The 72089-nt window shown below is 37.7% G+C and overlaps 2 protein-coding genes across 3 annotated transcripts; both read left to right on the top strand.

Annotated features, from left to right (window-relative positions):
* The first annotated feature begins 38543 nt into the window (after positions 1–38543).
* LOC136226208 (probable fructokinase-7) lies at positions 38544–41622 on the top strand. Of its 2 annotated transcripts, none has more exons than XM_066014558.1 (7): positions 38544–38743; positions 39337–39551; positions 39743–39955; positions 40097–40294; positions 40465–40605; positions 40950–41066; positions 41149–41622. In XM_066014558.1, the coding sequence occupies exons 1-7, from the start codon at positions 38722–38724 to the stop codon at positions 41281–41283; spliced, it is 1041 nt and encodes a 346-aa protein (XP_065870630.1). In that variant the 5' UTR covers positions 38544–38721; the 3' UTR covers positions 41284–41622. The 2 variants fall into 2 exon arrangements, with proteins under 2 accessions (XP_065870630.1, XP_065870638.1); XM_066014566.1 differs by lacking the exon at positions 38544–38743 and adding an exon at positions 38763–38890.
* Positions 41623–50804: 9182 nt separating this feature from the next.
* Positions 50805–60926, top strand: LOC136226197 (uncharacterized). The gene is made up of 7 exons (XM_066014549.1): positions 50805–51053; positions 51146–51177; positions 51966–52063; positions 52163–52245; positions 52744–52821; positions 52912–53010; positions 60410–60926. The coding sequence occupies exons 1-7, from the start codon at positions 50970–50972 to the stop codon at positions 60686–60688; spliced, it is 753 nt and encodes a 250-aa protein (XP_065870621.1). The 5' UTR covers positions 50805–50969; the 3' UTR covers positions 60689–60926.
* Positions 60927–72089: the final 11163 nt, after the last annotated feature.

Raw genomic sequence — 72089 nt, 5'->3', positions numbered from 1 at the left:
GCTTTCGCCTTTAATAATAATTTAGCTCTTGTTTTGTTCTATGTTTATTGTTTAATCTCTGTCTTACGCTTTATTCAATTGGTTTAACTCATTCAAAAGCCCCAAAATCTAGTAGGCACATATTGCGAGCTGAATCTGACCTAGTCAGAGCCTAGGAGATTGACGACCTCTTAGTTGATTAAGCGCCAATTTACTGAGCCTTAGACCTAGTTTCGGCCTTAGGGAATCACGCGCTAGGAACCTCAGGAGGGTAAGTAGGGTTAATCGCCTTGAATACAAGTGACTCAGATTAGGTTTTCATTCAATAGACTTGACAATCTATCTTTATTATTATCGTTCATACCATGTTCCTTCGAATAATTTCATTAATGAAAGATCAATTAGGGGTAGAGTAACTTAATTAGGCTTAGATAACTTAGTTAGAATTAGATAATTTAGCTAGGATTAGCACAATTCAACCTAGGAGTAGATTAATTAAACAAACCAAACTCAAAACCCCCTAAGCCTAGATAACATCCGAGATCGAGTAGCTTGATACTTGCAGAAATAAATCCTGTGGACGATAACCTGGACTTAAACTAGAAATTTATTACTTGATAACGACGTGGTACACTTATCCCTTAGTGAGTTCCCATCTCTAACCTAGGTGGGGACGCATCAAGTTTTTGGCGCCGTTGCCGGGGATTTATTTCTTCTGCAATATCGAACCAAAGGTTGATTTGTTAGTTTAGGCATTCATTGTGAATATCTTTGTTTATATCGTTTATACTTGTTGATATATGATTTCTTTATACTTTTCTATACTTGTTCAAATCTGTATACTGTTACTTACCAACTTTTGTGCTAGAACTTCACTTTTTCTCAGCATTCTCTGATCAATGAATTGGCAAGAAAAAGTCGAGTGGCAAGCTCAAAAGTTTACTATCCCATCAAGACAATACATTCATACCCTCGAGAATGAGGCTCCCAATCCCTCCATGGCCGACTTAAATGAGAAAATGGATATCTTGATAGCAAATCTGAGCCTCAACACCAATGAAAGTGTAAGTTCTGTGGGTAATCACCAAAGGTATAATTCTAACCCCAATTCTTACAGCTTTTATGGTAGTGATTGGAGGAGACCTCAACACTCAAATCTATCCTACGGGAACCCTAACATGTTGAGGCCTCCAAATAGGTTTGTTAATGAGCACAGGGAAAATGAATTGGGAATGTTCCCTTACGAACAAGCAAGCCAAGTTCCTCCACAACCCTCTAGCTCACGAGATGAGGTGCTGTCCCTTTTGAAAGGAATATCAGCCCGACTTACAATCAACGAGGAGGTTTGCAAGGACTTGAACAACCAATTGGCTCAAATAAACCAAGAGATGCAAAAGCAATCCCGAGATGCTCTCCCAGGCTCAAAGGAAAACATAGAAACCCCACAAAGGGAATCAGCTCAAGCCATCTCTTTGAGGAATGACAAAAAGGTAGAACCAAGTACACTATCACATGCAACGCTCAAGGTAAGTGAGGAACCGGAAGCGGTAAGCAACCCCGGTTCAAAATCTAAAATTCTAAATCATGTGATAGAGATAAAAGAACAAATCAAAACTTGTGTATATCAACTACCTTTTCCTCAAAAGTTAGAAAAGTTTAGGTTTGCTTCATGCTCAGAAGTTTTCATTCTCTTCGACCTACCAAGAGAATCCAAAAGGGAGCAAACCAAACGTTTTCATAATCTATATAAATTCGGCCTCCTACTTTCATTGAACTTATTTGAGGCTCTTAATCCGTTTTGTAGGTACGGATTGTTTGTTAAGGAATTCGAGTTCCTAACGCGGATGGAAGCTTATACTTAGGAATGAACTCTATATCGAGCTAACCGACTATAAAAGTAGCGCTTCTTGGGAGGCAACCCAAGTTTGGATTAAACTTTTTCTAGGTTTGTTTTCTTTTTAATTCAATTATAGATTTCTGTTTTTAACTTTGGCTAGTAAGCTGTCTTCTCCACCCTAACTTTTTGCACATGCGCTTGATGGTTTTAGATGCAATGTTGGAACTTATTTGCATATTTTTTAAGTGTGAGGAGGAAAAATTTGTATAGAATTTTTAATTTTTGTTGCGTCGTGTCTAGTTTAGTTCAGCGTTTTTGGGTTTTGTTTATGTTTTTGCATGTTTAGGACCTAAAACTGTGAACCTCCTTCGAATCTAAACTTCGTTATTTGTCTTTGAAGGCTGAGAACCGAATCTAAAATTGCATGACAACTAGTTTGGGTGTGGGACACAACTGTTGTATCTGTAAAAGCATGAGCTACAGTTTGCATTTAGACCCTACTTTTGAAGAAATGCTAAAATCATTACTTAGGTAGATAACTTAAGAATTGAAGGCATGTGATATTAAACTTGAGTTTAGGGAAAACTAGTAAACACAAAATTGAAACCCAAAGAATTGTGAGCTGAATTTGAGCCTAAGAGCGAACATCAAAAAGCTCTTTTTCTTGACATTTTTGTGTGAATGCTTTGACTTGTGGAAGATTACAGATTTTGCACCTAATACTGTGTTGAACCTACATGCAATGATTTGAGATGATAAACGATGAATCAGCCTCATTAGAATTAACCCTTTTCTTTACCTTATTTTCTCTTTTTCATCCACTCTAGGAAGCCCCTTTGAGCCTATATTTTTGTAGTTTGTAGATTTTTCTTCTGTTCTAACCTATTTTTGCAAACCACAACTTGGTTCGCTATTTAACCTTTGTTTTTGCAAAGCTCGAATTGAGCCTTTGCTTTCTTCTGGCGCTTTATCTTTGTTTATGGCATTACAGTAGCAAGCCAAAAGGCTAAGAAGTGAATGAGCATCACTATCCCAAAAAGAAAAAAAAAGAAAAAAACAGAAAAAAAAGAAAGAAAAAGAAAAGAAAAGAGACGAACAAAAGGGAAGAACTTCATTCCTCAGTTCTTAAAAATCAAAAAACGTCTCAAGAAAACATTCCAAAAAGAAAATAATAAGGGATGAATAAAAAGCTCAGTCACTTCATATTTGCTAAAGCCATTTAAACTTAGTTTTTGTAGCGCTAGAACTATTAACCCTTGTTGTACCTTTAACCCTCTAACCACATTACAACCCTGATTAGAGGCTGTTTTTGATATTATCGGAATCATATAGCATAGTAGAGGAACGCGGATGAACGTGCAAAATTAACGTAACCCTAAGCAAGAACATAAGCCGAGAGTAAACACTTTAGCCACCAAAATTGTGTGAAATGAGTGAACTACCTATGGTAAGGTGTTTTACTTAGCGATCCCCTTAAACTCGTTTAATTGAACATGTGTCCATTTGCTTAAAACTATGACCCATGATAATTGAAATGCGGCTTTTGGATATCGTGTCTCTACTTTGTATTTCCGAATGCATGTAATTACAGATGCTCGAAATTGTGTCAAGCACCTAGTCAAACCGGGAGGTTTTCTAGCTTGCTTGTGATGGCGGGTTTAGTTTTTAGTTTACTTGGGGACAAGTAAAGTTTTAACTGCGAGGAGGTTTGATAGGGGTCAAAAACCCCTATCTTTGAGTACGGTTTTAGGACGGTTTTTAGGGTTATTTGGCTAATAAGCGAGCAATTCTCGCATTTAAATGCTTTTGTGTGAGTTAGTTAGGAATTGAGAACATTCTATTTACTTTTCGTCGTTTAGGCTCGTTTTGTAATCAATTTAGGCAAATACGGCCGAAATAGCATGCGTATTAGAATTCCGTTATCTTTTGAAGCTAATTGGTCCGTCAAAAGTCGCACCAAACGAAGTGTTTGCTCAAAATAAGCGATTGACGGATCAATTTGGCTTTTGGACTAATGTTTTCCGGAGTTTTTATGCGTGTGCAGGTGTGAAGTCGGACGAAAAAGGTCGCGGAACTCATCGAGCTTGGATCGAGCGTGCTTCGGGCGAAAACGCTCGGCGAGCAGGGCCCCACGGGCCATTTCTGCTCGCCGAGCAGGAGCCTGCTCGGCGCGAGCAGCCCTGCTCGCCGAGTAGCCTTTCCTGCTCGGCGAGCAGCCCTGCGGGAATTGGTCAAAAAGACCAATTCCGCCCCCACGAAGCCACATTCGACCCCACGTCTTCCTACACCAACTAGGATACGAAAATAGGTCAAAACGAGGCCCGAGACGCATCTATAAATAGGGTTTTTCAATTGTAATTCAATATCTTTCGTTTTTGTAAATTATTTTAGCTTTCCCCCTGTAATTCCTCTTCATCTTCTCCATCTTCCTCAACCTCCATTGAAGCTCCTTCAAAGCTTTCTACCGAGGAATTATCAAGGTCCGTCCTTAAGATCAAGTCGCCGGCTGCAGAGTAAACAGGTTCCCTAAAAGGGATTTTTGTATCTCCTTTTATCTTTCCATGTTTGTATTCTTCGATACAGTTGCCGAACTTGACTTATTGTATCTTGTGACAATTGCTTTCGCCTTTAATAATAATTTAGCTCTTGTTTTGTTCTATGTTTATTGTTTAATCTCTGTCTTACGCTTTATTCAATTGGTTTAACTCATTCAAAAGCCCCAAAATCTAGTAGGCACATATTGCGAGCTGAATCTGACCTAGTCAGAGCCTAGGAGATTGACGACCTCTTAGTTGATTAAGCGCCAATTTACTGAGCCTTAGACCTAGTTTCGGCCTTAGGGAATCACGCGCTAGGAACCTCAGGAGGGTAAGTAGGGTTAATCGCCTTGAATATAAGTGACTCAGATTAGGTTTTCATTCAATAGACTTGACAATCTATCTTTATTATTATCGTTCATACCATGTTCCTTCGAATAATTTCATTAATGAAAGATCAATTAGGGGTAGAGTAACTTAATTAGGCTTAGATAACTTAGTTAGAATTAGATAATTTAGCTAGGATTAGCACAATTCAACCTAGGAGTAGATTAATTAAACAAACCAAACTCAAAACCCCCTAAGCCTAGATAACATCCGAGATCGAGTAGCTTGATACTTGCAGAAATAAATCCTGTGGACGATAACCTAGACTTAAACCAGAAATTTATTACTTGATAACGACGGGGTACACTTATCCCTTAGTGAGTTCCCATCTCTAACCTAGGTGGGGACGCATCAAGTTTTTGGCGCCGTTGCCGGGGATTTATTTCTTCTGCAATATCGAACCAAAGGTTGATTTGTTAGTTTAGGCATTCATTGTGAATATCTTTGTTTATATCGTTTATACTTGTTGATATATGATTTCTTTATACTTTTCTATACTTGTTCAAATCTGTATACTGTTACTTACCAACTTTTGTGCTAGAACTTCACTTTTTCTCAGCATTCTCTGATCAATGAATTGGCAAGAAAAAGTCGAGTGGCAAGCTCAAAAGTTTACTATCCCATCAAGACAATACATTCATACCCTCGAGAATGAGGCTCCCAATCCCTCCATGGCCGACTTAAATGAGAAAATGGATATCTTGATAGCAAATCTGAGCCTCAACACCAATGAAAGTGTAAGTTCTGTGGGTAATCACCAAAGGTATAATTCTAACCCCAATTCTTACAGCTTTTATGGTAGTGATTGGAGGAGACCTCAACACTCAAATCTATCCTACGGGAACCCTAACATGTTGAGGCCTCCAAATAGGTTTGTTAATGAGCACAGGGAAAACGAATTGGGAATGTTCCCTTACGAACAAGCAAGCCAAGTTCCTCCACAACCCTCTAGCTCACGAGATGAGGTGCTGTCCCTTTTGAAAGGAATATCAGCCCGACTTACAATCAACGAGGAGGTTTGCAAGGACTTGAACAACCAATTGGCTCAAATAAACCAAGAGATGCAAAAGCAATCCCGAGATGCTCTCCCAGGCACAAAGGAAAACATAGAAACCCCACAAAGGGAATCAGCTCAAGCCATCTCTTTGAGGAATGACAAAAAGGTAGAACCAAGTACACTATCACATGCAACGCTCAAGGTAAGTGAGGAACCGGAAGCGGTAAGCAACCCCGGTTCAAAATCTGAAATTCTAAATCATGTGATAGAGATAAAAGAACAAATCAAAACTTGTGTATATCAACTACCTTTTCCTCAAAAGTTAGAAAAGTTTAGGTTTGCTTCATGCTCAGAAGTTTTCATTCTCTTCGACCTACCAAGAGAATCCAAAAGGGAGCAAACCAAACGTTTTCATAATCTATATAAATTCGGCCTCCTACTTTCATTGAACTTATTTGAGGCTCTTAATCCGTTTTGTAGGTACGGATTGTTTGTTAAGGAATTCGAGTTCCTAACGCGGATGGAAGCTTATACTTAGGAAGGAACTCTATATCGAGCTAACCGACTATAAAAGTAGCGCTTCTTGGGAGGCAACCCAAGTTTGGATTAAACTTTTTCTAGGTTTGTTTTCTTTTTAATTCAATTATAGATTTCTGTTTTTAACTTTGGATAGTAAGCTGTCTTCTCCACCCTAACTTTTTGCACATGCGCTTGATGGTTTTAGATGCAATGTTGGAACTTATTGCATATTTTTTAAGTGTGAGGAGGAAAAATTTGTATAGAATTTTTAATTTTTGTTGCGTCGTGTCTAGTTTAGTTCAGCGTTTTTGGGTTTTGTTTATGTTTTTGCATGTTTAGGACCTAAAACTGTGAACCTCCTTCGAATCTAAACTTCGTTATTTGTCTTTGAAGGCTGAGAACCGAATCTAAAATTGCATGACAACTAGTTTGGGTGTGGGACACAACTCTTGTATCTGTAAAAGCATGAGCTACAGTTTGCATTTAGACCCTACTTTTGAAGAAATGCTAAAATCATTACTTAGGTAGATAACTTAAGAATTGAAGGCATGTGATATTAAACTTGAGTTTAGGGAAAACTAGTAAACACAAAATTGAAACCCAAAGAATTGTGAGCTGAATTTGAGCCTAAGAGCGAACATCAAAAAGCTCTTTTTCTTGACATTTTTGTGTGAATGCTTTGACTTGTGGAAGATTACAGATTTTGCACCTAATACTGTGTTGAACCTACATGCAATGATTTGAGATGATAAACGATGAATCAGCCTCATTAGAATTAACCCTTTTCTTTACCTTATTTTCTCTTTTTCATCCACTCTAGGAAGCCCCTTTGAGCCTATATTTTTGTAGTTTGTAGATTTTTCTTCTGTTCTAACCTATTTTTGCAAACCACAACTTGGTTCGCTATTTAACCTTTGTTTTTGCAAAGCTCGAATTGAGCCTTTGCTTTCTTCTGGCGCTTTATCTTTGTTTATGGCATTACAGTAGCAAGCCAAAAGGCTAAGAAGTGAATGAGCATCACTATCCCAAAAAGAAAAAAAAAAGAAAAAAACAGAAAAAAAAGAAAGAAAAAGAAAAGAAAAGAGACGAACAAAAGGGAAGAACTTCATTCCTCAGTTCTTAAAAATCAAAAAACGTCTCAAGAAAACATTCCAAAAAGAAAATAATAAGGGATGAATAAAAAGCTCAGTCACTTCATATTTGCTAAAGCCATTTAAACTTAGTTTTTGTAGCGCTAGAACTATTAACCCTTGTTGTACCTTTAACCCTCTAACCACATTACAACCCTGATTAGAGGCTGTTTTTGATATTATCGGAATCATATAGCATAGTAGAGGAACGCGGATGAACGTGCAAAATTAACGTAACCCTAAGCAAGAACATAAGCCGAGAGTAAACACTTTAGCCACCAAAATTGTGTGAAATGAGTGAACTACCTATGGTGAGGTGTTTTACTTAGCGATCCCCTTAAACTCGTTTAATTGAACATGTGTCCATTTGCTTAAAACTATGACCCATGATAATTGAAATGCGGCTTTTGGATATCGTGTCTCTACTTTGTATTTCCGAATGCATGTAATTACAGATGCTCGAAATTGTGTCAAGCACCTAGTCAAACCGGGAGGTTTTCTAGCTTGCTTGTGATGGCGGGTTTAGTTTTTAGTTTACTTGGGGACAAGTAAAGTTTTAACTGCGAGGAGGTTTGATAGGGGTCAAAAACCCCTATCTTTGAGTACGGTTTTAGGACGGTTTTTAGGGTTATTTGGCTAATAAGCGAGCAATTCTCGCATTTAAATGCTTTTGTGTGAGTTAGTTAGGAATTGAGAACATTCTATTTACTTTTCGTCGTTTAGGCTCGTTTTGTAATCAATTTAGGCAAATACGGCCGAAATAGCATGCGTATTAGAATTCCGTTATCTTTTGAAGCTAATTGGTCCGTCAAAAGTCGCACCAAACGAAGTGTTTGCTCAAAATAAGCGATTGACGGATCAATTTGGCTTTTGGACTAATGTTTTCCGGAGTTTTTATGCGTGTGCAGGTGTGAAGTCGCACGAAAAAGGTCGCGGAACTCATCGAGCTTGGATCGAGCGCGCTTCGGGCGAAAACGCTCGGCGAGCAGGGCCCCACGGGCCATTTCTGCTCGCCGAGCAGGCTATGCCTGCTCGCCGAGCAGGAGCCTGCTCGGCGCGAGCAGCCCTGCTCGCCGAGTAGCCTTTCCTGCTCGGCGAGCAGCCCTGCGGGAATTGGTCAAAAAGACCAATTCCGCCCCCACGAAGCCACATTCGACCCCACGTCTTCCTACACCAACTAGGATACGAAAATAGGTCAAAACGAGGCCCGAGACGCATCTATAAATAGGGTTTTTCAATTGTAATTCAATATCTTTCGTTTTTGTAAATTATTTTAGCTTTCCCCTTGTAATTCCTCTTCATCTTCTCCATCTTCCTCAACCTCCATTGAAGCTCCTTCAAAGCTTTCTACCGAGGAATTATCAAGGTCCGTCCTTAAGATCAAGTCGCCGGCTGCAGAGTAAACAGGTTCCCTAAAAGGGATTTTTGTATCTCCTTTTATCTTTCCATGTTTGTATTCTTCGATACAGTTGCCGAACTTGACTTATTGTATCTTGTGACAATTGCTTTCGCCTTTAATAATAATTTAGCTCTTGTTTTGTTCTATGTTTATTGTTTAATCTCTGTCTTACGCTTTATTCAATTGGTTTAACTCATTCAAAAGCCCCAAAATCTAGTAGGCACATATTGCGAGCTGAATCTGACCTAGTCAGAGCCTAGGAGATTGACGACCTCTTAGTTGATTAAGCGCCAATTTACTGAGCCTTAGACCTAGTTTCGGCCTTAGGGAATCACGCACTAGGAACCTCAGGAGGGTAAGTAGGGTTAATCGCCTTGAATACAAGTGACTCAGATTAGGTTTTCATTCAATAGACTTGACAATCTATCTTTATTATTATCGTTCATACCATGTTCCTTCGAATAATTTCATTAGTGAAAGATCAATTAGGGGTAGAGTAACTTAATTAGGCTTAGATAACTTAGTTAGAATTAGATAATTTAGCTAGGATTAGCACAATTCAACCTAGGAGTAGATTAATTAAACAAACCAAACTCAAAACCCCCTAAGCCTAGATAACATCCGAGATCGAGTAGCTTGATACTTGCAGAAATAAATCCTGTGGACGATAACCTGGACTTAAACCAGAAATTTATTACTTGATAACGACGGGGTACACTTATCCCTTAGTGAGTTCCCATCTCTAACCTAGGTGGGGATGCATCAACAAGCAGGTCGCAGTAAAGGCAGAGATTGACAAACTCCTAGCTGGAAAGTTTATTCGCGAGGTTCACTATCCGGACTGGCTTTCTAACGTTGTACTTGTAAAGAAAGCCAGCGGGAAGTACCGCATGTGTGTAGATTTTACGAATGTTAATAAAGCTTTCCCCAATGATTCTTACCCGCTGCCTAATATAGATTAGCTCCTTGATCAAACTGCTGGTCGCAAGATTTTGTCTCAGTTCGATGCTATCGCTGGTTTCCAGCAGATCCCTCTAGACCCAGCCGACGCCGAGAAAACCTCCTTCATTACGCATGAAGGCACGTATTGCTACAATGTCATGCCTTTTGGGTTAAAGAATGCGGGGGCTACGTACCAGCGGTTGGTAGATAAGATGTTCGCCCATCTCATTGGTAAGACAATACAAGTGTACATCGATGACATGGTGGTCCTCAACACCGAAGAAGGCGACCATCCGTGAGATTTGGCGGAGGTGTTTAAGATTTTCAGAGCCTATAACCTTAAGCTAAACCCAGAGAAATGTTTCTTCGAAATTCGCAGCGGCAAGTTCCTGGGTTGCGTGGTGTCAGAGAAGGGCATCGAGCCTAACCCCGCGAAGATCGAGGCAGTCTTGGCAATGGAGCCACTGCGTGACCTGCAGGGGGTTCAAAGACTCAATGGAAGGATCATCGCTTTAGGGCGTTTCATATCTTGCTCGGCACAGCGGTGTTTGCCCTTTTATAAAGCAATAAAAAAGGAGCATCCCTTTAGGTGGTCTACGGACTGCCAGGCTGCGTTCAACGCCATCAAAAGTTTCCTTGCCACACCCCCACTGCTGTCGGTGCCAGTACCAGAGCGGGATATTCACCTATACTTCACCATCGCTGATGAAACAGTAGGAGTCGTTTTAACTCAGGAAGAGGGGACGAAGCTTTACCCAATCTACTTTCTGAGCAAAGTGTTGAAGGGAGCCGAGATCCGATACTCCGAAGTCGAAAAGGCTCTGTTCGCTATAACTCAAGCGTCAGAGCGTCTGAGACCGTACTTCCAAGCACATACGGTTGTGGTCAGAACCAATTACCTGCTGAAAAAGGCCGTCCAAAAACCAGAGGTCTCCGGACGAATCACCAACTGGTCTGTTCGGCTATCCCAGTTTGACGTGCGGTTTGAGCCCCGCACGACGATCAAGGCTCAGGTACTATCCGACTTCATCGTCGAATTCACCGGCTCATCTACCACCAAGCCCAAGACAACAACGGCTCGCACCAGCGACGTCTGGACTATGAGCATAGATGGGTCCTGCGCTCCAGGACAGGCAGGCACTGGCATAGCCATTCAAGGACCCAACAATCTCCACATGCGGTACGCCGTCCGGCTCAATTTCCCAACCACAAATAATCAGGCAGAGTATGATGTTGGAGTTTTGTGTCCTATAGTCAATTGTTGCAGGATACAAACTCATTGTAAATGAATTGTTCTTTATATCATTTGTTTTAATGAGATATATGTTTTATAACTATATAAAGGCAATCCCTTTTAAGCACTAAATAACGTCTAATAAAAGGAAATCCGTAAGTTTGTTTATGTGTTGATTTCTGTTTTCGCAATTGATACCAAAAGACATAAGCTAGATAATTCAACTTACTTGTGGCATTGTCGTTTAGGCCATATAAACAAGAGACGCATGCTAAAGCTACATTCAGATGGGCTTATAGATCCAATCGATTCTGAATCATTGGAAACATGCGAATCATGTTTAAAAGGTAAAATGACAAAAACACCCTTTAGCAATAAAGGTGAGCGTGTATCAGACACTCTAGGACTCATTCATTCAGATGTATGTGGTCCTATGTCAGTCCAAGCAAGAGGAGGATTCAGATACTTCATTAGCTTCATAGATGACCATACTCGCTATGGTTATATCTACTTGATGAGGCACAAATCAGAAGCTTTTGACAAGTTCAAATGCTTCAAGAATGAAGTGGAAAATCAATTAGGAAAGAAAATAAAAACACTTCGATCTGATCGAGGTGGCGAATATCTTTCTGATGATTTTCTGAATTATCTAACTGAATGTGGGATATGCTCACAATGGACACCTCCCTATATGCCACAACACAATGGTGTATCCGAGAGGAGAAACCGTACCCTATTAGATATGGTACGATCCATGATGAGCATGGCCTTACTTCCAAAGACGTTCTAGGGCTATGCCTTAGAAACTGCCCTCTTCACCCTAAATCGAGTACCAACTAAATCCGCTAGTTCCACGCCATATGAATTGTTCGTTGGTAGGAAACTCGTGTTCTCTTTCATGAGAGTATGGGGTTGTTCAGCATATGTCAAACGCGTTGCGTCCGACAAATTAGATTCTAAATCTGATAAATGTTTCTTCATTGGATACCCTAAGGAAACTATGGGATATTACTTCTATCATCCAGATGATCAGAAAGTGATCGTATCCAAACACGCAACCTTCTTAGAGAAAGAGTTTCTCGAAGAAACACAAAAGGGAAGCGTGATTGAACTCGATGAAGTTCAAGAGGAAGAAACACCGACTGAAACAACGGAGGCGGTCGAGATACCCGAAGAAGTCCCATTAGATGAGACTCCAGTGGCACCTATTCGTAGATCACGAAGAGTTCGTGAACTCCCAGTTAGATATGGTTTTCTAGTGGGAGATGATGACGAGGTTCCCGTATTAGACGACGAACCTGAAAACTACGAAGAGGCTCTTACTAGTCCAGATTCTAAAGCATGGCTTGAGGCCATGGATTCTGAAATGGATTCCATGTATACTAACCAAGTTTGGACTTTGGTTGATCCACCCGAAGGGATAAAACCCATTGGGTGCAGATGGATCTTCAAAAAGAAGACTGACATGGATGGAAAGGTTAGCACCTACAAGGCTAGGTTGGTAGCGAAAGGATATCGTCAAAAACAAGGTGTTGATTATGACGAAACCTTCTCTCCCGTTGCTATGTACAAATCAATCAGAATCATGCTTGCAATTGCCGCTCATTTTGATTATGAGATTTGGCAAATGGATGTGAAAACAGCTTTCCTAAACGGAAACCTGCTTGAGGATGTATACATGATGCAACCTGAAGGTTTCATATTAAAGGATGCAAATAAAGTTTGCAAACTTCAGAGATCCATTTATGGACTCAAGCAAGCATCTAGAAGCTGGAACAAGCGTTTTGACGAAACCATAAAACAATTTGGTTTCGAACAAAATTGCGAAGAAGCTTGCATTTACAAGAAAGCAAGTGGGAGCTCTATAGCATTTCTCATACTATATGTGGACGATATACTGTTAATGGGAAATGACATTGCTCTATTACAGTCAGTGAAAATATGGTTATCCGGTAACTTCTCAATGAAAGACCTCGGTGAAGTAGCCTATATACTTGGTATAAAGATCTACAGGGATAGATCACGTAGACTGCTTGGTCTTTCACAGGCTACATACATTGAAAAGGTGCTAAATCAGTTTAGCATGCTTGAATCGAAACGAGGTAACTTACCCATGGTACATGGAGTAAAGTTAAACAATCATCAATGTCCTAAAACTGATGATGACAAACGACGCATGGCTGTAGTCTTGTACGCCAGCGCAATCAGTTCGATTATGTATGCTATGCTATGCACTAGACCCGACGTAGCGTTCGCGTTATCTGTAACGAGTCGTTACCAAGGGAATCCGGGAGACGAGCATTGGATTGCCGTCAAAAACATTCTTAAGTACCTGAGAAGAACTAAAGATATGTTTCTAGTGTACGGAGAAGGAGATCTGAAAATACAAGGATTTTCAGACGCTAGTCATCTCACAGATGAGAATGATTTTAAATCCCAATCAGGATACCTGTTTATCCTAAATGGGGGCGCGGTTAGTTGGAAAAGTTCCAAGCAGGGAAGCGTAGCTTTTTCTACGACCGAGTTAGAGTACATCGCTGCTGCGGAAGCAGCAAAGGAAGCAGTTTGGATTAGAAAGTTCATTACAGAACTAGGTGTGGTGCCTGACATTGTCAATCCCATTACTCTGTACTATGATAACAATGGAGCCATTGCGCAAGAAAAAGAACCACGGTCTCATAATGCATCCAAGCACTTCCTAAAGCGATACCACATCATAAGAGAGATTGTGGCTAGAGGAGATGTGAGAATAGAAAGAGTACCTACAGAGGACAACGTTGCAGATCCGTTGACAAAGCCTTTAACCCAGAAAGTACATGATCGTCATTTAACTTCTACTAGGATAAGTTTTAGAAACAATTGGCTTTAGTCCAAGTGGGAGTATGTTGGGGTTTTGTGTCCTATAGTCAATTGTTGCAGGATACAAACTCATTGTAAATGAATTGTTCTTTATATCATTTGTTTTAATGAGATATATGTTTTATAACTATATAAAGGCAATCCCTTTTAAGTACTAAATAAAGTCTAATAAAAGGAAATCCGTAAGTTTGTTTAAAGTGATTATAAAGTGTTCATACAAGAATGAAGTGAGACAAAACTTTATAATAAACTAATAAACTTAAAACCACCCCAAGTCGAGTGATATGTTTAGGATTGATATATCACTGTTGAGACTTGTACGTAACAATGTCTTCTGTCCGACAGAAAGCTGATCTCACAAGCTTCATATATACAGATATCTGGACAGTTACATAGATCCGATGAAACGTTGTTCATTAGGATTGGGGATCCGATTTGAGATAACAGGATGGGTAGATTCATCCTTGTCAACTGTTCATCTCATTGGTATTAATAGGTATAACTAATCCTCAGACTCAAATGAATGTTAATTGGTCATCCTGAATTACTGAATGTGAGACTTTGATCCTGTGGTCCCACGATCCTTAACAGAGATGACTCTGGGGTGTGAACTGCAAAGGTTGGGTGTCACAGGAAGTAATTTCAGGGTAGCTATACATTGGATTGAGCATTTATCACTCCCGATTAATGGGAGATACATCCAAGGATCGCTTGTGGAAGACTTGACTCTAAACCCTTGCAAGGTGATAGCTTAAGAGTAGAAATACAGATTTCACTTAACCTATCTTTTTGAGTTGACTTGGCCAATAACAAGTAAAACGAACGTCTCGCTATATGTGACTTGACATTACCCATAGTCATAAGATTCAGTTCAAGGATGTAGTTGATAAAGGATCGTATTATACCGTAACTAATACAGAAGGGTTAACGACAGAATCAACCTGTCTTCTTAACGGACTCTGGGGGAATGATTACAGACTTGCCAATAACATACTCTGTACATCATTCCGTTATGCAATGGATTAAATATAATTCTTGAAGAAATTAATTTAATAGGTTGCATACGGCCAGAAGTAGTAAGGACCTAATGGATCACACATAAGACTTGGAACCAAAAGAGAGATGGATATGATTAATAGATGGAAGCCCAATTGAGCCTAGTAAGGCCCAAATACAAGGAGGGGGCCGAAATTTGTATGTATTAGTAAGGGATTGATTTTATTCCATTAATCCTAATTTGATTAGGATTATGAATTAAATTAATTAAGAGATAATTTAATTAGGAGTTTTAATTAGATTAATATTCTCCTATTATTATCCAATTAGGTTATTTATTATTATCCTAAATATATTAGATATATAGTGAGATAATAATTAGGAATCCTTTTCCGAATTGGATTCCTATTAAGTAACCTATTCCTATCTAACTAGGGTTTAGATACAAGCTAATATATATACCCCTCCCTATAGTGAATTTCGACCAAGCCATAAGCCTCCCCACTTGTGATTTTCGAAATTGCTTAGAGAGAGAGAGAAAAGAATTCTATTCCCCAAGTTCGTGGGACAAGAATTCATACGACATTCCATCGATTGATTAATCTTATTCATCCCTCTTTCTCCTTGATCTTGTGTTGGTTAATTAGAGGCAATCTATTTTGGTTGCATCTCATAAGGGTTGATTTTATCTTAACCTCACCGTATTCTACTTTGCGGTTGGAACCTCGGAGAAGAATTGTGGGCGCTTCTTTAACAACGGTAGATTGTTCATCGAAAGGTATTCCTTCTTATCCCTCTTTATATGAAATAACGATTAACGGATCCTATGGTTAAAAGGAAATAGGCTAAAAATTTTATATTTCCGCTGCTATACCTTAGCCCTAATTTCCTTCAGTGGTATCAGAGACATCGTTAAATCCGTTATTTCATATATGAAAATATAGAAGTTTTCAATAGGATTGAATAAATATTTATGGTTAGGATTAATTGACAAATAGTATTGATTAATTAATTCTAAAGATAAATAAAGTTTTGATTAATTGTTAATTAAAACTGATTATGCTTATTTTCCTAATTATTTCGGTTGATAATCATTATAACAAAATCTATTAGTTTTATAGTTAGGTTGATAAAATTAGTTTTATTAATTCTAAATGATAAAACGGAAATCTATTGTAGATTATCCTATTTCTGAAAACCGTTTTAAAATTGTTTTAGAACTGATATATATATATATTTAATATAAAAAAATATGACAGCAGCCCGAGTCGCGCCTCACGGCGCGACTGGCCGCTGTCACGCGGCTGCTGCCTCGCGGCAGCAGCCGCGTAAGGCGCAGGGCCGCCGCTGCCGCAAGGCGGCAGCGCCCAGCGTGCCCTAAGGGCTGCTGCCAATCGGTAGCAGCCCGCCCTCGGGCCCGGCCCGATACCCATTTGATTTTAAAATAGGTTTAAAATCGTTTTATGTTAAATGTATATATATGTTTCAGAAATTAATAGTTTTCTGTTTTGATTATCGAATGAATAATTCGTTTAAATGTTTGTTTTTACCAATATGTAAATCAAAGTGTTAAATGAATTAAAATCAAAATAAATGGGACGAGCATAATCAACATTTTATATGGTTATATTAATCTAAGGATTAATATAAAGATACAAAACGATTAGAAGTAAAATTGGATGAAAGTTAATTTGACGAGTTAATGTGATTAACCTAAATATTACATAAGCCGGTTATGTAATCAACCAATTAAATTTATTTAATTGAGTCTATACATGTTTGGAGTTATGGACATATTTGGACCCTCTTTTAGTCTTTTGGTATTTTTGAAATAGGGCATGCGCGTCCTGCCTTTCTACTATCTATTGTAATTTCTCCTCTCATCTAATTCCCTTCAATTCAATTGAAGTTTTCTTATAGTAGTATAGAAATTAATATGTAATTTCAAGGCGCCAAGGAGAAGACGGATGACCTAAAGAGAAATATGTAATAGTTAGTATTTCCTTAGGTTTGCCCTTTTATTCCGTCTCTGACTCGACGGAATAATTTAGATGATATGTCCATAACGCCAATGTATGTGAATGTATGTGTCTGATGTATGCTAAAGCAAATCAAGACTAAGTTAGATTATGAGACCTAAAATAAAATCCCTCATTAAAAAGTTAAGTAAATAAGCAAGTTATTAAAATCGGTTGCCCCTCCCTAATATTATAATTCAGCCGGCAGTACTGGGGGCCTTTGGGTTGTTGAGTAAACTCAAGCTCGAGGTCTTATGGTAACACCTGAATTATCGAAAATCGTTCTTTCATGAATATGGGGCAATACTTAAATTAGATTATGATAATTGGATGAGTAAACTCATGTTATCATAAACTAATGGGCAAGATGGTTGGGATTAATATGAATAGCATATTAGTTACTAATGTGGTTAGTAACCCAATAACCTAGGAATCACATTAGTGATGTGATTGATCATATGAATCTACCTAATGAATGAGACTACCTTGTTGAGTAAACTCAAGGCGAAATCTCAGGAGTTAGGATCCTAGCTCACTAAAGGATTTGTGAAATTCTTCGAATTAATATGGAGGGTTATTAATTTGGCAAAATAGTGGGAGCAATCTGAAATAAATTAAAAGGCCTATAATTTTAGATTGTTATACTTTAAAGCAAATGAATAACATACGTTTACTCTTTCTCACTCTCAGTTTAATTAAACACTCTTAAAATCATGACTAACACCAATCTGCAAAATACATTTACTGATAACAAGTTGAATAGTTCAAACTTCACTGACTGGTATCGCAACCTCAAAATTGTTTTGAAGTTCGATAAAATAGGGTATGTATTTGATACATCGATACCCCCTATCCCTGAGGATGATGCTTCCATCGAGGAAATCGATGCTTACCAGAAGCATGAGGCTGATGACGATCATGCCGGATGCATCATACTTGCATCGATGACATCGGAATTAAAAAGGCAACTATGCATGTTCCATCATCGTGCACCTAAAGGAACTGTTTGGGAAACAGACCAGGTGCGAACGCTACGAGATATCCAAGTTGCTATATCGTTGCAAGATGCAAGAGGGCACATCTGTAATGACACATTGTGTCAAGATGATTGGCTACATTACCAAAATTTCTAGTATTGGATTCGCGATGGATAACGAACTAAGTGTAGACTTAATTCTTCAATCCCTCCCAAAGAGTTATTCATAGTTCATCATGAACTATCAGATGAATGACTTGCAAACCTCTCTTGAAGAGCTTGCAAATATGCTCAAGTCAGTTGAGCCCAATATTCAGAAAGACAAGGCTATACCGGCTCTTGTCATAGAGGGATCAAAGAAGAGGAAAGGGAATTCTCCCAATCCTAAACATCCCAAGAAAGGTAAGAAAGCCATGCCCACTAAAGTTAAGGGAAAGGAAGTGAAGAAGCCCAAAAGAAAGTGCCACTATTGTGGTGACGTGGGGCATTGGAAGAGAAATTGTTCTTTGTACCGAGCTACCCTCCAGAAGGGAAAAGCCGGTACTCCAACATATGGTATGTTCTATAAAGAACAAACATTGCAATTTTTATAGAGATTCGATTTTCTATTTCTCAGGAATATCACAAAATGGGATTTATGTGTTGATTTCTGTTTTCGCAATTGATACCAAAAGACATAAGCTAGATAATTCAACTTACTTGTGGCATTGTCGTTTAGGCCATATAAACAAGAGACGCATGCTAAAGCTACATTCAGATGGGCTTATAGATCCAATCGATTCTGAATCATTGGAAACATGCGAATCATGTTTAAAAGGTAAAATGACAAAAACACCCTTTAGCAATAAAGGTGAGCGTGTATCAGACACTCTAGGACTCATTCATTCAGATGTATGTGGTCCTATGTCAGTCCAAGCAAGAGGAGGATTCAGATACTTCATTAGCTTCATAGATGACCATACTCGCTATGGTTATATCTACTTGATGAGGCACAAATCAGAAGCTTTTGACAAGTTCAAATGCTTCAAGAATGAAGTGGAAAATCAATTAGGAAAGAAAATAAAAACACTTCGATCTGATCGAGGTGGCGAATATCTTTCTGATGATTTTCTGAATTATCTAACTGAATGTGGGATATGCTCACAATGGACACCTCCCTATATGCCACAACACAATGGTGTATCCGAGAGGAGAAACCGTACCCTATTAGATATGGTACGATCCATGATGAGCATGGCCTTACTTCCAAAGACGTTCTAGGGCTATGCCTTAGAAACTGCCCTCTTCACCCTAAATCGAGTACCAACTAAATCCGCTAGTTCCACGCCATATGAATTGTTCGTTGGTAGGAAACCCGTGTTCTCTTTCATGAGAGTATGGGGTTGTTCAGCATATGTCAAACGCGTTGCGTCCGACAAATTAGATTCTAAATCTGATAAATGTTTCTTCATTGGATACCCTAAGGAAACTATGGGATATTACTTCTATCATCCAGATGATCAGAAAGTGATCGTATCCAAACACGCAACCTTCTTAGAGAAAGAGTTTCTCGAAGAAACACAAAAGGGAAGCGTGATTGAACTCGATGAAGTTCAAGAGGAAGAAACACCGACTGAAACAACGGAGGCGGTCGAGATACCCGAAGAAGTCCCATTAGATGAGACTCCAGTGGCACCTATTCGTAGATCACGAAGAGTTCGTGAACTCCCAGTTAGATATGGTTTTCTAGTGGGAGATGATGACGAGGTTCCCGTATTAGACGACGAACCCGAAAACTACGAAGAGGCTCTTACTAGTCCAGATTCTAAAGCATGGCTTGAGGCCATGGATTCTGAAATGGATTCCATGTATACTAACCAAGTTTGGACTTTGGTTGATCCACCCGAAGGGATAAAACCCATTGGGTGCAGATGGATCTTCAAAAAGAAGACTGACATGGATGGAAAGGTTAGCACCTACAAGGCTAGGTTGGTAGCGAAAGGATATCGTCAAAAACAAGGTGTTGATTATGACGAAACCTTCTCTCCCGTTGCTATGTACAAATCAATCAGAATCATGCTTGCAATTGCCGCTCATTTTGATTATGAGATTTGGCAAATGGATGTGAAAACAGCTTTCCTAAACGGAAACCTGCTTGAGGATGTATACATGATGCAACCTGAAGGTTTCATATCAAAGGATGCAAATAAAGTTTGCAAACTTCAGAGATCCATTTATGGACTCAAGCAAGCATCTAGAAGCTGGAACAAGCGTTTTGACGAAACCATAAAACAATTTGGTTTCGAACAAAATTGCGAAGAAGCTTGCATTTACAAGAAAGCAAGTGGGAGCTCTATAGCATTTCTCATACTATATGTGGACGATATACTGTTAATGGGAAATGACATTGCTCTATTACAGTCAGTGAAAATATGGTTATCCGGTAACTTCTCAATGAAAGACCTCGGTGAAGCAGCCTATATACTTGGTATAAAGATCTACAGGGATAGATCACGTAGACTTCTTGGTCTTTCACAGGCTACATACATTGAAAAGGTGCTAAATCAGTTTAGCATGCTTGAATCGAAACGAGGTAACTTACCCATGGTACATGGAGTAAAGTTAAACAATCATCAATGTCCTAAAACTGATGATGACAAACGACGCATGGCTGTAGTCCTGTACGCCAGCGCAATCAGTTCGATTATGTATGCTATGCTATGCACTAGACCCGACGTAGCGTTCGCGTTATCTGTAACGAGTCGTTACCAAGGGAATCCGGGAGACGAGCATTGGATTGCCGTCAAAAACATTCTTAAGTACCTGAGAAGAACTAAAGATATGTTTCTAGTGTACGGAGAAGGAGATCTGAAAATACAAGGATTTTCAGACGCTAGTCATCTCACAGATGAGAATGATTTTAAATCCCAATCAGGATACCTGTTTATCCTAAATGGGGGCGCGGTTAGTTGGAAAAGTTCCAAGCAGGGAAGCGTAGCTTTTTCTACGACAGAGTTAGAGTACATCGCTGCTGCGGAAGCAGCAAAGGAAGCAGTTTGGATTAGAAAGTTCATTACAGAACTAGGTGTGGTGCTTGACATTGTCAATCCCATTACTCTGTACTGTGATAACAATGGAGCCATTGCACAAGAAAAGGAACCACGGTCTCATAATGCATCCAAGCACTACCTAAAGCGATACCACATCATAAGAGAGATTGTGGCTAGAGGAGATGTGAGAATAGAAAGAGTACCTACAGAGGACAATGTTGCAGATCCGTTGACAAAGCCTTTAACCCAGAAAGTACATGATCGTCATTTAACTTCTACTAGGATAAGTTTTAGAAACAATTGGCTTTAGTCCAAGTGGGAGTATGTTGGGGTTTTGTGTCCTATAGTCAATTGTTGCAGGATACAAACTCATTGTAAATGAATTGTTCTTTATATCATTTGTTTTAATGAGATATATGTTTTATAACTATATAAAGGCAATCCCTTTTAAGTACTAAATAAAGTCTAATAAAAGGAAATCCGTAAGTTTGTTTAAAGTGATTATAAAGTGTTCATACAAGAATGAAGTGAGACAAAACTTTATAATAAACTAATAAACTTAAAACCACCCCAAGTCGAGTGATATGTTTAGGATTGATATATCACTGTTGAGACTTGTATGTAACAATGTCTTCTGTCCGACAGAAAGCTGATCTCACAAGCTTCATATATACAGATATCTGGACAGTTACATAGATCCGATGAAACGTTGTTCATTAGGATTGGGGATCCGATTTGAGATAACAGGATGGGTAGATTCATCCTTGTCAACTGTTCATCTCATTGGTATTAATAGGTATAACTAATCCTCAGACTCAAATGAATGTTAATTGGTCATCCTGAATTACTGAATGTGAGACTTTGATCCTGTGGTCCCACGATCCTTAACAGAGATGACTCTAGGGTGTGAACTGCAAAGGTTGGGTGTCACAGGAAGTAATTTCAGGGTAGCTATACATTGGATTGAGCATTTATCACTCCCGATTAATGGGAGATACATCCAAGGATCGCTTGTGGAAGACTTGACTCTAAACCCTTGCAAGGTGATAGCTTAAGAGTAGAAATATAGATTTCAATTAACCTATCTTTTTGAGTTGACTCGGCCAATAACAAGTAAAACGAACGTCTCGCTATATGTGACTTGACATTACCCATAGTCATAAGATTCAGTTCAAGGATGTAGTTGATAAAGGATCGTATTATACCGTAACTAATACAGAAGGGTTAACGACAGAATCAACCTGTCTTCTTAACGGACTCTGGGAGAATGATTACAGACTTGCCAATAACATACTCTGTACATCATTCCGTTATGCAATGGATTAAATATAATTCTTGAAGAAATTAATTTAATAGGTTGCATACGGCCAGAAGTAGTAAGGACCTAATGGATCACACATAAGACTTGGAACCAAAAGAGAGATGGATATGATTAATAGATGGAAGCCCAATTGAGCCTAGTAAGGCCCAAATACAAGGAGAGGGCCGAAATTTGTATGTATTAGTAAGGGATTGATTTTATTCCATTAATCCTAATTTGATTAGGATTATGAATTAAATTAATTAAGAGATAATTTAATTAGGAGTTTTAATTAGATTAATATTCTCCTATTATTATCCAATTAGGTTATTTATTATTATCCTAAATATATTAGATATATAGTGAGATAATAATTAGGAATCCTTTTCCGAATTGGATTCCTATTAAGTAACCTATTCCTATCTAACTAGGGTTTAGATACAAGCTAATATATATACCCCTCCCTATAGTGAATTTCGACCAAGCCCTAAGCCTCCCCACTTGTGATTTTCGAAATTGCTTAGAGAGAGAGAGAAAAGAATTCTATTCCCCAAGTTCGTGGACAAGAATTCATACGACATTCCATCGATTGATTAATCTTATTCATCCCTCTTTTTCCTTGATCTTGTGTTGGTTAATTAGAGGCAATCTATTTTGGTTGCATCTCATAAGGGTTGATTTTATCTTAACCTCACCGTATTCTACTTTGCGGTTGGAACCTCGGAGAAGAATTGTGGGCGCTTCTTTAACAACGGTAGATTGTTCATCGAAAGGTATTCCTTCTTATCCCTCTTTATATGAAATAACGATTAACGGATCATATGGTTAAAAGGAAATAGGCTAAAAATTTTATATTTCCGCTGCTATACCTTAGCCCTAATTTCCTTCAGTGGTATCAGAGACATCGTTAAATCCGTTATTTCATATATGAAAATATAGAAGTTTTCAATAGGATTGAATAAATATTTATGGTTAGGATTAATTGACAAATAGTATTGATTAATTAATTCTAAAGATAAATAAAGTTTTGATTAATTGTTAATTAAAACTGATTATGCTTATTTTCCTAATTATTTCGGTTGATAATCATTATAACAAAATCTATTAGTTTTATAGTTAGGTTGATAAAATTAGTTTTATTAATTCTAAATGATAAAACGGAAATCTATTGTAGATTATCCTATTTCTGAAAACCGTTTTAAAATTGTTTTAGAACTGATATATATATATATTTAATATAAAAAAAATATGACAGCAGCCCGAGTCGCGCCTCACGGCGCGACTGGCCGCTGTCACGCGGCTGCTGCCTCGCGGCAGCAGCCGCGTAAGGCGCAGGGCCGCCGCTGCCGCAAGGCGACAGCGCCCAGCATGCCCTAAGGGCTGCTGCCAATCGGTAGCAGCCCGCCCTCGGGCCCGGCCCGATACCCACTTGATTTTAAAATAGGTTTAAAATCGTTTTATGTTAAATGTATATATATGTTTCAGAAATTAATAGTTTTCTGTTTTGATTATCGAATGAATAATTCGTTTAAATGTTTGTTTTTACCAATATGTAAATCAAAGTGTTAAATGAATTAAAATCAAAATAAATGGGACGAGCATAATCAACATTTTATATGGTTATATTAATCTAAGGATTAATATAAAGATACAAAACGATTAGAAGTAAAATTGGATGAAAGTTAATTTGACGAGTTAATGTGATTAACCTAAATATTACATAAGCCGGTTATGTAATCAACCAATTAAATTTATTTAATTGAGTCTATACATGTTTGGAGTTATGGACATATTTGGACCCTCTTTTAGTCTTTTGGTATTTTTGAAATAGGGCATGCGCGTCCTGCCTTTCTACTATCTATTGTAATTTCTCCTCTCATCTGATTCCCTTCAATTCAATTGAAGTTTTCTTATAGTAGTATAGAAATTAATATGTAATTTCAAGGCGCCAAGGAGAAGACGGATGACCTAAAGAGAAATATGTAATAGTTAGTATTTCCTTAGGTTTGCCCTTTTATTCCGTCTCTGACTCGACGGAATAATTTAGATGATATGTCCATAACGCCAATGTATGTGAATGTATGTGTCTGATGTATGCTAAAGCAAATCAAGACTAAGTTAGATTATGAGACCTAAAATAAAATCCCTCATTAAAAAGTTAAGTAAATAAGCAAGTTATTAAAATCGGTTGCCCCTCCCTAATATTATAATTCAGCCGGCAGTACTGGGGGCCTTTGGGTTGTTGAGTAAACTCAAGCTCGAGGTCTTATGGTAACACCTGAATTATCGAAAATCGTTCTTTCATGAATATGGGGCAATACTTAAATTAGATTATGATAATTGGATGAGTAAACTCATGTTATCATAAACTAATGGGCAAGATGGTTGGGATTAATATGAATAGCATATTAGTTACTAATGTGGTTAGTAACCCAATAACCTAGGAATCACATTAGTGATGTGATTGATCATATGAATCTACCTAATGAATGAGACTACCTTGTTGAGTAAACTCAAGGCGAAATCTCAGGAGTTAGGATCCTAGCTCACTAAAGGATTTGTGAAATTCTTCGAATTAATATGGAGGGTTATTAATTTGGCAAAATAGTGGGAGCAATCTGAAATAAATTAAAAGGCCTATAATTTTAGATTGTTATACTTTAAAGCAAATGAATAACATACGTTTACTCTTTCTCACTCTCAGTTTAATTAAACACTCTTAAAATCATGACTAACACCAATCTGCAAAATACATTTACTGATAACAAGTTGAATAGTTCAAACTTCACTGACTGGTATCGCAACCTCAAAATTGTTTTGAAGTTCGATAAAATAGGGTATGTATTTGATACATCGATACCCCCTATCCCTGAGGATGATGCTTCCATCGAGGAAATCGATGCTTACCAGAAGCATGAGGCTGATGACGATCATGCCGGATGCATCATACTTGCATCGATGACATCGGAATTAAAAAGGCAACTATGCATGTTCCATCATCGTGCACCTAAAGGAACTGTTTGGGAAACAGACCAGGTGCGAACGCTACGAGATATCCAAGTTGCTATATCGTTGCAAGATGCAAGAGGGCACATCTGTAATGACACATTGTGTCAAGATGATTGGCTACATTACCAAAATTTCTAGTATTGGATTCGCGATGGATAACGAACTAAGTGTAGACTTAATTCTTCAATCCCTCCCAAAGAGTTATTCATAGTTCATCATGAACTATCAGATGAATGACTTGCAAACCTCTCTTGAAGAGCTTGCAAATATGCTCAAGTCAGTTGAGCCCAATATTCAGAAAGACAAGGCTATACCGGCTCTTGTCATAGAGGGATCAAAGAAGAGGAAAGGGAATTCTCCCAATCCTAAACATCCCAAGAAAGGTAAGAAAGCCATGCCCACTAAAGTTAAGGGAAAGGAAGTGAAGAAGCCCAAAAGAAAGTGCCACTATTGTGGTGACGTGGGGCATTGGAAGAGAAATTGTTCTTTGTACCGAGCTACCCTCCAGAAGGGAAAAGCCGGTACTCCAACATATGGTATGTTCTATAAAGAACAAACATTGCAATTTTTATAGAGATTCGATTTTCTATTTCTCAGGAATATCACAAAATGGGATTTATGTGTTGATTTCTGTTTTCGCAATTGATACCAAAAGACATAAGCTAGATAATTCAACTTACTTGTGGCATTGTCGTTTAGGCCATATAAACAAGAGACGCATGCTAAAGCTACATTCAGATGGGCTTATAGATCCAATCGATTCTGAATCATTGGAAACATGCGAATCATGTTTAAAAGGTAAAATGACAAAAACACCCTTTAGCAATAAAGGTGAGCGTGTATCAGACACTCTAGGACTCATTCATTCAGATGTATGTGGTCCTATGTCAGTCCAAGCAAGAGGAGGATTCAGATACTTCATTAGCTTCATAGATGACCATACTCGCTATGGTTATATCTACTTGATGAGGCACAAATCAGAAGCTTTTGACAAGTTCAAATGCTTCAAGAATGAAGTGGAAAATCAATTAGGAAAGAAAATAAAAACACTTCGATCTGATCGAGGTGGCGAATATCTTTCTGATGATTTTCTGAATTATCTAACTGAATGTGGGATATGCTCACAATGGACACCTCCCTATATGCCACAACACAATGGTGTATCCGAGAGGAGAAACCGTACCCTATTAGATATGGTACGATCCATGATGAGCATGGCCTTACTTCCAAAGACGTTCTAGGGCTATGCCTTAGAAACTGCCCTCTTCACCCTAAATCGAGTACCAACTAAATCCGCTAGTTCCACGCCATATGAATTGTTCGTTGGTAGGAAACCCGTGTTCTCTTTCATGAGAGTATGGGGTTGTTCAGCATATGTCAAACGCGTTGCGTCCGACAAATTAGATTCTAAATCTGATAAATGTTTCTTCATTGGATACCCTAAGGAAACTATGGGATATTACTTCTATCATCCAGATGATCAGAAAGTGATCGTATCCAAACACGCAACCTTCTTAGAGAAAGAGTTTCTCGAAGAAACACAAAAGGGAAGCGTGATTGAACTCGATGAAGTTCAAGAGGAAGAAACACCGACTGAAACAACGGAGGCGGTCGAGATACCCGAAGAAGTCCCATTAGATGAGACTCCAGTGGCACCTATTCGTAGATCACGAAGAGTTCGTGAACTCCCAGTTAGATATGGTTTTCTAGTGGGAGATGATGACGAGGTTCCCGTATTAGACGACGAACCCGAAAACTACGAAGAGGCTCTTACTAGTCCAGATTCTAAAGCATGGCTTGAGGCCATGGATTCTGAAATGGATTCCATGTATACTAACCAAGTTTGGACTTTGGTTGATCCACCCGAAGGGATAAAACCCATTGGGTGCAGATGGATCTTCAAAAAGAAGACTGACATGGATGGAAAGGTTAGCACCTACAAGGCTAGGTTGGTAGCGAAAGGATATCGTCAAAAACAAGGTGTTGATTATGACGAAACCTTCTCTCCCGTTGCTATGTCCAAATCAATCAGAATCATGCTTGCAATTGCCGCTCATTTTGATTATGAGATTTGGCAAATGGATGTGAAAACAGCTTTCCTAAACGGAAACCTGCTTGAGGATGTATACATGATGCAACCTGAAGGTTTCATATCAAAGGATGCAAATAAAGTTTGCAAACTTCAGAGATCCATTTATGGACTCAAGCAAGCATCTAGAAGCTGGAACAAGCGTTTTGACGAAACCATAAAACAATTTGGTTTCGAACAAAATTGCGAAGAAGCTTGCATTTACAAGAAAGCAAGTGGGAGCTCTATAGCATTTCTCATACTATATGTGGATGATATACTGTTAATGGGAAATGACATTGCTCTATTACAGTCAGTGAAAATATGGTTATCCGGTAACTTCTCAATGAAAGACCTCGGTGAAGCAGCCTATATACTTGGTATAAAGATCTACAGGGATAGATCACGTAGACTGCTTGGTCTTTCACAGGCTACATACATTGAAAAGGTGCTAAATCAGTTTAGCATGCTTGAATCGAAACGAGGTAACTTACCCATGGTACATGGAGTAAAGTTAAACAATCATCAATGTCCTAAAACTGATGATGACAAACGACGCATGGCTGTAGTCCCGTACGCCAGCGCAATCAGTTCGATTATGTATGTTATGCTATGCACTAGACCCGACGTAGCGTTCGCGTTATCTGTAACGAGTCGTTACCAAGGGAATCCGGGAGACGAGCATTGGATTGCCGTCAAAAACATTCTTAAGTACTTGAGAAGAACTAAAGATATGTTTCTAGTGTACGGAGAAGGAGATCTGAAAATACAAGGATTTTCAGACGCTAGTCATCTCACAGATGAGAATGATTTTAAATCCCAATCAGGATACCTGTTTATCCTAAATGGGGGCTAGGTTAGTTGGAAAAGTTCCAAGCAGGGAAGCGTAGCTTTCTCTACGACCGAGTCAGAGTACATCGCTGCTGCGGAAGCAGCAAAGGAAGCAGTTTGGATTAGAAAGTTCATTACAGAACTAGGTGTGGTGCCTGACATTGTCAATCCCATTACTCTGTACTGTGATAACAATGGAGTCATTGCGCAAGCAAAGGAACCACGGTCTCATAATGCATCCAAGCACTACCTAAAGCGATACCACATCATAAGAGAGATTGTGGCTAGAGGAGATGTGAGAATAGAAAGAGTACCTACAGAGGACAACGTTGCAGATCCGTTGACAAAGCCTTTAACCCAGAAAGTACATGATCGTCATTTAACTTCTACTAGGATAAGTTTTAGAAACAATTGGCTTTAGTCCAAGTGGGAGTATGTTGGGGTTTTGTGTCCTATAGTCAATTGTTGCAGGATACAAACTCATTGTAAATGAATTGTTCTTTATATCATTTGTTTTAATGAGATATATGTTTTATAACTATATAAAGGCAATCCCTTTTAAGCACTAAATAAAGTCTAATAAAAGGAAATCCGTAAGTTTGTTTAAAGTGATTATAAAGTGTTCATACAAGAATGAAGTGAGACAAAACTTTATAATAAACTAATAAACTTAAAATCACCCCAAGTCGAGTGATATGTTTAGGATTGATATATCACTGTTGAGACTTGTATGTAACAATATCTTCTGTCCGACAGAAAGCTGATCTCACAAGCTTCATATATACAGATATCTGGACAGTTACATAGATCCGATGAAACGTTGTTCATTAGGATTGGGGATCCGATTTGAGATAACAGGATGGGTAGATTCATCCTTGTCAACTGTTCATCTCATTGGTATTAATAGGTATAACTAATCCTCAGACTCAAATGAATGTTAATTGGTCATCCTTAATTACTGAATGTGAGACTTTGATCCTGTGGTCCCACGATCCTTAATAGAGATGACTCTGGGGTGTGAACTGCAAAGGTTGGGTGTCATAGGAAGTAATTTCAGGGTAGCTATACATTGGATTGAGCATTTATCACTCCCGATTAATGGGAGATATATCCAAGGATCGCTTGTGGAAGACTTGACTCTAAACCCTTGCAAGGTGATAGCTTAAGAGTAGAAATACAGATTTCACTTAACCTATCTTTTTGAGTTGACTCAGCCAATAACAAGTAAAACGAACATCTCGCTATATGTGACTTGATATTACCCATAGTCATAAGATTCAGTTCAAGGATGTAGTTGATAAAGGATCGTATTATACCGTAACTAATACGGAAGAGTTAACGACAGAATCAACCTGTCTTCTTAACGGACTCTGGGGGAATGATTACAGACTTGCCAATAACATACTCTGTACATCATTCCGTTATGCAAGGGATTAAATATAATTCTTGAAGAAATTAATTTAATAGGTTGCATACGGCCAGAAGTAGTAAGGACCTAATGGATCACACATAAGACTTGGAACCAAAAGAGAGATGGATATGATTAATAGATGGAAGCCCAATTGAGCCCAGTAAGGCCCAAATACAAGGAGGGGGGCGAAATTTGTATGTATTAGTAAGGGATTGATTTTATTCCATTAATCCTAATTTGATTAGGATTATGAATTAAATTAATTAAAAGATAATTTAATTAGGAGTTTTAATTAGATTAATATTCTCCTATTATTATCCAATTAGGTTATTTATTATTATCCTAAATATATTAGATATATAGTGAGATAATAATTAGGAATCCTTTTCCGAATTGGATTCCTATTAAGTAACCTATTCCTATCTAACTAGGGTTTAGATACAAGCTAATATATATACCCCTCCCTATAGTGAATTTCGACCAAGCCCTAAGCCTCCCCACTTGTGATTTTCGAAATTGTTTAGAGAGAGAGAGAAAAGAATTCTATTCCCCAAGTTCGTGGACAAGAATTCATACGGCATTCCATCGATTGATTAATCTTATTCATCCCTCTTTCTCCTTGATCTTGTGTTGGTTAATTAGAGGCAATCTATTTTGGTTGCATCTCATAAGGGTTGATTTTATCTTAACCTCACCGTATTCTACTTTGCGGTTGGAACCTCGGAGAAGAATTGTGGGCGCTTCTTTAACAACGGTAGATTGTTCATCGAAAGGTATTCCTTCTTATCCCTCTTTATATGAAATAACGATTAACGGATCCTATGGTTAAAAGGAAATATGCTAAAATTTTTATATTTCCGCTGCTATACCTTAGCCCTAATTTCCTTCATATGAGGCCTTGATCGCAGCTCTTAGATTGTCGAAAACCATAGTGAACGGACAGCTGACGATATACTCGGACTCAAAGCTCGTTGTTAGCCACGTGAGCGGCACCTACAAGGCGAAAGATCTGACGATGTGCCAATACTTAGCCCTCACCACATCCTTGATCAACGACCTCAAAACGAAAGGAATAACCCTCGACCTCATACTGGTACCGCGAGAGGAGAATGAGGAAGCGGACGCTATCGTCGCTCTTGCAGTGGGCGAACAGACTAATGACCCGAACACCCTCATCGAGGTCGCCGGGGCCCCGGCCATTCGCGTAGAAAGCTCGCTACAGATCGATCCAGCTGACGTCGCGGCAGGGGGATGGAGAAGTCCAATTATCAGATATCTTCAGGATGGAACACTCCCCGCAGATCGGACACAGGTGTCCCTCGTTGTCCGACGTTCTTGGCGTTATGCATTGCATGATGACTTACTTTATCGGAAATCCGCCACGCATCCTTGGTTGAGCTGTATATCCGAGGAGGAGGGCGATCACTATCTAAAAGAAATTCACCAGGGCGTCTGTAGCTCACATCAGGGCGCCCGAACAATTACGAAGAAGGCCCGGCTCCAGGGGCTCTACTGGCAGACCATGGATTCCGATGCGACACGTCTAGTTCGCAGTTGTCAGGCGTGTCAGCTACACGCCAACACTCATCACGCCCCGGTGGCTCTATTCAAGGGCATTATCACACCTTGGCCATTCGCGGTGTGGGGGATTGACCTACTCGGCCCTTTCCCGATGGCTTTGGCTCAAAAGCGCTTCGTTGTAGTGGCAGTCGATCATTTTACCAAGTGGATTGAGGCTAAAGTAATTGCCAAGATAACAGCAGATAACGTGATCGGTTAACTCAAACGAGCAATCATATACCGATTCGGGGTCCCTCACTCCTTCATCACGGATAATGGGAGGCAGTTCGACTGCGGTCAGTTCCGCAATTTCTGCGCGGAATGGGGCATCAAAGGGTGATACACCTCGGTCGCGCACCCTCAAAGCAACGGCCTCACTGAGGTAAGCAACCGGACGCTCCTGCGAGGAATCAAAACGCGCCTCTCCGACCAAGGCAGGGCATGGCCCGGCCACATTGCGGCAATATTATGGTCATACCACACTACCCCTCACTCGGGAACAGGACGCACTCCTTTTTTCCTCGCTTACGGAGCAGAAGCAATGACACCGTCTGAAATCATCCTTCGCTCCCCCCGACAGACCAGTTTCGAAGAGGCCGACAATAGTGTGGAACTCGCGGAAGCTAGTGACCGACTAGAGGAGGAGCGCCTTAATGCTCTATTGCACATCACGGCCCATAAACAGAACATAGCGCGTTATCACGATAGGAGAGTTCATCCCTGCACTTTTCAAGTCGGGGACCTTGTGCTCAGAGACGCCGCAGCTGCACAGTCCCCATTGGCTCAGGGCAAGCTCGGCCAATCATGGGAAGGACCATACAAGGTCGACACCATTTTCCACAATGGAGCTTACAAGATCGCCTCTTTAGACGGTTTGGTCTACGACAATAGCTGGAATATCCAGACATTGAATAAGTATTATCAATAGCTTGTAAGGAAAATCATCAATAAAAGTTTCTCGTTCTTTTCTTTGTATTTTGTTGAAAAACCTCACCTGGACGAGAATCGAAAGCGAACTCCCTGTTTTGGCCCTCGCTGCACTAAAGCATCAATTTGCTAACCGAAGGCTTATCGAACATCTCGATCGCCTTCGCAATCGCCCAACAATACCATATTGTTTTCGATTGCTCAAAAGCGGGCACAACAATGCGTTTTCCGCTACAAAGAGCATCTATATGCTATCCGAAGGACTTATCGAGCATCTCTATCGCCTTCGTAATCGACCAACAATCCCATATTGTTTTTGATTGCTCAAAAGCGGGCACAACGTTGCGCTTTCCGCTACAGGAGCATTTATACGTTATCCAACGGGCTTATCGAGCATCTCGATCGCCTTCGTAATCGACCAACAATCCCATATTGTTATCGATGGCTCAAAAGTCGACACCACATTGCGTTCCCCGCTACAAAGAGCATTAAAATGCTATCCGAAGGACTTATCGAGCATCTCAATCACCTTCGTAATCGACCAACAATCCCATATTATTTTCGATTGCTCAAAAGCGGGCACAACATTGCGCTTTCCGCTATATGAGCATCTATATGCTATCCAACGGGCTTATCGAGCATCTCGATCGCCTTCGTAATCGACCAACAATCCCATATTGTTATCGATGGCTCAAAAGCCAACACCGCATTACGTTCCCCACTATAAGAACATCAAAATGCTATCCGCAAGGATAGTCGAGCAACTCTGGTGGTCTCTCGGCCACCAAAACAATTTCGTATTATAACCACATTATCATGAATAAGGACTTCGATTCGTGCTCCGTTAAGCGGCACCAGACAAACTTTTTAAACGTTCACTAAAGAAGAACTTTCAGGGTATACACCAACAAGCAAAACTGCATAGACTTATATTTTATAACAAGCGAAGCATTCCACAAGTTCATAATAGAAGAAAGGCCCCAACCACGGCCAAAACACAGAAAACTACAGATCAAATACATCACAGTCACTCGAGAATAACATGGACACTGTCAGGGTTTGGGATAACCTCCGCATCCATAAGGGCTTGGTGCACTGCTCGCCAATCAATGCATTCGTCGGTGTTGTGCCCGTTCTACCTATGGTACAACACGCTTTCCCCACATGAGTCACTCGGTGTGCCGGATCGGCCGATATAGGCCCCAGAAATCCCTGTCTCGAGAATTTAAGAAAAACTACGCTGTGAGGTTTCAACGGATCGACGAACGTCGCCCCATGGGGACGGCTCGGCGAAGCATGACGCCTAGGACGACGGTTCTCCAGCACAAGAGGAAGGTTCATAACCCTGTCTAGTTCATCGGCCCATAGCCGCCTAACCCAGGCAGGATGTGGATTTGTCACAGGCACCACTGATTCATCAGGGTTCAAGAACCCGATCCCATCCTGCGACCAAACTTTCTTCTTAGTTGAAGAAAAGGCGCTGATAACAACTTCGCATGAGTCTGTCGCGGATCCGGTATAGGGTGCGGAACTCTCACTCTCCCCGTTTCGACTTCTCCGTGAAAGACTCCGGTTCATCCATACAGGATAGGCATATTGCACTTTCTTGTCCAGCTCGTGATCATCCCTCGGGGGACAATACACATAGGGATGAGGCATCGTCGATATAGCCTTCTGAACTTCGAGCACCTTAGCAGAATCTACGACATCCCGAAGTGACATCACAACGAAGCTAGAAGTAAAAAAAAAGGGGCAACTAGAAATTTGAGTGCTTGAAGTAGGAGCACCACATGCACAAAAGCCACAAGCAAAAAATCGACTCCTATTTATAGCAAAACAGGACAAGACTTGAAAAACACATCATGCAAGCTCAAATCAAATCAGAATGCAGAATGATGATCACGTTAAACTGCAAAAAGATCCACAAAGATACCAACCGTACATAAATTATTACACTTTTGAAAAACAAAAACATTGGATAATAGTCTCAATCACTTCTTCTTGAATCGATCGCAGAACTCTACGGCTTTCGCCTGGGCCGCCTTATCGTACACATTTGGAGAAAATATAACCTCTGGAGGCACATCATACCCGGCGGAGTGAGCAGCCGCGATCAGCATCATCCTATCCATTTTGATCAGCTTCTCCTCACGCTGACCCGCAAGAGCACGCAGCTCGCTAGCCTCCTTCCGAGCAGCTTCAAGCTCTCACCTCAGATTCTCGTTCTCCTCGGCCATCGCGGTGGCTTGCTTAGCTCTCTCGTCACTTTTCTCCTTCATTCGGCGAGTCCATAGGGTGGCGAACTTGAGCATAACTTTATAAGAACGAATTTTCTCCACATCAAGTTTCAATTTTTTTGCCAGCTCCATCCTACCTCCTGTCTCAACCTTTAGCTCCTCGGCCAGCACGGCAATCTCGCCCTCTCGACGCTCCAACAGCTCCCTAGCGACGGCCACTTTCCCATTCGCCGTTTCCAGATCCTTCACCGCGTTCCGCAGGCTTTGCTCCATATCCCGAAACAGGTTCTCGTCATTAACACACATGTCAAAGACAGTGTTAGCATTTTGAATAGCCTGCATTAAAATAGCATAACTCAGTGCACAGTGTTTAGAAACAAATTTAGGCGAGCAAATCAAGAGAGCTTACCACTCCAAGCGCTGATAGGGTCTCCACGCCAAGGTTCATTTTGGACACACCGTCCATTCGGACAACTTCCCCGGGGACCTTAGCTACGCGAGCCATCGCCCGAGCTAGTTCAGATGTCGCCATATTCGAATGGACCGACAAGCCCATAACATACTCGCGGAACTTGGCAATCTTGACGTCCATTCTCTTCATCATTTCCGGATGATCGCCTACACGATCCATCATCCCTGCTCCGAGATCGGAACCACCCTCGGTGCACGCTCGCTTAGAGCTGTCGGTTTCTCCACCAATATCATCTCCAGCACGAACTTGGTCGCTCTCCATCCCAGCAACGGCCTTACCCTTGTCTTTCTTACATTTCTGGGTAAGGGCCTTTGAAGTTGTTTCTCAACCTGCTCCTCTTCCACAGCCATCACCTCAGCAGTTTGCTCGGCCTCCTGCTCCTCCACGGGCATCCCTTGCGGAATGTCTCCAGCAACCTCGAGGTCCTCATGCACCGAGAGCACACCCCCATGCTCTGAACCACCTGGTTCGTATCTTCGAGCGAAGAAAACGAAGTCAGGGATCCGGAAGCAACAGCAAAAGCTTCCTCCGCAGTGTCGAGGCCAACACCAAATTCGTTTGGATCAAAGTCCATGCTGACACGGGGATCTCCTGGACCTGCACGATAAGAAAGAACGGAACATTTAGACCACATAGATCACATAGTAACAACACATTGAAAGAAATGAACAAAACCTACAACCCCGATCCCTCACCTACAACAACGACGTTCACGGAAATCGCTTCTAGTTCCGCCAACTCTCCGGCTTTGAAATTGTACCCACGTTTCCACTTCTCAAAATCCGCTGCTGTCCATCCGGATATCTGAGCCATTCGCCATTGGTTCCAAATATAGTACCCGACGGTTAGAAAGTGACGCACAAGCTCGTCGACGTCTTGCTTACGATCTTTATCTATCGGAAGCCCCTTTAAGTATGACACAAGCTGCTCCTCAAAAGGCAACTTTTCTCGAGTCTTTAGCCAACGGCTGGGATCCATGGGCTCCTCGTTCCACACTACTCGAAAAGGAAAATCGCCATCCAGCTTTCGCACTAAAAAGTAACGGTGCCTATACTCATGAACTTTATCCTTCAACCCGCCAATCACCTTGAACTTTTGGTGCGAGAAGGTAACGTGTTGAGATCGGGGCCCCTTATTCGGCCGAAAGAACTCGCGGAATACCAACCCAGTTTCCCGATATCCAGCCGACCGACATAGCGAGTAGAAGGCCACCATCATCCTTCACCCGTTCGGATGGATCTGACCAGGGCACAAGTCATATTCCTTTAGAACCTCCACGAAAAAGGGAAGTAGGGGCAAACGCATCCCCGATTCAAGCTGCTCCTCATAAACGATAAGCTCGTTCGCGCCACCCGCATGATGAGCACGGATATCTTCCCCAAGCGCGACTAACTCGTAGGGCTTCCCCAATCGATACATCGCAGAAATAGCGGCCAAATCCCCGGCAATAATAATACTATGCGCATCCTCGACCGAAAAAGATTCCGGCCTTTTTGGCCGCTCCACTCCCTCAAATCGCCGACCATCAATATTAGTGACCCCCGCGACACGAGTCCATACCCTCTGGTGCATTTCCTCGTAAATCAAAGCCAGGGGACGCTCTTCGGTAATCAAGCCCTCTGGTACCACCACCACTACCTCAAGAACTCCGGCGGCAACTCCCCCCTAGCGGCCGCTCGACACTAGGCGGCGCACGCTCTAGGATTTTCTTCCTCTTTGTCTCCGTAGAAGCACTCTCCTCTCCCGCGTTCGCTCGCCTTTTTTGTTTTACGGCCCGAGTTCGTGAAGCGTCGCGCATCGTAAAATCACCCGATGTGACTGGCGGCAATCTTCTTAGGGCTCCCCGTGAAGAACCCTCTGACATACTCCCCCTCCCCAGAATAAAACAACTAAAGAAAAGAGCGAAAGAAAGGAGAAATTAGAGGTACGACTGACCTCGCAACGGTTACGACTAGTGTCGTAAGGAAGGTTCAGCAAAGCTCCGTCAGCTAATATGTCCGGTACCCAGCAAGCGCGACTAAAACGGCAACACCGACGGAGCGATCGGCAGGAAACAACGACTTCAAAAGTAGCACGAGACGGTACAAAAGCAAAGAGGGAAAAGATTCTGGCAAAGTAAACCGAAAAAGAGGGTTTACCCCTGCATTTTATAGCCAGCCAAAAACGGAGGCGCCGGTAGAGCACGGTGTCCAAGGTGTCTTTTACGGCGCATGTAGAGGCATTTAATGAAGGGGCAATAAATTATGCACTGATATCCACAACGCATGCAAAGTTTCTGAACGGTCTCAAACGGGGAAATCGGGCACCTTTACGTCCAGCTGTCTACCACTTGTTAAAAGAGGAATAAAATCCTTTCAAACTAATATCTCCTCGCATGAAATGCTCGGCTGACATCGCCGGAGAGGACCACTTGATTCGGATTATCACCTTAAGGCCCAAGAGGCCCATCAACGTCCGAGAAGCAGATGGCCCAGGGCGGCAGAGGGCCCCCAGGCCCAAGTCTGTCCGATATAAATAGGCCATTAAAGGAAGAAGCACGGATCGGGTAACTCAGAACCTCTCTACTTCATTCACACTAGATTAAAAAGCTCTCTAAGAATAACTAACTGTCTTAATCTTCGGAGTGTCCGCAGGGACCGATCCCCGTGCAGGACCGATCCACGAGAAAGCAAGACCTCCCCGACGGAGCCCCGGATCACTATTCTGCATTCCCAGATTACTATGTTTATCTATTTACTCCAAACAACGTCAAATTTAGTGATTGGTTAGGTTTATAAATTTAACTTTTTTTTATACAGAAACAATAGTTTTTTTTAGAGGAAGTACGTATCAGTCACATATATCGTGAAGGAAACCAGACTGCTGACTGGATGACAAAATTCGCAAGAAAGTGTTCGATGGGTTATCATAAGTGTGATGTGCCTCTTGTAGGCCTCCAGACTACTTTTGATGATCGACTAGGGCGATCGACTAAAAGAGCAGGGTATAGTTATTTTTTTTTTTGTTTGTTTTAAGGCTTTGCCTTCCTTATTATATAAAAAAAAGAGTAAGTAGGTTGTACATTTAATATACAGTAAAACCTCTATATAGGAATACTTTATATAAAAATAACATTTATTTTATTATAAAAAACTCGGCCACTACTTGGTAATAACCTCTATTACCAAACTCTATTTAGTAATAAGTTAATAACCTCTCAATTGTTATACAAATAGTCTGATCCCAAATATATTGGTCCTGTTTGGGAATTAGCTGATTACATTAGCTGTTAGCTGTTTACATTAGCTGATTTGACTAGCTGTTTGTATAGACCTGTTTGGTAAAAATTAGCTGATTGATAATAGTGGTTTGTGCAAAAAAGACGAATAAGGGCATTAATTTTGGCGCATGAGAAGAAGGAGTCTATCTATTAGGGTTAAAGAAGTCCATTAATTTTAATATTCCAAAACGCTAATTGAAAAAGCTCATTTTAAGAGCTTTTTCTAAATTAGCGTTTTCATCCCAAAACTCTCTCCCAAACCTCTCTCCACCAAACACTCCAATCAGCGGTTTCAGTTGTCAAACCTCTAAAATTGGTCAAAACCGCTATTTTTATCCAAAAACGCTCTTTACCAAACATGGTCATTCTTATATAGAGGTTTTACGTAAAATTTTATATTTTAAAATATAAAAGTATTAATCAAATTGATTTGAGGTTCACTCAAAAGAAAAATTGATTTGAGGTTTATCTGCGGAATTAACGTAGATTTTACTGCGAACAAAAGGGCTTTTGTTTGACATGTTTTTTTGGTAGTGTCTGCACTGTGGATGGCGGGTGAAATAAAAGGAAAGGGTCAAAAAGATTAAAAATAAAAAAGGTATGAACATTGAAGATTCCGCAAAAGGTATTCTAATATAATACTCTATACTTACAATACAACCACCTCCTGCTTCCTCTGCATCTTCTCTTCACCGTCACATCTCACCGACCGACTCCAAATATCTTTCGTTTTCCCTCTTTCTCTCCCGCTTTGCTTCTTGCTCCAATACACTTCCTTTCTGTTAATTTCCACGGCTTTGGCGCTTCAATGGCTCACAATCATAATCCATGTATGACTTTTTCTCAATTCTCATTTCCATTTTTTAATTAGTTTTGTGATTCTCAATTATTTCTGCTCCAATGGTCAACTGATATCAGGGTTTGAGTTGTTTAATGCTCCAAGATTGCGGTGTCTTTCATATTTGCTGATTTTTGAAGTAATTTCTTGGGTTCATTCTACTAGATCTTTACTCAAATCTTTCTGCTTTGTTCTTCGTTTCGATCCATATTTGATGTTACTCTATACTTTTTCATCAAAATTAGATTTGTGATTATATTTTTTTTCTCTGGTGTTTGAAGGACATATTCAAATGGTTGTTGGAGTTTCTATATTGTTGGACATTTCATAATGATTGGGTCTCTAGTTTTTATCTGCATTACACTAGATATGAAGTGATTTGGAAACAAGTTACATTGTAAATTTTGTTTCTTGTTTTCTAAACATCACTGCTTTTACTGATCTTGAAGATATATATAGATTAAAGTATCGTTCTACTTGTGTTGATCGAATCATTGATCTTAAATTTAAGAAACCTTATAATCTAATTTGAAATTGGTAATCCTTATGTTTGTGCGAATGTAAAGCAATTGCTGATGTGCGTAGGTAATCCTAGCGACCATGCCTCAATTACAAATGGATCTCGTGAAAGGAACTCGCTAGTTGTTTGCTTTGGGGAAATGTTGATTGATTTCGTGCCAACAGTTGCTGGAATTTCACTTGCTGAAGCACCTGCTTTCAAGAAGGCTCCTGGGGGAGCTCCCGCTAATGTAGCTGTTTGCATTTCGAGATTAGGTGGTTCATCAGCTTTTATAGGCAAGGTAATTGATTTTGTGTCAAAAAAGGTGGAAATTACCTTTTGTTTTCTGTTGTTTTGATTGCTGAGGTTGTAACTTGTATCATAAATGGTATACTTTAATAATCCATAGTGTTTGAGTTCTCGTTTTTTAAATGGTGATCTCTTGCTTCTCGTTTAGGTTCTATTTCCAATTCTTTGCCATTTGTATCTCAGGTAGGTGAAGATGATTTTGGGTATATGTTGGCTGACGTTTTGAAGCAAAACAACGTTGATAATTCTGGTGTCCGATATGATCACAATGCAAGGACTGCACTAGCATTTGTTACTCTCAGAACTGATGGTGAACGTGAATTCTTATTTTTCAGACATCCTAGTGCTGACATGCTTCTTCATGAGTCAGAACTGGATATGAATCTACTCAAGAAGGTCTGTTTTTCTCTTCCTTATCGTGAAGAGAAAGTGTAGTGTATCAGTTCTGCTTCACCCCTAGGAAACAAAGTGTATACTATTTATAGTTGTATATGTATTTGAATATTTTTTTGACATCCAAATCATATTCGGTTGCAGGCAACTATCTTCCACTACGGTTCTATTAGTTTGATTGCAGAACCATGCAGGTCAGCTCATCTTGCTGCAATGAGGATCGCCAAAAAATATGGTAGTATTCTTTCTTATGATCCAAATTTGAGATTGGCATTATGGCCAACACCAGAGTCTGCTCGGGAAGGCATAATGAGCATATGGGATGAAGCTGATATTATCAAGGTGCATTTATAGAGTATATGTTTTGTATACTGTTGCATAATTGCAATTATACTAGTGCTTTTTCTTTCTCTTTCTTTATTATGTTGGCTTTATGTGCACAAAGAAAAACTATTATCGATCACTCATCAACATGCATAAGAATTCATTATGATACTCTTATGAAATGGCAGATAAGTGAGGATGAAATCGTATTCTTAACTGGAGGTGATGATCCAAATGATGATGACGTGGTCTTAAAGAAGCTTTTTCATCCTAATCTTATGCTTTTGATTGTAACCGAAGGCTCAGAGGGCTGTCGATATTACACCAAGGTAAACTTATCTATTATTGCTTGTACAATTTTGTTTTCATGTTGAGCATCTCAGTAGAAGACAGATTCTTAAATGCGGTTTCCACATGGCTGAACTTTTGTCAAAACAAAAAATTCCTCTGCTGAAAATTTATGTAGATGTGAACTTGAAGATTGAGGAATTCGGATTGTATGCTTATAAAAGTTTATCTTCTTATGTGAAATTAAGTCCATAATGGTTCATAACTGTTTTGGATTGCTGTTTGAAACTTTGAGTGAGGAGATATTGGTTCATTAATTAGATGTTTGCTTTGGATTATGATATTATCAATTTCACATTACATTGGCATCAATATATTACTGCAGGAATTCAAGGGTCGGGTGTCCGGTGTTAAAGTGAAACCTGTTGACACAACTGGTGCAGGTGATGCCTTTGTTGGTGGGTTTCTCAGTAGCCTAATATCTGATCCAATTATACTAAAGGTACTTATATGTTGTTATTGCATCACTTAGAGGCATTAAGAGAAGCTCCAAATTGGAACTTAAACTTATTGTTGTAATGCAGGACGAGAAGCGGTTAAGAAAAGCTCTTCTCTTCGCAAACGCCTGTGGTGCTGCCACAGTAACAGAGAGGGGTGCAATCCCCGCACTGCCGTCCAGAGAAGCCGTCCTCAAACTCTTAGAGACTGTCCCAGCATGATGGAAAAACATGATATACGAATTACAGATGCATTTTATTTGCTTTATACATTGTAGTTGTAGGTTACTGGTTAGCAACCAACATTATGCTCCAGCATATGTGTATTTTTGTTTGTTTCATTTCTCGTCTACGCCTAGGGATAAAAGAAAAGGAGGGATTCAATTCTTCCAAAATAAAAAGTGATAAGTAGCTTGAAATAGGAATGTAGCTTCTTCTTCTTTTAGAAAAAAAGGTGCACAAGTAATTAACAGGTTATTAAAAAAATAATGGTATTGTAATGATTTTGTAAGATTAGATCTATAATTGTCACTATAATATTAAAAAGGTTGTGGTTATTTAGTTACAAGTTACAACATGAGTTTTACAGTTTGTTGAGGTCGAAACGGGGTTTTATAGCAAGAACCGCGTCCTTGGAGGACCTCCACACATCAAACGACACTTGTCGTTTTTTTTTATCATAAAAACGCGACGTTTGATGTGTGGGATCCTTGTTGTTAGATTTCTTTCTTTATTTTGTCGTGTTTTTCAAATTCATTTCACTCCGATTTGGAAGGAATTTTGTCGTGTTTTTCAAATTCATTTCACTCCGATTTGGAAGGAATTTTGTCGTGTTTTTTAAATTCATTTCATTCCGATGTGGAAGGAGAAGAATCAAATTCTTTTTTTCCCTTTAAAATGACCTAATTGCCCCTAAGTTTTTTTTTTATTTGCCTCAACTTTTTAGTACTTTATAACAGGATTAAGGGTAAATAATTTATTGGATCGAAATCATGTCCTTTTTCTCCCCTTAAAATGACCTAATTGCTCTCAAATTTTTTTTTTGCCTCAACTTTTTAGTACTTTATAGTAGTATTAAGGGTAAATAATTTATTGGATCTCTTCTTTTTCCCTAAAACTACAAATTTTAGGTTCTTCTAAAAGCGTTTCACTATTCAACTCTAAAACAATTTACAATTATTTATATAATACAGAGATAAATACTAAATAATAACTTTATTTACTAAACAGTAAAATAATTTTTCTTCCTTTTCATTCCCCGACCGGCCTTTAACAGACTACCAATGAAAATTATTTCATCTTCCTTTCATCTTTCATCCTTACCACTTGCCTTCTTTTACTGTTTATTATTTTTCATAAGAATGACGAGTTATCCCCCAAACAAATCAATAACAGTATAAATGAAGAACTACCCTAGGTTCGAATTGTATTTGCTCTCTATTATTTTTTCGTTTATATTTTTTTTAATTTAGCAAAAGCAGAAATGGTTTATCTTGTTTGTGGATCAATGGATCTATATGGTTGCAATAAAAGAAATGACATAGATCCGAATGTTCGGAATGACTGGATTGCAGATACTTTTCTACGGATTTGGATTTACGAGAAGTATATATGTTTTCTTGTTCTTTTATGTTTTTTTGCTCTTTGTAATCGTTTTAGTCCATTTGCGTATCTTGTAAGGTTTTATTCCTTATCATTTTCTTATTGTATTTGTTTGTTCATCTAATGAAAATATAAGTGTTTCCATAGAAAAATTTATATTGATACACATATTTATGTTGTTGATAACATCCAGATATTATTTACGGGACCGGAAGGGTAATTAACCAAACGACCGCGTGTAAGGAGGATCGTGAAAGCTATGGCGTATCAAGTAAGCCACCAAAATGGCGGATCAGACAGATTCCTTAGTACGCCATCAATAGTCAAATACTTAGGAGACCCGCCATATCGCCTCGATACGCCCCCTGAGCAGCAGAGTCGATTCCCAATAAAGGCAACTAATGACCCATTAATGAGCTAACGGTCATACTTAAATAAGATCAGTAACTGCCATTAATGAAGTATTAATGGAGACTTTCTAGTTATCCGGAGTTACAACTATATGAGTATAACCAAGCTATTGAGGTACACACGCTCTCCTAAACCCTACTTTGTGCTTATAGTTTATTCTCCAATACTTTACTGACTTTAGCATCGGAGCTTCCCCCGCCGATCCCAACGGCGCCCCACAGGGAAGAGCGTAGATCAAGAATTCACCACCAGTCATCATCAGTTGTATATTTTGTATAAAAAGAATTAATAATTTAATCCCGTTTAGTTGTATGGTGTTATATAATTATTAAACAATTTGTATCTATATCATGAATAAATGTATCAAATGAATTAATAGTTAATCCTGTATGATTGAACCTAATATGCGAATACAAATTGCGGCCAACATCCTTAAAGTGCTGCGCAACTTTCTTGGCAATTGGGGTTGCTACAATATAAGTACAACCAGAAATGTTGCACACTATCTTCTTGTGATGTGGAAAATAGAATATGAGTTTCTAAAACTGGTGTCCCACTTTCTCTGTGCATAGGGAAGATTGAATTTTTTTTTTCTATTTTTATATAAAGAATAAATTCATTAAACATCTAGAGGAAGAAGATCAACAATACAAGGGGAGGGTCAACCTTCCAAGTCTAAGGACCAGACAGAAAGTTTTGACGGTGGTGCTAAAATATGAGTATTTCATTCGCTGATCTCTTAATATGATTTACAAGAAAAAAATGCAACGAATTTAGCACAAGTCTACAATCAACTAAAACTGCTCCTACATAAGAATTGGCATAATGATTTATGTAAAGGGTATGGATTAGAAATTGAGAATCAGATTCGAAGACAATATGATCGAGATTAAAGTTATTGATCAAATTAAACGTTCCACAAAAGCCTAAAACCTCGACTGTTAGAGCGTTAGGAGGACCGAGGAGACGGGAAGAATAGGCGACAATGAACCTTCCATTGGCATCACAGAGAACACACCTGAATCCACAATAATTAATCTCGCTAAAATAGGGCGTGTCATAATTGCATTTGAGCCAATCAACATGGGGTGATACACCAAGCAGGAGACATGGAAGATGTTGAAACACATTTCCACATTATTTTGATTTGACAAAATTATTTAAGTATAGTTAATTCACCATGATAAAAATATTCTAACACATTAAATTTAAGTGATTTGATTTGTTAATACTAATGTGTTTGTTCAATGTTGAGTTAATTGGATTTATAAGAATCAAGACATTAAAAGCATATGGCCCAAAAGCCCACAAGAGAAAGTCAAGCCTAAGTCAACTGTTGAAAGCCACACGGCCCAAGCAGAACAAAATGCGGCACAAGCTGAACAAAACGCAGCCCAGCGGAGAGAAGGATCGAGAAGCCTTCACAATAGCTTCAAGACGAAGCTGATGAGTCAAGCGACAAGGAAGTCAGGTCAACAAAGTATTTCCACTTAAGGAAATGTTCAGACGAAGCAGAAAGCTGTCTGGAAGACTTTTCCCGAAATGTGGAGACACTCTGACCAGCCTGAGCAAAAGCAACTGATCCCTGATAAAGATAGAAGATGCAACGTTCTTATTGGCCGAAGGCGTTGAGCACTGACTGAGTGAAAGCGACAGGAAGCCGTTTCCCTCCAACGGTTATTTTGAAATTCGAAATGACTGGTGCCTCAAGTGTCACTATAAATAGGCCTTTCAAACACTTCATTCGATGCAGATCTTCATTAAGTCGAAATGCTGACCAAATCATAACTCGAAGTTCTGTGTTGAAAAGCAAAGCAAATTCTTACGACAATTCATATCTTTGTGTAAAAGTCTAGAGTGATTCAATTCATCTAAAGTGTTCTTAGCTATTGTTTAGAACAAACACTTTATCATTTCTAGAAGAATAGAAAGGAGAAGCTGAGTTGCTCGGTTACAGCACTCAACGGTAGATATAGTATTGAGTAGAAGAATAGAGGAATGTACTCTTGTATACTCAGCGACTATTTATAAAAGGTTTGTGTTCTACCTTTAAAGAGCTCAGTAGAGGATTCGAAAAGCTCGGAAGGAATTCCGGGGACTGGACGTAGGCGGAGAGGCCGAACCAGGATACGTCTGCTAAGTAACTTCTAACCCTTTACTCCTTTAAATACATTGCTTGCTAAGTACTGCCTAGTAAAATGTTAACGAACATACGCTAAGTTGAGTAATCTAAGAGTTGAATTCAGGAATAGACTTAAGTGCTATCTCCTGACTCACGGTAGAAACAGTTCTAGTCAGCAGTTGACTAAATCTGTCTCTAACCTTACTCAGCATTGCTGTGCTAAAAGACTTAATAAAAGTCTAAGTTCAAAATATAAGTCAGCCTTACATGAAATTTTTTAAATAGTTCCTAACCCCCCTTGGAACTAATCTTGTCACGTTACACGGGACCAACTGAAGAAACAACTCCTGAGCTATAATCATATAAGGCTGTTGATACATAAGAATTGACATAATGATCGATGTAAAGCGCTTGGATTAGAAGTTGAGAATCAGATTCGAAGATAATATGTTTGAGATTAAATCTATTGATCTAATTAAGCATTCCACGAAAGCCTAAAACTTTGACTTTTAGAGCATTAGGAGGACCAGAAAATGGGGAAAATGGGTTGCAATGAACCTTCTATTGGCATCACAAATAACACAATCGAACCCACAATAATTAATCTCGCTGCAATAGGTCGTGTCAAAATTTGATTTGAGTTAATCAACAAGGGGTGATACGCAAAGAGGGAGACGTGGAAGAAACAACCCTGGACCAACCTGGAGAGCCCAGACTGCTTTCTAAAAGGAGAAGGAACCTAACACCTAATGGAGGACTAACTCCAGGGACCGATTGGAACCTTGTCAAAATCTCTTGTCATGGGTTTGCCAATTGTACCAAAGATTTGCCAACACCTAACAAGCAACAACCTTGGAATGGGATGAATATTGTTGCCTAACCAATCATTAAAGTAAAATAAATTTGAATTGATGTCCATGTTGCCTAACCAATCATTAAAGTAAAATAAATTTGAATTGATGTCCATGTTTTCCAAACTCCAAATAGAACCAGTAAAATCACAACCCGCCAAAACATGGAAAGTATCCTCAACCTGAGACTGATAGAAAAGGAAAAGCGGCTCAAGGTCCATACCCTTGAACGTGAGGGAGGAGGATGTCGAGAGACAGTTTGCCGAGGCACGCCAACAAAACCCTTTATAGTTGGAGGGGATAATGTTGTTCCATAGATGAAACTGCAAAGAAAAAAGGCGGTCATGGAGGGTGCTAAAGGATCTCATGAGAAAATTGTAGCCACTTCTTATAATGAACATGCCCATAATATCAAAGATCCATAACCAATCATCTTCCTTGGGACGACTTGTAATAGGAATCTAACAAATCATATCACAATCTTTGCTATCAAGTCAATTAAGGATTGCTTCGTTCCAACCAGTCTGGCTATTGTTCATTAAGTCGCTTTCCTTAGCATTCTAAAGGTCATACAACACTGGAGTTTGGATAGGGCATGTAATCTTAGTCATCAGGTATGAACTACCGCAAATGTTGAAACTACTCCCTAATCCAACAAGAGTCGTGCTTCAAGTCTGAATAAGAGGTTGGGTAGCCATCAAGTTACGCTAAATATAGATAGAATTGGAGCCTAGAGTGGAAATTAGAAAAGTCTCGGATGGGAAGTAATATGCCTTGAGAACTCTAGCAACTAGGGAGGAAAGATTAGATAAGATAGCCCAACGCTGTTTCGCTAAGAGGCTTAAGTTAAACCGGTGAAGCTTGTGAAAGCCCAAACCCCCAATCCCTTTAGAAATACATAGTTTATCAAAAGAACACCATCTGATATTTAAAATTACTTTCAAGAGAACAACCCCGCCAAAAAGAGTGTAGAAAGAGGGCATTATCTAGACAATTTCTAGAGCTACAACAATATGAGATAAACTCAAAATAGTAGCACTCAAGTGTTTCTCAGAAATACCTCAAAGATAATTAGTTATCTTACTATTTTTTCACTCCCTAAAGTAACTAGACTTCCCTCTCTATAATTCCCGTAAGTCTCTATGAGGATTTTTCTTTATACACCTCAAATTTTCTCTGCCTATTAAAGTGCATTTAGAAGACCTGATTGCATGGCCTTATATAGTCATGCAATTGAAGACTTTTTAACTAATTTGTTGAAATTTAGGCTTCATTTGTGCCACCAATTGTGGCATCGACTTTGAGTTTTCTTATAAATAAGAAAATTTATTTGGTTGTGTATGACACCTAATTAATTGGACTACACTTAAATATTTGTTCCCTTCCGATTATATGAGGGTCTTGTTATCCCTACAATAATTCGACGGTATAAGAACTTCTCCATTGGTAAGGTCTTCATTAAAAATTAGATCTATTTTCATCTGTATAGATCTTATCAAATTGTAGTAGCTTCATCTCCAACACATTTCTAATCCAGTGATATCTAACATCAATATGCTTTGATCTCGAGTGGCATGATAAATTATTTTCAAGGTGAATAATACTATGTGTTGGGGGCTAATTTAATTTTTATATTTTTAGCATAGGTTATAATTTTGCTCTATAGTTTTTTTTTATTAATTAAATTCATCTCTCAATAAAATAAAAATGTGATAAAAATAGAAAATAATATCAAAAGATTATTATAAAAAGAAAAGAAAAAGAAATAATAAAAATCAGGGGTAAATTTGCACCATTTCTTTTTAGTAACTCGTCCAGCAACTTCGACGATGAAAACGGACCCCGAAATGGCAAGATATCAGACCGTTATTATTTTTTTTAGAAAGTTCAAGATGTTAGCTTTCCAGAATGTCAAAAACGGAGCAAAACAGAGCTAAAACGAAGCCGGTAGAATTTTTCAAAGGGAAGTAGTGCTGAAAAACGGGTTTGAACATGTCCAACACATTACAGGAACGTTTTTTACGGCATTATCTCCATTCTTCCAACTCCCAACTCAGCCATTTTCTTTCTTCAACTAATGGAAAGGTAATGGGATCATGGGTGAGAAATTTAAGGGCCACTAATATGGGATTTGTTACTCAAAATCCTATAAATTGAGCTCAAATCCTTCATTCCAAACTCCACTCAAAAATCAATCAAACACAGACAACTCAAATTTTCTCTCAAATTCTCTGCCAAAATCGGCATTTTTATCAACCCTTAGGTTCGTAGAAATCGTTCTCTAGCATCTAATTAGTCTAAATAAGGTCTCAATTCCCAGAATTAGTTCTTCAATCTTCGGTTCTTCAGAAAAGCTTCCAATTGTCAGAAACTTCAAATCCGAAATTCTCTTTGTTTAATCAACCAATTCTCAAATCGTTTTTTGCAATCTCTTAGTTAAGTCAGTAAAATCGTTACCCAATCCTCGGTTCAAGCTTTCTTAGTCTAAATTAAATTCCACCATTGTTATATACTTCAAAGCTTCAAGCATTTTTCGTGAAACCAAGATCACCGAAACCCATTTTCGAGTCATTCTTAGTTTACACACTTATTCCAAATCATGTTTAGAAACTTTTTATTGATCTCAATCAATTAAAAAGACCCAGAAGCAAGCTTTTGAGTTTTTCATCATTGAAAAATTCATCAAACAACTTTTCTAGTGAGCCGTTTTTCCGAATTTTATTTAGAGTTCGTTAGCTGATCATTTTAGCCCAAGTTAATTTTAATCTCTTTATTGACATCAATTCTCGAATTCTCAATTTTTATTTCGTAAAAAACGACAACCTATAGCCTTCTTAATCGCCTCTAAAGTACCCTCCACGAAACAGAATCAAGCTTTTGGTTTTTCAACCATCAAACAATTATTCTGTCACCCAATTTTCAATAATTTATTCCGACTCATTTACTCGATCTTTTTCTGAAATTCCAGTTCTAAACCCTTCCTTTGCACACTAACTTTAAATACTAGCCTTCGTTTTGCTATAATCCGACCTCTACAGCTCCCGAAAGTGAGCCCGAAAGTCCCACGAAATCACTGTTTTGTTCCACAAAGTGCTGATGATTTATTAGCTTGGTGGTAAATTTCTGCTCAAGTCTCTGAACTCTCCGAACTGTTCCGAATTCACCCAGAATTACCCGGACAACGCAACAGCCCCCGAGCCGATTTTCCGGAGTTACAGTCCTTAATTTCACGCATCTCAACGACATCAAAGAGATTGGTTTAATTTTATTTCATCCCGTACATATTTGTTTTTATGACTTACTTACATTTCTAGGTTTAAAGTTATTATTTCCTTTTAAGTTGTAATTTTCATGCTTTATTATTATTTGTAATACAAAAAACATTGAAAAATATTTACAAAATCAATAAAAATATAAAAGAAAATTAAAAAATTTATATCTTTGTGTTGTTTTATTGCCTTTATATTTGGTACTTATCTTAAAAAATTGTTTTTCTGACCGACCTGTCAAGTAACGTCGGGGCCCAAGACCGTTGTTTTTATTTTCAGTCCTTGTAACGGTCGTCAATCGTTTTTCGTTTAGAATTCAAGTAATTTAGGCGCATTTTATTTATTTACTTTATCCAATTACCATTTTACCCTTTGAGAACTAGTTTCTCTGGCACGCTCGTATTATTTTTACCATTTTAATCCCCGCAAACGGGTATCAAGGTTGAAAATTGGGATATTTCAAAAATATCGCCAACACTATGATTATCACAAAATAGTTGCTATTTTTTCTGAGAAAACCAAGTCATTAAAGAACATCTTCGTTCGTAAAAAATCTTTACACATTTCCATTTCTGTAGTAAACTCTGCTCCAGTTGTGGAAAGTGCAACACACTTTTATAGTATTGTCTTCTATGATACAGCTCCCCTGGAAATATAATTAGGTACCTGATGTAGACTTTCGCGTGTCAACATATGTAGTAATATTTGCATCTATATAGCCAACTAACACAGGTTTGGTATCTTCAAACCATAAGCACATTTTGGAAGTACAGCGAAGATACTTGGATATCCATTTGACAGTTGTTCAATGTTCCTTTTTTGGATTTGAAAGAAACCTACTCACAACATCGACTACATGCGAAATATTTAGTCGTGTGCATACTGTGGCATACATTAAACTTCCAACTATTGAAGCGTATGGAACTTTTCTCATTTCTTCCTTCTCTTTATCTGTTGAAGGGCTCTTCTTGAAACTAAGTGCAAATAGATTAGCAAAATGATAGCTCACCAGTTTAGCTTTGTCCACATTCAAACATTGTAGTGGTTTCCTGGGAAACGGTTCAGTGACAACAATAGCGTATCTATCTTGGAAGGTGTATCTGTCACTTTCTGGCGGACATAGAGCCATTACTTACGGCGCATCCATGGAGCATATCCACGTGACAGTTCCCTTTTTTAGAGATGACTTCTGGCATACACCATAGTCTTATTTTGGTGGATGTTGTTCTACAACAGTACTTTATGCCAACCGAACCTTCTATTTTATGTATTTTCATAGTTTTGGTCCAAAAATAATATTATGATGTTATATTACCATACTTGAACGACACACCATCCAAACAACACTAAAAGTTTAATGTAATAAAAATAAAAATCGGAGTCTTAATAATATGTTGAAAGGAAAGATAAATAACTTAATGCACAAAAATCAAAATGATAAAGGACTAGTGATGCTTTTTTACAAACAAAAATCACAATTAGTCAATGTCTATTGGTATTGGATGGGAATTTGTTTTCTCCCTCGACTATAAAACGGATAGATCAATATAGTATACCGGCGGTGTCAGATTCTGATCGGTAGAGGAAGTTCAACGAGGAGTGCCATAATTCTTTCCTCTACATTTGGTTCGAATTTCACATTTTTAAATAATAATGGCATCCAATCCTTCGCTCCTTCCTCAGATCGGACCCGATGGCCTCGCCAGAGAAGCTCCCGTTATCGCCTACACTGAGAAGGTTTCTCAACAATATGCATACACATTCATGTTCTTTTTAATACGCGTATATTTTTCTGAATCTCATTGCGATTTTATACTGTTTAATTGCAGATAATCGCGGAAGAGCAGCTTCAACTGAGAAAGTATGATAATCTGAAACTGTTTACTTTCATATTTAACTAAAATATAGGAATGGTTATTCTAATTGTCTGGTTGTTTGATTAGATCTGAATATCTGTTTAAGTACATCTTTTCTTTGAGTATTGTTCGACCGCTATGTTCGGTCGACAATTCGACTTCATTCACCTTCTCTGCTATATCGCTGTACAATAGCATATTAGTTCAATGAAGGATTTGGTAATGGTCTATACTCGAGCAACGTCTAGTTACTGACGGAGAAGCAATTGTAGAAAGTAAAGGAACATGTGAATTTGAAGTTTCTCTTAGTCATTGTTGGGATTCAAGAACTTTTAGCTCACTGCACTCTTGAAGTTTCTTAAGAGAGTACTTTAAGCATTTGAAAAGGATTTAGCCACTCAAAGAGACTAAACGTCACTTCTAGTAGGCTCCTCTTCTATGGTCCAGTTCCAGACAGGGCATATATGATTAAATAGGAGCTCAGGTCCAATTAAAACGGATAAAAATGGTGTTCCGTTTCAAATTTAATTGCATTCTTTTTTTTAATCTGCGTAATATAAGCTGAGGATCTGTAAATAGAGGTGTTAAGGTTTTCTGCAAAAGGCAATGCTCGTCAAATGTCTCAACATTGACTAATAATCATGCTGTATTATTGCAGAATTTATGTCTATCTCAATATTGGTTGATTAGGTACATTACTTAGTGAAATGAACTACTTTAGAGCCTCTTGGTGAACTGTGAAGGAAAGTCCCAGTGTCCCTGCTAGTTATTTTAATGTGGTTGCCACTTGTAGGTATATTGATGAAAACTATACAAAAATACGTGATGTGGAGAGAGAGCTGGCAAGTCTTAATATGGAGATGAAACTTACTTCTGGGCCTAAAAAAGCAGGTTAGTCTGATTTTATCAGGTTTTAACTTTCTCTCAACCTTGTTTGTTTAAAATTTACAGTGCATTGACTTTACAACTGCTCTCATATGCAAACTCAAGCACTAGAACATTTGAGAAAGAAAATAGAAATTTCAACCGAAACAATTCGCTTAGCCAAGCAGAAGGAAGAACAGGCACGGCAGGTTTGTCCCTCTCAATGGAAACTCAGCTTACTTGTATGTCGTTATTACCCTGATTTTTTTTTTTTTTTTCAAAATTAAATAGCACATGATAACCTATAAGAAAACTTTCAAGCATAGCTTCTTGAGTTAAGAAGGCAAATCTTTCAGGCTTAGACTCTTAGGCTGATACAACATGAATTATTTAGGAGTGAAGATATTTGTGTCATGTGTGCAGAAGCTGATAAGGATAACATTGGGGGCAATGTGTTGTATGCGACTATGTGGCCATTTCTTAGTTTGTCTAAGTCTAAATTTAATTTGCTAAAATATGGAGTTTCTTCTGATTCAAGTTTATTACATGAATAGGGTTCAACATCCTGAGAATTCACTTTGCCATTCAAAGATGCTTTATTTTTGTACTGCTTACATGTGGGAGTTTTGAGATTGTATGCATTTTCTCTATAATTTAAGTGGTGGATAAGTTGTATAGTATCTTTTCATAATGTCCTTTAGTTTTAGGCATGGGAAGCAGCAGTCAAAACTGTGAAGGATGAAGAAGCAATCAAGCAAAAGTTGTGTGAAGACTTAAACAACCTGGTACAGATGTTCACTGGCTTTAATTGTGAAATTTTCTGCTCATGGTTGGTGATATATTTTGTTGTGCCCCCCAACTCCCCTCTTTAATAGGTCCAAGAAAGCAGTAGTTTCCAGTTTTCTAGGCTTGAAGAACTCAAAAGACGACTAGAAGCTATAAACCCGGGCCGAGTTTCCACTTCACTTCTCCATGTAAGATATATTTCCAGAACTATTTTACATCATCACAGTGTTCATATACTCATTTGTTGAGCTCACTTCTTCCAAAATAACCCTGTCCAATAATGAAATTCCCACACAAGTCAGGATATAATTCTTGCAAATGAATATATTAATGGTTTCTTGATATTCTGAATTTTTTTTTTTTTTCATTCATATCTAGTAAAGTAATCCATATTTTGTTATTACCCTCTTTCCTTGGTAATCAAATGCACAAAATATATTACAACTTCAATGCACAATTTGAATGAAGATTGTCTTCCCATAATCTTTTTCGTGCATTTTGGTCAACTGTTAAGTAATGCTATACATTTCTTCATATGATATTTTGTTTCTAATCTGAAATAAGGGATCTGTTTTCAATCTTATTTTTGAGACTGATCTTGGCCATAATTTATTTCGTGCATTTCAGTCAACTATTAAGTAATGCTATATATTTCTTCATATGATCTTTTGTTTCTAGTGTGAAATAAGGTATCTGTTTCCAATCTTATTTTTGAGATATTTATCTTGGCTGTAATTTTATTAGTTTACCACTGATGAGACTCAGAAGATGCAGAAATAATTTGGACACATGCACATGAACACTCATGTGAGGGTCACTTGGTGGCCTTTACAGCCGGTCCCAAGCCCGGACAAAGGAGGAGGGTTGCGGTAGGTTTGTGGCGGCCAGCGTAAAACTTAGCCACATCTTATGACATGAACCATAATATAAATACCGTTGGGGCGTTCCCTACTCAGCGACGCGCTGCACTTCCTAGACCCGGGTGTAGTGATAAATGTGCAAGGGTTGCTAGGTCGTCGCCCCGAAGCGGCGCGCCACCCCAGGACCCGGGGGTGGTGTCAAATATGCAAGGGTTGCGGGTAAATAAGCTAGTCCACGGTAATGGTAGGGGTAAGGGTAGTAGGTTACGCTTTGGGACATGGAACATAGGTTCTTTGACAGGAAGATTAGCTGAAATTGTAGATGTTATGAAGAGGAGGAGAGTAAATATATTATGCCTACAAGAAACCAAGTGGGTTGGAGCCAAGGCTAGAGAGATAGCTCCTTGGGGTTATAAGCTTTGGTACTCAGGAAAGGATAAGGGTAGAAATGGAGTAGGTATTCTTATTGATAGGGAGTATATTGATGAGGTAGTAGCGGTGTCTAGGAAGAGCGATAGAATTATGAGTGTTAAGCTAGTGATAGGGGATGAGGTTGTGAACGTCATTAGTGCATATGCGCCACAAATAGGATTAGATGTGTCTATAAGACAAGCTTTTTGGGATGACTTAGAGGAAGTGGTGCAACAGGTTCCTAGGGATGAAAAAATGGTACTAGGGGGTGATCTCAATGGACACGTGGGTTCTAGGCGAGATGGGTTTGAGAGTGTTCATGGAGGGTATGGTTTTGGAGATAAGAATGAAGCAGGAAATGATATTTTGGAATTCGCATCAGCCTATGACTTGAGTATCATGAACACATGGTTTATGAAGAGAACATCCCACTTAGTGACTTATCGGAGTGGCGGTAATGCGAGCCAAATTGACTTCTTCTTAGTAAGGAGTGCTTGGAGAAAGAGTTATATTGATTGTAAGGTGATTCCTGGTGAGAGTACGACAACCCAACATAGAGTAGTGGTGCTAGATTTTCGAAGTAGGAAATGTATAAGAAAACAAACACCTCAAGTAGAGACTAAGATTAAGTGGTGGAAATTGCAAGGGGAGAATCAACAAAAATTTGTGGATGAGATGACCAAAAAAGATATTTGGACTTGCAATATGGATTCAGATATAGATTCGATATGGAATAAGATGGAGCATAGTATAAGGGAAGTAGCGAAGGAAGTTCTAGGGGAATCTAAAGGTAGCATGCCACCGGGTAAGGACACATCTTGGTGGACAGAAGAAGTACGACAAGCAGTAAAGAGTAAGAGAGAATCCTATAAACTATTGGGGAAATGTAGGAGTGACGAGAACTACGAAAAATACAAAGAGGCTAAAAGGGAAGTAAAGAAGGTCATACGAGATGCTAGAGCAAAGGTGAATCGGGATCTGTATACAAGATTGGATACGAAAGAAGGGGAAAGAGACATATATAGAATTGCTCGGATGAGAGATAGGAAGACGCGAGATCTTGGAAAAGTTAAATGTGTGAAGGATGTGGACCAGAAAGTCCTAGTTGGAGATAAGGATATCAAGGAACGATGGAGGTCCTATTTTGATGACTTATTTAATGGAGATCGCCAACAAGATGTTGGAGATATAAGTATCCATCACGATATGATAAATCATGAATGCCTGCGGAGAATTCAAAAGGGTGAAGTCAAAATGGCATTAAGTAAGATGAAGTTGAAGAAAGCAGTAGGACCTGATGGCATCCCTATTGAGATTTGGAGATGTTTGGGAGAAAGAGGAATCGAATGGTTGACGACGTTCTTCAACAAAATTTGGAGAAACAATAAGATGCCATCAGAATGGAGGAAAAGTATCTTAATCCCTTTGTATAAGAACAAAGGCGATGTCCAAGATTGTGCCAACTATCGGGGAATCAAATTAATGAGTCACACTATGAAACTTTGGGAGCGAGTGATTGAACAAAGGCTAAGGAGGACGGTGAAGATCTCGGAAAACCAGTTTGGCTTTATGCCGGGAAGATCAACTATGGAAGCCATCCATCTAATGAGACAATTAATGGAGCACTATCGAAATAAGAAGAAAGACTTGCATATGGTTTTCATTGACTTGGAGAAAGCATATGATAAGGTACCAAGGGAAGTACTTTGGTGGGCCTTGATAAGGAAAGGCATTTCGCGGAAATATATTGACATCATAAAGGACATGTATGAGGGAGTATGCACGAGTGTACGTACTAGTGTTGGGAAAACTGAAGAGTTTCCTATTACGATTGGAGTGCATCAAGGTTCCGCACTAAGCCCATTTCTTTTTGCCATCGTTATGGATGAACTAACAAGTTCACTTCAAGATGGTATACCATGGTGCATGCTGTTTGCAGATGATATTGTGTTGGTTGATGAGACGAAAGAAGGAGTGGAGATGAAGTTGGAACTATGGAGGCAAACTCTAGAATCTAGAGGTTTTAAGTTGAGTCGAAGTAAGACAGAATATTTGGAGTGTAAGTTTAGCGGCCGTAGGAGTAGGGAGGCAGGGACAATCACCCTAGATGGGAGAGTTGTTCAGGCCTCGGATTGCTTCCGGTATTTAGGATCTATTATCCAAACGGATGGAGAAGTAGATGGAGATGTTGCCCATAGGATTAAAGCTGGTTGGTCGAAGTGGAAGAGTGCTACGGGTTTCCTTTGTGATCCCGGCATGCCTAATAGATTGAAGGGAAAATTCTACCGGACGGCAATTAGACCAGCATTGTTATATGGTACGGAGTGTTGGGCAGTGAAACACTGCCACATCCATAAGATGTCGGTGGCGGAGATGCGTATGTTGAGATGGATGTGTGGTCACACGAGAAAGGACCGGGTGCGTAATGAAATAATTAGGACAAAAGTAGGGGTTACATCTATTGAGAATAAAATGAGAGAAAACCGACTAAGGTGGTTTGGCCATGTGAGACGTAGAGCGCTTGATGCGCCGGTTAGGAGAACCGAAGAGTGGCAAAGGGATGTAGTGGTGAGGGGTAGGGGAAGACCTAAGCAAACTTGGAGGAGGGTGATCGAGAGTGATATGAGTTTATTGGGAATTGAGGAAAATATGGTAGTGGATAGGACGGAGTGGAGGGAGCGAATCTGTGTCGCTGACACGACTTGATTTTCACGGTTTTATATGATGGTTCATGTTAGCCGACCCCGAATCATTTCGGGACTAAGGCTTTGTTGTTGTTTGTTGTTATGCACATGAACACTCATAAGTGTGGATTCTCGCACTTTGAAGTTGTGAGGAAAGCAAGAAAACACTTCCCTAGTCATAGTTATTAAAGGCGCCAAGCGCGCTAAGGCACAATGAGGCCCTGGAGTCTAGGCGCAAGATGCAAGGCTCAGGCGCACGCCTGAGCGACACGAGGTGCACTAAAAAATAATAAAAAATAAAATCATAAATAACAACAATTGACATTTCTAAAATGCAAAAATAGTCAAATACTAACTATCCATAATCATAATCATAAAATTCATGAAATAAATTCCAAATTAAGTACTAACTCTTCCAGAATCATAATTCATAATAAAATTTCTAAATCTAAAGATTAAAGTTCAACCGAATCCTAAGTTATAAATATTTTCTCAAAAAAAAAAAAAAAAAAAAGTCTCCATTTTCAATATTTATAAATCGTCAAAACGGAGCAACATTTTTTTGTTTTCTGCCGTTCAAATCTTCTTTCCTTTTTTATTTATTTCCTTTTATTCTAATTTAATTTCAGTTGCAGATCATTTAGATTGGAAAGGGCTGAGATTAAAACATATTAGAATCCTAAAAATAATTGAGTAAGCCTAGGTGCGCCTCTAGCCATAGTTATTAAAGGCGCATGGCGCACTAAGGCGCAAGGGGTCCTGGAGCCATGGCGCATGGCGATGGCGCGCGCCATAGTGAGACAAGGCGCACTTAAAAAAATAAAAATTATAAAAATATAAAACTAACATAAAACTAAATCATGAAAATATCTTAAGCATAAATAAATTTTAAAATGCAAAATAAACCCCATATTAGAAAACTTTAAAGTTGAATACTAATTCCTAAGTTCTACTCCTAATCAAAACTCTACAAATCCATCACTCCTCATCATCACTATCACACTCCTCATCTAAGGCATCATCAAACTATTGATCATCAAAGTTGAATTCCCTTTGGCTTCTTTGTTTCTGTTGTTTGAATCCGTTTAATGTGTTTTCTTTCTAGTAAACTTCTTCCTCTTTTAATGACTCTGTCTCTTACTCTTCAAATGACTCTGTCTCTTCCTCTTCAAAGAGTCTCTTCGTCTTCTACTTAGTTTAAAACCTATAATCTCTCTCCTTTTTAATACTTTTTGTTAATATAACATGTGTTCCATTCCAGATATATAAAGTAACTACCAAAAAACTGCCCATAACTGCCTCTAACTGCCAAGGCGCGCCTTGGTGCGCCTTTGGCAACTGCATTTGGCGCAAAATGGCGCACCAGGCGCGCGCCATGGCGATTGCGCCTCGCCATGGGGCTGCCATGGCGCCAAGGCCTGCGCCTGGTGCGCCATGCGCCATAGGCGCGCCTTTAATAACTATGCCTCTAGCAAGGAGCTAGGCGCAAAAAGGTGCACTCAGGTGCAAGCCTCTTGAACAGAGCCCACATTTTACTTCTCACGCGACATGCCTATAGCCTTTTGAGCCTGAGGCGCGCCTGAGATAACTATGTTGCAAGTAGAGACAAATTGTAGGTAACAGAAATGTGAGTTCTAAACTGATTTATTAAACTAATGTGCCTCGTCTTGCACACTTGGCACATGAGAGTAAGCAACTGCAAGTTTCTGCTCTTCCACCATCCATCATAAAAGTAGGACTAGGAAGCAGTAGAGAGGAAAATATTAATCAATATATTTCTTAAGTCCATAGTTGTTAAAGGCGTGCCTCAGTGAAGGCTCTGAGCCTTGAACCTAGAAAATGAGGCTCTGTACAAAAGGGAGCCTGGAGCTTGGTGCGCCTGGCGGTTTTTACTTAGGTTTTTATTTTTATTTTTACAGTTTTCTCTAAAATAACTGTTTGATTAATCTCAACCACTAATCTAACTTAAATAAGATTAATTTTAACCCTTAATTAAATAAGAATATCAGTCATAATTAAATATATAAAGAATAGAGAAAGATTAGGAGAAGAAGTCACGTAAAGAAAGAAGTATCCTCCACTCCAGGCAAACAAACTTCAAGAAGAAACAAAGTGATGATCTTGATGATGATGATTATTAGTTTTTGTTGTGTGTGTTCTTTTTGATTGACAATGAATGGTTATTAGTTTAGTAGCATTAGTTATAGTTAGGTATTTTAGGTTAAGATGTTAAATATATGTTAGTGTTTCTATGAAGTATGAACTTAATTTGGTGTTTTTGACATTTATGATTTAGTATTATGTTTTTATGTGGTTTTGTTTTGTTTGTGTGGTCATAAGTTTTTTTTTTTTTTTTTTTTTGTTTATGCTTAACTAGTAAAAGAGTATATATTTTATTTTATTTTATGCGCCTCGCCTTGCGCCTTGAGCCTAGGCTCCAGGACCCCTTGGAGCCTTAGCGCGCCTTGCGCCTTTAACAACTATGCTTAAGTCAACTTATCTCACTTTTAGTTCGAATAGGAAACTATGTTAACTCATTGAACCACAAATTAAGACCAGTGCAATAATGTTTCAAACTAGCAGAGAAAAGCTTGTCATTTCTTCATCTATTCAATGTTCTCCTAAAGCTGCCAAAGAGAGGAGCAAATGGTGCACTACGTTCTGAAGATAATAGAGCCTTAAATCAAAATCAACCAAAGGTTTCTTGTAATTGACTCACAAATTCTCAATCATTTTGTACTGGAAAATTGAAACTATGTTGATTTTACACTAGGATCAGAAATATATTAATCGCAGAGTGGATTCAAAGCAAGAAATATTTTTAAAGTAGCTTCATGCTTTGTCACACTGCTAAGTTGGTTAGTCATGATTTTGTGATAGATAAAACGACTTAGGATGTTCCATGTCCTGAATTTGTGGAGATTTAATGCAGCTATGTGAGGTTGATTCTGTTACCCTGTATACAGTCTTGTATTTTATAAAACAATTAGATGTTTTCTTGAACGGACTCTGTACCCTCATAACTAATCATTTATTTTGATAAAGCTCCCTCAATGTGGAACTGAAGGTTGTAAGGTCTAGTATCTGAAATATTCTTCTCTTGCAAAATTTATCAACAATTCCATGTTTTAAATATTTGTTTCCCCTGGTCACAAATAAGAGTGAGAAATCTATTTATGCCATTTCTACTGATAATTCACAATAACATTTTATTTTATCTGAATTACAAAATTGTAGCGACTAAGAGGCTTATGATGCTCTCCTCAGCTTAGTAGATGATATGTAACTGGTGAGGGAATGATGTGCCGAACTGGGAATTCTAGTTAACTGAAAAGGCATATCTGCTCATATGGATGTACAGAAGCTTATAGGAGTTGTAGTTTTGAAATTTCATCAATTGGATTTTAGTATATATTGTCAATAGAAGCACTTTTAAGCATGATTTAGGTGGATTTTGATATGGTTCATATTAAGGATGCGAATAGAATTGCATGTTTCCATCTAATTGTATATTTGTTTTTGCAACATTCCCTTTTCTGATTTGAACTTTTCTAGTAAAAGATGTGCTAAGTCCAAATGAAGATTGGATTCAGTAGAGGGATTATTGAAAGTTCACTCTCAATTATGTATAGGATGGGAAACCAAGCAGCACACCAGTAGATGCTTCACTTCCTCTGTTAACAGAATCAGGTGGTAAAGTCCCAGAAAATATACCTAATCCAGCAAATGGTGGAAATATCCAAGCCATGGATGAGAAAAATCAACAACCTATTTTTGAGGGTGAAGGGAGAGGGAAAAAGAAAAATCAATTTCAAGGAAGAGGAAGAGGAATTGGGGCTGTACCCAAGGGTAGAGGGTCTACGACAGCAGGCTGGACGGGGGCTGGGTTTGATGTAGATGGTAGAAGTTAGAACCACCATGTTCAGAAACAGAAACTAGATGCTTACTGGGTATATTCTTAATGCCATCTTTCTTTACATCTTGATTGATGTTTTCTTTTTTGACTCATATTTATCCAATTTGCGGTAAATTGTTGATATAGAAAGTGACATCTGACTATTGAATTTCATGTTGCTGGTTGATTTGTATAACCATTATTTTCCGTCAATCAAGTAATGTTTCAACAATGTTATAATTAATGTTTTGTTCTTTTCGATATTACTCATAATTTTCTATTGGAGCACAAGCTGAAACCTAGTGACATATCCCCTTGTCCTCCCCCCATATTTTCCAATCCTTTTGGTATGGTGGTATCATTGTCCCAAGTCCTCTCTTGAATGAATCTATCAATGTTAATAACATACTGTCCAGATGTTTGTCCATTGGATGCTTTACAGGGAGGACCAGACCCTGCAAGGAGCTGGTCTAAGCCTTCCTTTTGCCAGGGGCAGGTATCTTCTATGTGTTTATGATTTGATGTTATTGTGCATGTTTTGTAGTCTTTAATCTGTGTTAGTCTGATGTCATAATCTAATATTTGTGTTAGTTTACTATCAAAACAATAATTATCTTCAGTTATCAACCTTTCTCAAGAGAGAAGGCAATTATGCGTCATTTAAGTCTATACCTATCCAGAGAAGTTACTCTAGAAAGACAGTTAAGTTGCTCTAGGAAGTACTTGTTATGTACTACTATTTATTCGGGAAAAAGAAAAAACAAATCATTGTTAAGAAAATTCTATGAGATCCATGTGTTCTCTCTAATAAGCTCTTAATAAAAATCAGATCATCAAACCAATCGGAAAATTATAACGACCTCCCCATAACTAGATCCCAATCCTATAATAATTTGGTATTGAAGCAGGAAATTATGTGTGAAACTCGCACGTTTCAGCAACAACTTGAGGCTTTCATTACAATGTACCGGAAAAATCACCCAAGAGTACAGGGAAAACAAAGAAAGGGAGTATCTCATTCAAGAAGCCAAACAAGAGTAATTGATCAACCAAATTGATAGTCTAGTGCGTGACATGGCTAGTTGGAAAATCAAGAGCAGGGGTCTAGAAGTGTCAACCCGCAACCACAGTTTAGGAGAACTGAAATCTGATATAGAACTAGGACTCGGTTCCAATTTAGGGCCTGCTGAACTGAAGGTCTCTATCTATGTTGTCACAGGTCTTCATAAATTGCATATCATGCAACTTGCAAGTATAAGGTTCTAATGTTGATCATCCCTTGTTGGTCACATTACCAATGTTATTAGTAAGACAATTCTTCGAAATTTTGCATGGATTGCCAGGCTTTAAATTCAAAGGTGTTGAGAGATAAATTTCATATTCTGATTATTGATAAGTTGCTTGAAGAATTACATGGAGTCTGTTATTTCCACCAAGTTAGACTTGTGCTCTATATACTAACAAATTTAGGTGCATACTGATGATATTCCTAAAACAGCCCTTCAGACTCTTCATGGGCACTTTGAATTCTTGATTGCCTTTGAGCTTACTAGTATCTCATCTACTTTTCAAGCCTTAATGAACGATGTGTTTCGTCCCCACTAACAGAAGTTCATTCTGATTTTCTTTGGTAAAACTTGGGTGGAACATATGTAGTTCCATTATCCTTCATTATCGCTTGTGGACAAGTTCTCCATTTTAAGAAAGGAGTAATGCATCATATCTGTTGTGTGTTTATTTATTCGATGTTATTATGCATGTTGTGTAATATGTTATTGGTTTCAATTTGCTGTCATAATATTTATGTTAGCTTAATGTCATAGTAGTAGTGATCTTTAATTATCAACCTATTTGAAGCCAGAAAGTGTATATAGTTATGTGCCAGTTAAGCCTATGTATGCCTATCCAGATAAATTACTCTAGAAAGACAGTTAAGCTGCTGTAGGAAGTAATTGTCATGTATTACTATTTATTCTGAAATAAATGAAACGCAAATCAAGTATTGCTGTTAAGAAAATTCTACGAGATAGAAGAGATCACTCAAACAACGAGCCCTGAACATAAATCAGAAGGACAAACAAATCAGAAAATTATGCCCGTTTTATAACTAGTTCTCAGACCTATAACAATGTTTCAGGTAAAGATAAAAAAAATAACATATGTTTCATCCTTTCTATCCTCATTAATAATGTTTGAGAATAGTTTCTGTACTCATTTTATATCTTTCATGCAAATTGCTTAAATATTAAGCAGTAGTGATAATGGTCTGCCTGCTTATGTGGAGAGTTTTGCAGAAAGAAAGAAAAAGCAGAATGTAGAGGGTTTAATGAGAAAATTGGCAGTTTAATCATATCCAGGTTCTGAAAACTTTATTACTTTTGAAAGTACTTCTGTGAAGTAGTTATAGCAGGGTGTAGTTTTGCAGAAATAAAGAAAAAACACAAGGTAGAGGGTTGAATGGGATTCTTGGCATTTAATCACGGTCTTGGAATGGAGTGATTATATCCAGGTTCTGAAAATTTATTACTCATGAACTTACTTCTGCAAAGTAGTGATAGTACGATGATGCCCTGCATATGCAGAGAGTTTTTGCAGAAAGAAAGAAAAGCAAAAGGGTTAGGGTTGAATTGGAGAATTGGCTCTAGTGGCCGTCTTGGGTTAGGAGTAATCATTTCCAGGTTCTGAAACTTTAGTTACTTTTGAATGTACTGTAATCATATAGCTGTTTGACGCTGAATATACAGTTACCAAATACTTCCTCTGTCTCATTGACGGAATACTTCTCTGCTATCCAGGTAAGTGCCTTTTTCTATGATTGTTCAATTTCTTGCTATCTAGAATTATTTTCGTTATGCATATTCACTTTAATCATGCGTCTACACTAGGCATTGATGATGTTTCATGCATGCTCAAGTTGGAATCTTTTAAAATAGGCTTAATACATCGTTAACTTTCAAAGTGTCTCTATAGCCCCTTGAACTTGTATAAAATGTCCAGATAGCCCCCTCAACTTGCATAAAACGTAATCAATTAATCACTTGGTTGTAAAAAAGTACATTATATACCGAATGTGTATTGCATGTGTCTTGGAAAAGTAAAACGGCCAAGGTCGATGTATGCGGTTCTAATATTAGAGAAGACGAGTTTTACAATTGAACAAGTAAAAACTTTCTTTTTAGTATGTTTTATTTAATCTATTATATGAATTATGTTATAACATTCTACGGCGCGTGCAACACATCTTCTGAACGCAACTTGCTTTTTTGTAACCAAATGATTAATTGATTACAATTTAAGCAAGTTCAGGGTTTATCTGGACATTTTATGCAAGTTAAGGGGTTATCGGGAACTTTAAAAGTTCAGGGGTTATTAGGAACTTTAAAAGTTCAGGAGGCAATCAAGCTTTTTGGACAAGTTCAGGGACAAATGATGTATTAAGCCTTCAAAATATAGTGGCAAAAAGCATCTTGAAGCCCTAAACTTTTCAATTTTGGTGGATTGCCAAATTAGTTAGCTATGAACATCTAATTCAGGTAGAATAGCGTCACTCATTTCATGTGTCTAAAATTATAATTTTTACAGGTTTTTACTTTTACATTATACATATAAAATATGCTTTCGAACAGTTAAAGATACAAATTTCAAATGTATATTAAATAAATAAAGTTGTGTTAATTAAGTTTATGTTTAATGTGACCAATAATAAAAGATTAGGAACGAATTATGTTCAAATGAGAGATTAGGGGTTGAATCCACCGTAATTAGACTATCAGGGGATGCTTTTTGCCAAATATAATTGTATTTTACTTCCGAAAATTATGCCCTTAAATATTCAAGAAGGAAGCAGGAGTTTAAGGAGATTGGATAGCAAAAGGTTTCATGACTTTCATCTATATATGCACCGTACTGTAAAAAGTGATCATTCGAATACATTGATGCTGTCTTGCATGTGTTTGTACTATGCACCACTCGATTGACCATCTTCAAATGAAGTCATTTTCAGCCACCCTGTTCTGCGTTTTATATTCTCCATTTACCATCTTTGTACTGACTTGATTGTTTCAGATTCAAAAATAAAAAATTTGAGTGCTCGCTAATCTTATTGAGATAGATAAAAATTGTTATTAAATTTTGTTACAGTTCCCGATCTTAATAACAATTTTGTCTTAGCGTTCGTCCTAGGAGCAGTAAGCTTGCTCCGGAAGGTTATATGAGAAACAGCTTCTTGCTCCCGCTAAATAATCAAATTGTAATTATTGTTTTCAAAGGACAAGAAGTTTAGTTAGTACTTAAGAAATTTAGTTACGTGGGTTATTATATGTTAGGAATCGGACTGGATTTGCGTATTGAGTACAAATTTAATAGGGAAAATTACACAGAAATTCATCTTTGAAAAACTATTTACAACTATGTCAAATCATAATTTTGCATTATGTCAAACTAGTAAAATCAGTATTTTTTAATATACTTTAAAGATTGAAATTTATAAATTAGAAGTCTAAGAATATATTTTCTAGGGTTTATAATTTATGAATTGGAGTCAAGAATTTTTAAATTATACCGTAAAATTATAGTATATAGAAAATAATGATATATTAAGAATTAAGTTTGGTGATATGACTTATTTGTAATTTTGTACTTAATTATGATATTCATGTATTTGATCCAATTTAATATGTAGTAAGGAAATTGCAAACTAACGTTGAAATACAATATTTATATGATCCGGTTAAATTTGTTTACGTCCAGAGGAGAGGAAAGTTATTTTGTAAGCTTAAACTGAGAGCTGAAATCTTATCAATATTCATACCATTTATTTACATACCTTAAACGCACTTTAGAAGCCATTTGTAAGCTTAAACTGAGCTAAATCCATTCTTATACTAATTAAAAGTTACTATAATTACAATATGAATAAAAAACTTTAGACAAAATAGGAAAAAAATCCAAACCTATTTGCAACTCTAGCTCGCGGAATTGGTGGGCAATAAGACACTGCCTTGCTAGCACTGTGAGCTAGCTCGGTGTGCTGTCTGATCAAACATTATTGAAATCATTTCTTATTCACCTGTTTTCGATCGACGTATGTATTTTTTAAATTTCATTGGTGTCTTTTAGTATCCAAAGTTTAACTCTTTTATGTTGTATTGTTTCATTTGAAATAAAAAAAATTATTTCAGATATCTCTATACTATATATATATATATATAACATTTACTCAATCATTAGTGTGTTTACAATAATACAAATGAGCCACACACACTAGAAATAAGCAAGATAATGATAGGTATCTGTCAAGGCAATTAAATCCCGTGGCCCAACTTCTTCATGCTGCTTCAAGCAAAGGGATAGCATTGTAGTGGAATTGTGTGGAAACGAAGTCAATACACAGGACCATCTTAATAAAGCCATAGATTTAGAATACCATTTCCAATATTTCTCAGCGAAATCAGTATTCCCCACCCCAAGTCCTCTTTTCTGGAAATTGAGTCCTGTTGTATTGTTACTTGAAAGAAGTAAATTCTAAGTATTTAGTTGGTATGAGTTCTTTCTTTTTAGATAAATTAAAATTGCATTTTTATACTAATTTTGATAATATTTTATTGAAAGTGACAAAAAATTTATTTGTTTATTACTATGAATTTAAACCCAATCTTATAATTCAATTCAGTTTGATTCACGTCACTATTAAAAAAATGAGCATTTTGATTTACGAGTCGAATTTTGACTTGGAAATTATACGTAATATTTCATGAAAAATTATAGGGAAAATTTCATGTTTAATGTGGTAGAAGTATGGAACAGATGAGAGTAAATGCTTCTGTATATACTACCATACGATCTTCGCCCCTTTTTTCAGCTAAGCTAACTCTATGAGATAATGATGATATGAAGCTATTGGTGCTAATTTTTCCAACAATTAAATTCCTCGTTTTAATTTATCTATCTACTCCCTGTATGTAGTAGGACCATCTTTTGCTTGATGTTGATGTGTTCTAGTTGGATATGCGAATTAAGTTTGAAAAATTATATGATTATATGTGATACAAATGCAATAATCATGTAGATGGATTGCATTTTATTTACCCATGTGCTGCATGTTATTTACCCATCTGGATCTACTGCCTTGGGCTAAAATTTGAAGAAAATTCTAAGAGTTGCATTTAATTAAAAGTCTGCAACGGAAGCAGATGATTTCTGCTCTCTATATAAATTCCTACACGGAATGGCCCCAAGTATGATCTGGGTCCTGAGCAGCAGTAATAGTCTTGTCGAATTTGTCCAGCCATTGATACAAATCCCAAAGCCATTCTTTATGTTTCAAAACTATACTGGAGTCTTTGGTTTTATCCGCAGGTCCTATTCTTTTCCATTCAAATACTGCACCCATATTTATGTTAAAAAAAAAAAAAAAAAAAAAAAAAGAGAGAGAGAGAAATTAGTCAGATACGTATTTGGAGGAAGGAGGAGGACAAAAAGATGGTCATAAATATAAATGGAATTATGTAGACAAGTGGTGGGTCAATAAGCCTCAGGACTTGCTGGCACCCAACCCAACTCCCCGTTTTGTACGTAACATAAACTAGGAAGGAAATTATATCAACCAAATTAATCCACCGGCGTTTTAATTATTGTTCCGACCATTTATACTATATATTTCGACTATCTTTCAACCCCTAATCACAAGTTTGTGAACACCATGATGGCATCATGGACTTATTTTGTACTAGGTCATAGGCACTTGTATTTGATGTAGAAAAAAAAAAAAAGATTAAGATTAAGGCCATCACATCAGTCTATCAATACATTAAAAAAATTAGTGTTCTTTTTTAGGTCAATTAGAAGTTCAACCTGGAATACATCAACAAAGAATTCATAAAAAAAAAAAAAAACCTTTCTTCTTGTACCCCTTATTAAAAGTGAATACTGTACAATAAGAAATTGTATATTTCTCTAGGGTTTACAGGGCCGGTTTCATGAAGGGATGCTCGAAAAATTCCGCCTCACCATGAAGAAGTTGGGGGGAAATCTCCATCTCCATTCTCTTAATTATAATTTTTTTAAATGAACTCAATTCGAAACGACGTCGTTTTGAACAAACCCCTGTAAAAAAAATTAAAGAAATGGACAGAAAATTATGTTCTTCCATTAAGAAAACTCTTCCTCGTAATGAATGAAGAGTTTCTTTTTCTCATTCCAGCCTTCAACTCAATAGTTAGGCTTTCAATTGGGACTTTTACTGGAATTCAACCACCAAACCATCCCCGAACTGAGATAGAGAGGAGGGGACGCCATCGGAGTGCCTCAAAATTTTGGTTCCAGCTCCGCCACCGAGAAGGGACAATTTTAATTTTTGCATGATAAAGTGCCTAAATGAGCTCAATTAATTCGTTAGCTTTATAAATGGCCTTATTCTCCTTCCCACCAAAAAATTGTAACAAAAAAATTGCTTAAAATGTGCAAGTATAAAACGGAAATAATATGACCTGAATTTGTTTTGCTGGTGATAAACCAAACTGAAAATTGAAGTGCATTTATAAAAAAAAAATCAGGAAATGGTATACGTATGGTAGTACCTTTTATGAGAGAAAAAAACAGTAACAAGAAATAAACATGAAAACGTCTCACAAGACAATTAATTATAGCAAGTAGCAAACGTAAGAAAAACAAGAAACAAATACAGACGCATTGCATTAATTGTTCTGTATCATTCATTTAATAAAGTCTGTTTGTGTACTTACTTATCACTTAATTTTAGTTGTTTTATTTAATTACCTCATCTAGCTTACCTTTGCTCATTCACTTATGTTCTTACTCATTTTATATCTGCTACTAATTCAGGGAAAAATACCAACTGCTTATATCTGCTTATCTAACCTTTTAGAGCAATTTAACTTTATGTTTCTGCTCAGAACAAATACTTTAATCATTGATGTTCTATCATTCATTCATTTCTTATTAAGTATAAATACTAGTAGTATGAGTGAGTTATATATATATATATACATAAACACTGTAAAGTTGTATAAATTTAATTTATTTCTGTATAATTTTCTTTTTAAAATATCAGTTGGGTCAATTGATTCCATTAAGATGTAATTCGGTTAAGAGATCTTATTTTATGTCTGGTGCAACACATTATTCATATGGATCAATAATTTAGTATCGCGGGACACCTCAATCAATATATATATATATATATATATATATATATATATATATATAATTTTTTTATATAAAATTGTAAATTCTAAAATATAAATCCCAGATCCAAATTATAAAGTTTGGACTCTAAAATATATAATGTGTCATCAAATTATTGGTCTGACATACAGATGATGTGATGTGTCACACGTATAGTATAATTACTCTCGCCACTAATTACTGTCTCCATCCCATGATATATTTACCTTGCAAACGGGATAGGGATTCTCCAACCGACAGGAATGGAGAATCCCCAATTAGAATCACGCATGTGGGGGTAAAAATGTTTTTCCCCCACAAGCAGATAAAAGTATTCCAGGCCCATGGGGATTTCTATACGCATCCCATATAAGTCCTAACAGGGATCTCTGCAGTTTTTTTGATTAATTTCTTCGTTTAATATTTATTTTTTGTTCTTTTATATATATATTTTTAAAAATTTATTAGATTAGATCAATTTTTAAAAAAAATTCACATGCATGGGGAATCTTTTTCCCGTTTAGGTCAGAGGCAAGAAAAGAATTGGACGGAAGGGTTTAGGATTTGGAGATGGCAACGGAAAATCTCCGATAGGTTAGAGAGTGGAGACAGGGAATGTAATCCCCAATCCCACCCCTTTACATTCCTATTTTTAATGTTTTTTTAAAATAGTCATGACTACTTTTTTTTAAATTACAAATACTTATTAATTTTCTATTTTCTTGTTTTTATGTGAAATTATATTTGTGCCATGTAAAAATAATAATTTGTGGCCGTTATCATGGGATGGTATAAATATATATATATATATATATATTATATATAGATCTAAGAGTTTAGCAAGAGAAAGGAATATTTAATTGATGAGATTTGAATTTTGTGCATAGTTGAATAAATATAGACAATTAATTATGATTAGAATAGAAACAATTAAATAAATTCCTAAAAAAGAAAAAAACAATTAAATAAAAAAGTAAAATATTAAATTGATATATAGTTAATGATGAATGATGTCAATATCCATGGAAAGGAAAGGAAAGACAGTTGAATTGAATTGATGTGGAAAGGCAGGACATTTATATGCATAGCAATGAAGGGACACATACATATTAATCAAAAAAGAAATTCATCATTTTGTGGTCCTGTTCCTGTAGAGCGAAGAAGTGGGATTTTATAATATAGTTTCTGAAGATGATTACATATCCCTACAATATGTATCCATCACATAATGATGCTCTTTTTTATTTCTTAATAATTATATATACAGCTTCAGCTTGAGCTGAGGTCCCCCCACCTATTCTTATTTATAAGATAACCATATTATTAATCTAGCAAATTAAAGCTTATTTTATTTCAGTTTTTAACGAGCATTTCACTCCAAATCGTGAAAAATGCACTCTTTAATTAGGTTTATAAAACAACTTTTAGTTTTTTTGGATAGACATAGTAACATTTTGAAAACTTTTTTATTTTATGTGTTTATTTTTATTTGATTTTGATAAAAAAAAATTTATTTCAACAAAACTAGTTTCTCTTTTTTTATTTGTATCTCTCTAATATTATTGTCGAAAAAACAATATTTTGACATATTCAATAAATTATATTTTTTTATTTAGCTATTTATGTATTAAATTTCTTATTTTTATAATTTTAAAAAAAAAAATTCAAAACATGTACATATTATCTCAATTTTATCGAATATCAATAATTGACCAAATAACTAATAGCAACAAACAACTAATAACTAACACTTGAACCAAATAAATCTTAAATTTTCATATCCTGTATTAATTAATTTTGAGGCCTAAAGAATTTTGATATATAGGCAAGGATAGCTATTTAATTCAAAAACTGAATTGCTGATTTCATTCCTAAAAAAAATAGTATATCTCGACATAGTAATTAAAAGATTAAAATTCAAAAGTATATTAGAGTAGTTTGAATCTGTATCTTTAATATCATAAATCGTGATAGAGTAATGATATACAGTGCTTGAAACTGTTTTTGGCACAACGACAAAAAACAAACACCACTCTTATGTTTTTTAATGAAGGAAAATGATAAGCCCAAAATATATTTAAAATAGCATGCATAAATATATCAATTTCATGTAAAAAATACATTAATTATATTATTTTTGAAAGATTTCACGTTGGTATTTGTTACTTGTGTGCAAGGTGTTAATTATTTGGAAAAATCCAAATAGGAGCTAAAATGGAGGAGAAATGAGTAAGAAATCAAGTTTTCAGTAAAAGACGCGTACGAATCAAAAGCCGCGTCAGAGATTTTCAACACACAACAAAAGAAGTGGAGAAAAGTCTCTGTCACGACCGAGATTATCAATATCTCGATCGCGACACGCGCCCAATAGCAACAGTAGCATGAATTCCTTCCTTCCCTTGTCGCGGTAGAGATTCTTAAAATCTCTATAGAAACAGCGAAGTGTTTTAGCACAAATTAACATGTTTTAATTGCAAACGACACAATCTTTCATCCGGATAGAAGCGACTCTTCACCAACGGACATGTCCCTTCAACACACCTCTTAGAAAATTATAAATAGAGGAAGAATTCAGAGTTTCAATGTTGTCCGAGTTTAGAATTTTGTTAGAGACAAACTTGTTAGACAAAGTTACAAGTTGTACGAATAGTTTTAAATACAAGATACAGATTTTATTGTTTTCATTAGAGTTTCCTTCGAAGTCAAGTTTATACTCTGTAGTTAGATTGAGAGGCGCTATTTCGAAGATTCGGCGAGAAGAACTAATATTGGGAGCGACCCACGGTCTGACAAACCTACGAAGTTGAGTAAAGGATTGACAATCCGAAACTCAATGTAGTCAAATGTCATTCAAACTTCTTCTTCTCTATTAACTTGTGACGTTTCAATTCAAACTAATAAATATCTTTTTAATTCAATTCTATTTTTAGTATTGTTTTATTTAAGGTTGGATCTAGCGATATTCTTTAAGTAAATCTAATTGGTGTTTTCATGCAAAAATATTTAGAAAGAGATTTGTTATTTTCTCATGCAAACTTGTTGGGCACTTAAGCAAATTCGGATTTATACTTGGTCACTGCGGTAACTCGAATAGTCGGGTTTAGATTCTGAATTTGATTAAGGTTTTCAGCCTTAAGCCGAAAGGAAAGATTGGTAACAGTTCAATGCTTTTAAATTGAATCAATTGGTAATTTATTATATCTTTTTAAACAAATCAAAGTTATAAGTTGTAT

This window comes from Euphorbia lathyris, chromosome 1 (genome assembly GCF_963576675.1).
Source record: "Euphorbia lathyris chromosome 1, ddEupLath1.1, whole genome shotgun sequence".
Taxonomy (NCBI): Eukaryota; Viridiplantae; Streptophyta; class Magnoliopsida; order Malpighiales; family Euphorbiaceae; genus Euphorbia; species Euphorbia lathyris.
This window is presented reverse-complemented; position numbering and strand designations above follow the sequence as displayed.

Coding starts and splice junctions, on each gene's coding strand:
- LOC136226208 (XM_066014558.1), top strand. CDS start 38,722: ATGGCTCACAATCATAATCCAT. Junction 39,956..40,096: donor ATATGAATCTACTCAAGAAG/GTCTGTTTTTCT, acceptor ATTCGGTTGCAG/GCAACTATCTTCCACTACGG. Junction 41,067..41,148: donor CTGATCCAATTATACTAAAG/GTACTTATATGT, acceptor GTTGTAATGCAG/GACGAGAAGCGGTTAAGAAA.
- LOC136226197 (XM_066014549.1), top strand. CDS start 50,970: ATGGCATCCAATCCTTCGCTCCTTCCTCAGATCGGACCCGATGGCCTC. Junction 51,178..51,965: donor GAGCAGCTTCAACTGAGAAA/GTATGATAATCT, acceptor TGCCACTTGTAG/GTATATTGATGAAAACTATA. Junction 52,246..52,743: donor AGGAAGAACAGGCACGGCAG/GTTTGTCCCTCT, acceptor CTTTAGTTTTAG/GCATGGGAAGCAGCAGTCAA.